Source organism: Oncorhynchus keta, unplaced genomic scaffold (genome assembly GCF_023373465.1).
Source record: "Oncorhynchus keta strain PuntledgeMale-10-30-2019 unplaced genomic scaffold, Oket_V2 Un_contig_16796_pilon_pilon, whole genome shotgun sequence".
NCBI classification, from domain to species: Eukaryota; Metazoa; Chordata; class Actinopteri; order Salmoniformes; family Salmonidae; genus Oncorhynchus; species Oncorhynchus keta.
This window is the reverse complement of record NW_026280121.1, coordinates 48189-119057: the sequence shown is the minus strand read 5'-3', so window position 1 is coordinate 119057 and position 70869 is coordinate 48189. Positions and strand designations below refer to the sequence as shown.

Genomic DNA, 70869 nt, shown 5'->3' with positions numbered 1-70869 from the left:
TTGGTGTACGAGGCAGGGTGGACTGGTGTGTGTGTTGTGTATCTGCTTCTCTTTCCTACTGCTCCTCACTTCCTTCTTCTCTCTTCTCTCCTTGTCTCCTGCTTATCTTTCTATCCAAACTCTCACCTTCTTGTCTTTGCTCAGCCCCCCATTCTCTTTCCTTCTTTACTTCTTTCCTTCCTTCCTTCTTTCTCACTCTCTCTCTCTCTCTCTCTCTCTCTCTCTCTCTCCCTCTCTCTCTCCTCTGCCAGTCTGCCCTCCTGTTGTAGTTCATATCTGTATTCTAGGTCTATGCCACCCAGCCATCTGTGTAGTGAATATGCTGTTCCTCCTGCCCAGTGCTAGGTAGCTCACTGTGTTGGTGGTCCCTGGTGTAAGCTGCATCCTCCTCCTCTCCTGTTCCTTTTTTTTATATAGCAAACACAAAATGGTTCCTAATTCTCTGCTGCTGAAGGGTTGTTATTTGTGGCTTTTGGCTGGGGCAGCAGAGCCAGGCTTTTAATTAGAACAAGCTGCTGGATCTCCAGTTGTCTTTTCTTCCTTCATGGCCTGAAGGACTCTCGCTCCAGATCTGGAATAGTACAGAACAATTCATTAGGTTCTCAGACACTTAGGTGGTTGTGATCCGCCTGGGTGGAACCTGTTGATGTATGAGACCGAGTCCACACTTTATTTGGATCATCCAGATAGTCCCTCTGTCGATGCTCTAGAGGTTGTCTTACTATCAACAAACTGTCCGTTGATAAGCAACTGCTTGCTAAGGTTAGGTTTAGAATACGGGTAAGGGTAAGGGTTAAGTTTAGGGTTAGGATAAGGGTAAGGGTTAGGTTTAGAATAAGGATTAGGGTAAGGGTTAAGTTTAGGGTTAGGATAAGGGTAAGGGTTAGGTTTAGAATAAGGATTAAGGTAAGGGTTAGGTTTAGAATAAGGATTAGGGTAAGGGTTAAGTTTAGGGTTAGGATAAGGGTAAGGGTTAGGTTTAGAATAAGGATTAAGGTAAGGGTTAGGTTTAGAATAAGGGTAAGGGTAAGGGTTAGGTTTAGAATAAGGATTAAGGTAAGGGTTAGGTTTAGAATAAGGGTAAGGGTAAGGGTTAGGTTTAGAATAAGGATTAGGGTAAGGGTTAGGTTTAGAATAAGGATTAGGGTAAGGGTTAGGTTTAGAATAAGGATTAGGGTAAGGGTTAGGTTTAGAATAAGGATTAGGGTAAGGGTTAAGTTTAGGGTTAGGATAAGGGTAAGGGTTAGGTTTAGAATAAGGATTAAGGTAAGGGTTAGGTTTAGAATAAGGGTAAGGGTAAGGGTTAGGTTTAGAATAAGGATTAGGGTAAGGGTTAGGTTTAGAATAAGGATTAGGGTAAGGGTTAGGTTTAGAATAAGGGTAAGGGTAAGGGTTAGGTTTAGAATAAGGATTAGGGTAAGGGTTAGGTTTAGAATAAGGATTAGGGTAAGGGTTAGGTTTAGAATAAGGATTAGGTAAGGGTTAGGTTTAGAATAAGGATTAGGTAAGGGTTAAGTTTAGGTTTAGATAAGGGTAAGGGTTAGGTTAAGAATAAGGATTAGGGTAAGGGTTAAGTTTAGGGTTAGGATAAGGGTAAGGGTTAGGTTTAGAATAAGGATTAGGGTAAGGGTTAGGTTTAGAATAAGGATTAGGGTAAGGGTTAGGTTTAGAATAAGGATTAGGGTAAGGGTTAAGTTTAGGGTTAGGATAAGGGTAAGGGTTAGGTTTAGAATAAGGATTAGGGTAAAGGTTAGGTTTAGAATAAGGATTAGGGTAAGGGTTAAGTTTAGGGTTAGGATAAGGGTAAGGGTTAGGTTTAGAATAAGGATTAAGGTAAGGGTTAGGTTAAGAATAAGGATTAGGGTAAGGGTTAGGTTTAGAATAAGGATTAGGGTAAGGGTTAGGTTTAGAATAAGGATTAGGGTAAGGGTTAAGTTTAGGGTTAGGATAAGGGTAAGGGTTAGGTTTAGAATAAGGATTAGGGTAAGGGTTAGGTTTAGAATAAGGATTAGGGTAAGGGTTAAGTTTAGGGTTAGGATAAGGGTAAGGGTTAGGTTTAGAATAAGGATTAAGGTAAGGGTTAGGTTAAGAATAAGGAATAGGGTAAGGGTTAGGTTTAGAATAAGGATTAGGGTAAGGGTTAAGTTTAGGGTTAGGATAAGTGTTAAGGTTAGAGCTAGGCTTAGGGTTAGTAGATAGATAGTCTACAGACTATCAGTTACATTTCAACTATCCAAATAAAGTGTTACCGAGATTGAAGCAGGCTAGTGGTGGTCTCCTGTGCCTAGGGTTATGGGTTAGAACGAGGGAGGGAAGGAGGGAGAGAGAGAGAGGGGGGAGGATGAAAATCGAAATAAAGAGTTTCTCACAGTATGTTCCGGAGCGTTTGGGGGCTGGATAGACTGCGCTGTGCTGTGTGCCGTCCTACAGCCCATAAATTCATAAATATACCCCTGCCATCCCTACCTCTCTCTTTCTCCTCTCCCTGCTCTGTGTCCAGCTCTGCCTCTAGTGCTCATAAAACCAGGGCTGACAGGTGCTGGAGACCCAAAGCAGGACTGAGAGAGAGAGAGAAGGAAAAGGAGTGCTTTTACAGTGTTTTAATTGTAGACGCTACAGTGGAGGGTGCGTTCAGACAGGGCAACACAGTGCTACAGATCTAGGATCAGCTTCACTCCCCAAGTCCTAACCTGACCTAAGACTAGACTGACCTAAGACTAGCATTTACAGCACAGGGCAACTTAGACCTATTCCTTGAAGCCAACATGCCTCAATACCTGAACCACATTTCCTCAACCCCGAGAGGGGGAGAGGTAGGGCGAGAAAGGGCGAGTCAGCCAGACCAGTGGGGGAGGGAACGACAGTGTCAATGGTAGCTTTGTTATTTTAGAGGAGGACTCGTTACTCCCACCCTCTCCTCCTTCCCCCCTTCCCCAGCCTTGTGGGTCCAGCCAGTTACACAGATGGGAGCGGGGGGATTGCTAGGATGTTTTCCGGGGTCGTATTGACGATCCCACATACCGCACTGCCAGACCACCCTGGTGGAATTATTATTTGGTCTAGTAAACGTGCATGAAGAGATTCTCTCTCTCTCTCTCTCCTTTCCAATGTTCATGTTATATTCATTGATAGTTCGCCTGGTTTCACAGCTGTCACACCACTCATTTAGCTACAGTTGGCCTAGCATCGTTAGCTACAGTGGGCTAGCATCATTAGTGTAGGCCTAGCATCATTAGCTACAGTAGGCCTAGCATCATTAGCTACAGTAGGCCTAGCATCATTAGCTACAGTAGGCCTAGCATCATTAGCGACAGTAGGCCTAGCATCATTAGCTACAGTAGGCCTAGCATCATTAGCTACAGTAGGCCTAGCATCATTAGCTACAGTAGGCCTAGCATCATTAGCTACAGTAGGCCTAGCATCATTAGCTACAGTAGGCCTAATTAGTGGCATCATTTTTGGAATACAGAATGCATTGCTGGTATTTGTATTTGTGTAATGACCGATGCTGGAGATGAGAAGCAGGTACGGGGAGTCAACATTTATTCAGGAACAGACAGGTAACAAACAGGAACAGCGTCAGCACACGGGTAAACAACAACAATTAATGCTGAAGTAGGGAACAGAGCGGGTAACCAGACAGTATTAGGGGAGGTAATGATAGAGGTGATTGAGTCCAGGTGAGTCCAATAATCGCTGATGCGCGTGACGGGGGGAAGGCAGGTGTGGGTGATGATGGTGGCAGGAGTGTGTAATGCTGGGGAGCCTGGCACCTTCGAGCGCCAGGGAGGGAGAGCGGGGGCAGGCGTGACAGTACTCCCCGGGTGAGCCTATTTATTACGGGCGCTGGACTGGGAGCCTGGCGAGCTTCCTGAGGCATAAGAGCCCGAAATCCGGCTAGGGCGTGAAAGACAGTTCCCACTATAGCCCAATTTTAAAAACATTACAATACTGGCAAGCCAACTGGGCGTAAAACCTGATGATCCGGCTGAGGCCCGACGTGGGATGGGCACCTTCTGAGCCAACCCTGGACAAGAACCTAAACCAGCTAGGGTAGCCTGAAGAGCTGTCTTAGGCATCCCCTGTTCCATCGGTCTGGCCCCGACCCGACGTCACCACCAACCGGTTGCCAACACTCCCATGCTTTGTATGATGGCTTCAGCATTCTGTAACTACCAACGCTGGAGATGAGAAGCAGGTACGGGAGTCAACATTTACTCAGGTACAGACAGGTAACAAAACAGGAACAGCTGTCAGCACACGGGTAAACAACGACAAACGACAATTCATGTTGAAGTAGGGAACAGAAACCAGACAGATACAGTATATGGGAGGTAATGACAGAGGTGATTGAGTCCAGGTGAGTCCAATAATCACTGATGCCCGTGATGTGTGGAAGGCAAGTGTGCGTAATGATGGTGACAGGAATGCGTAATGCTGGGGAGCCTGGCACCTTCGAGTGCCAGGGAGGGGGAGCGGGGGCAGGCATAACAATTTGTATTTATTATGGATTACTCTTCCTGGGGTCCAGCAAAATTAAGGCAGTTTATACAATTTTAAAAACATTACAATACATTCACAGATTTCACAACACACTGTGTTCTCTAAGGCCCCTGTTCCACCACTACCACATATCTACAGTACTAAATCCATGTGTATGTGTGTGTATAGTTTGTCTGTTATCATGTGTCTGTGCCTGTGCCTATGTTTCTGTTGCTTCACAGTCCCTTCACAGTGGTAATATAATGGACCTGTATGTACAGCGTGGTAATAAACTGGACCTGTATGTACAGCGTGGTAATACACTGGACCTGTATGTATAGCGTGGTAATATAATGGACCTGTATGTACAGCGTAGTAATATAATGGACCTGTATGTACAGCGTGGTAATATAATGGACCAGTATGTACAGCGTGGTAATACACTGGACCTGTATGTATAGCGTGGTAATACACTGGACCTGTATGTACAGCGTGGTAATAAACTGGACCTGTATGTACAGCGTAGTAATATAATGGACCTGTATGTATAGTGTAGTAATATAATGGACCTGTATGTACAGCGTAGTAATATAATGGACCTGTATGTACAGCGTGGTAATATAATGGACCAGTATGTACAGCGTGGTAATACACTGGACCTGTATGTATAGCGTGGTAATATAATGGACCTGTATGTACAGCGTGGTAATATAATGGACCAGTATGTACAGCGTGGTAATAAACTGGACCTGTATGTACAGCGTAGTAATATAATGGACCTGTATGTATAGTGTAGTAATATAATGGACCTGTATGTACAGCGTAGTAATATAATGGACCTGTATGTACAGCGTGGTAATATAATGGACCAGTATGTACAGCGTGGTAATACACTGGACCTGTATGTATAGTGTAGTAATATAATGGACCTGTATGTACAGCGTAGTAATATAATGGACCTGTATGTACAGCGTAGTAATATAATGGACCTGTATGTACAGCGTAGTAATATAATGGACCTGTATGTATAGCGTGGTAATAAAATGGACCTGTATGTACAGCGTAGTAATATACTGGACCTGTATGTATAGCGTGGTAATATAATGGACCTGTATGTACAGCGTAGTAATATAATGGACCTGTATGTACAGCGTAGTAATATAATGGACCTGTATGTACAGCGTGGTAATATAATGGACCTGTATGTACAGCGTAGTAATATAATTGACCTGTATGTATAGCGTGGTAATATAATGGACCTGTATGTACAGCGTAGTAATATAATGGACCTGTATGTATAGCGTGGTAATATAATGGACCTGTATGTACAGCATAGTAATATAATGGAGCTGTATGTACAGCGTGGTAATATACTGGACCTGTATGTATAGCGTGGTAATAAACTGGACCTGTATGTACAGTGTGGTAATAAACTGGATCTGTATGTATAGCGTGGTAATATACTGGACCGGTATGTACAACGTGGTAATATACTGGACCTGTATGTACAGTGTGGTAATAAACTAGACCTGTATGTACAATGTGGTAATAAACTGGACCTGTATGTACAGCACGGTAATATACTGGACCTGTATGTACAGCGAGGTAATAAACTGGACCTGTGTGTACAGCGTGGTAATAAACTGGATCTGTATGTATAGCGTGGTAAAACTGGGCCTGTATGTACAGCTTGGTAATATACTGGACCTGTATGTACAGCGTGGTAATAAACTGGACCTGTGTGTACAGCGTGGTAATAAACTGGATCTGTATGTATAGCGTGGTAAAACTGGGCCTGTATGTACAGCTTGGTAATATACTGGACCTGTATGTACAGCGTGGTAATATACTGGACCTGTATGTACAGCGTGGTAATATACTGGACCTGGATGTACAGCGTGGTAATATACTGGAACTGTATGTACAGCGTGATAATATAATGGACCTGTATGTACAGTGTAGTAATATACTGGACCTGTATGTACAGTGTGGTAATAAACTGGACCTGTATGTACAGCGTGGTGATATAATGGACCAGTATGTACAGCGTAGTAATATAATGGACCAGCATGTACAGCGTGGTAATATAATGGACCAGTATGTACAGCGTGGTAATATAATGGACCTGTATGTATAGCGTGGAAAAATGGACCTGTATGTACAGCGTGGTAATATAATGGACCTGTATGTACAACATGGTAATATACTGGACCTGTATGTATAGTGTGGTAATAAACTGGACCTGTATGTACAGTGTGGTGATAAACTGGACCTGTATGTACAGCGTAGTAATATAATGGACCTGTATGTATAGCGTGGTAATATAATGGACCTGTATGTACAGCGTGGTAATATAATGGACCAGTATGTACAGCGTGGTAATATACTGGACCTGTATGTACAGCGTGGTAATAAACTGGACCTGTATGTACAATGTAATAATAAATGGACCTGTATGTACAGCATGGTAATAAATGGACCTGTATGTATAGCGTGGTAATAAATGGACCTGTATGTACAGCGTGGTAATATAATGGACCTGTATGTACAACATGGTAATAAACTGGACCTGTATGTACAGTGTGGTAATAAACTGGACCTGTATGTACAGCGTGGTAATAAACTGGACCTGTATGTACAGCGAGGTAATAAACTGGACCTGTGTGTACAGCGAGGTAATAAACTGGACCTGTGTGTACAGCGTGGTAATAAACTGGACCTGTGTGTACAGCGAGGTAATAAACTGGACCTGTATGTACAGCAGGTAATAAACTGGACCTGTATGTACAGCGTGGTAATAAACTGGACCTGTATGTACAGCGAGGTAATAAACTGGAGCTGTATGTACAGCATGGATAAACTGGGCCTGGGTGTACAGCTTGGTAATAAACTGGACCTGTATGTACAGCGTGGTATTAAACTGGACCTGTATGTACAGCGTGGTAATAAACTGGACCTGGATGTACAGCGTGGTAATAAACTGGACCTGTATGTACAGCGTGGTAATATAATGGACCAGTATGTACAGCGTGGTAAATACTGGGCCTGTATGTATAGCGTGGTAATATACTGGACCTGTATGTACAGCGTGGTAATAAACTGGACCTGTATGTATAGCGTGGTGATATAATGGACCTGTATGTATAGCGTAGTAATATAATGGACCAGTATGTACAGCGTGGTAATATAATGGACCAGTATGTACAGCGTGGTAATATACTGGACCTGTATGTACAGCGTGGTAATATAATGGACCTGTATGTATAGCGTGGTAATATACTGGACCTGTATGTACAGCGTGGTAATATACTGGACCTGTATGTACAGCGTGGTAATATACTGGACCTGTATGTAGCGTGGTAATATACTGGACCTGTATGTACAGCGTGGTAATATAATGGACCTGTATGTATAGCGTGGTAATATAATGGACCTGTATGTACAGCGTGGTAATATAATGGACCTGTATGTATAGCGTAGTAATATAATGGACCTGTATGTATAGCGTGGTAATATAATGGACCTGTATGTACAGTGTAGTAATATACTGGACCTGTATGTACAGCGTGGTAATATAATGGACCTGTATGTATATCGTGGTAATATACTGGACCTGTATGTACAGCGTGGTAATATAATGGACCTGTATGTACAGCGTGGTAATATAATGGACCTGTATGTATAACGTGGTAATATACTGGACCTGTATGTACAGCGTGGTAATATACTGGACCTGTATGTACAGCGTGGTAATATAATGGACCTGTATGTATAGCGTGGTAATATACTGGACCTGTATGTACAGCGTAGTAATATACTGGACCTGTATGTACAGCGTGGTAATATAATGGACCTGTATGTATAGCGTGGTAATATACTGGACCTGTATGTACAGCGTGGTAATATACTGGACCTGTATGTACAGCGTGGTAATATACTGGACCTGTATGTACAGCATGTGTGTAACTTCGACCATAAAGCAACTTTGCAGCACATTTCAACAAACACAAAGTTGTCATAAAGGGCAGATATTTAAAACCCGCTATAGAGTTGACAGTTGGGCCTCAGATTATAAGAAAAGTTGCTACATTATAAGAAGTGTTGCTACATTACAAGAAGTGTTGCTACATCATAAAAAGTGTTGCTACATTATAAGAAGAGTTGCTACATTCTAAGAAGAGTTGCTACATTCTAAGAAGAGTTGCTACATTCTAAGTCACGCAGAACTCCCCCGCACCGCCAATCCATCTGTCAATCAAAAGTCATGACTAGGAATCTCACACACACACACACACACACACACACACACACACACACACACACACACACACACACACACACACACACACACACACACACACACACACACACACACACACACACACACACACACACACACACACACACACAACCCTGAAATGAAACCACGTGCACCACATTGTAATTTGACTCATGTGATTATAACCCTGCTACAAGTCTGGTCTCCATATGGTCATTCAATACAGATCCATTCAGGCTCTTATGTCTTTCAACTCGGCTCATGTGTTGTGTTTTGTGAAAGAGTCAGGCTTTTCTCTCTCTCTCTCTGGTTTCCCCCTTTTCTTGTATTTCCTAGTGTGTGAAGTGCATCCCAGCTCTGTCTGGTTGCTGACTGACAGTGGTCTACTTAGCTGAGTGTTTGCTGTGCTTGAGTAAAGCAGGGCAGGACTAAGGCTCAGAGGCCTGTATTGAGCCTGTACAGATCACTCAAGACTCATTTTCAATTGTTTATGAAGTGGGCTGTCATTTATATAATGTATCACAGACTCCATACGTTTTATTTACATCATATTTACATTTACATTTACATCAGCAGATGTCACAAAGTGCTATACAGAAACCCAGCCTAAAACCCCGATCAGCAAGCAATGCAGATGTAGAAGCACGGTGGCTATGAAATAGTCTGAAGTTTTTCCTAGCCACCATTCATCTAACGCTTTCAACTTTGCTTTGTGGAGGTCTGTTCTCTTCCCTGGTTAGTCACTCAAAAAGGGGATGGAAAGGTGTTGTTTTACAGCCCTTTTATACAGCCTGAGCAGAAACAACACCCCATTACGAGGCCAACGTGAATAAAACTAATAGCACCCTATAACCAAGAACGTTACCACATATAACCTTTAATAGTTACAGGTAACACACACCTTCCTGGCTGTGTGTGTGTGTGTGTGTGTGTGTGTGTGTGTGTGTGTGTGTGTGTGTGTGTGTGTGTGTGTGTGTGTGTGTGTGTGTGTGTGTGTGTGTGTGTGTGTGTGTGTGTGTGTGTGTGTGTGAATGTGTACAAGACGTGTGTGTGTGTACGTGTAGAGAGATATGAATAGGGATAGTGTATGGGGTTAGAGGGTAATCCATTATGTTTTATTTTCTCTGCATACCGGTTGAACTAAATCTCATTATGAGTACAAGTTATTTATTGGGTTGTTTCAGCCAACTATGAGAAACATGTGGAATCTAAAAATGTTTTATAAATAAAGTTATTAACCTTTGTCTCAATGCATGCCAGAGCCTTGTATGGGCCGCTGCCCTGCACACACACACACACACACACACACACACACACACACACACACACACACACACACACACACTGACCATTTTGTTTTATAAATTGCACGATAGCCAGGACCACCAAAACAGAGATTGTTTTTATCATTGAAAAGTGCAATTACAATCTAATGCTGTTACAGGCCACTTCTTTTCCCTGTTAGGCTTTATTTGATTAATTTGGCTGCAGCTTTCATCCTGGGTTTATAAGGCTAAGAGCCCTGAACCACCCATGTAGAGCATGTTAAACACAGGGTTCACCCACTGTAAGATACATCAACAGCTAGACAGCAGAATGCAGACACATGGGTATGTGTGGTGACTGGGCAGGACAGAGTGAAAATTGTGGTCATCCTTGATGATTACAGTATCGATAGTCCTGTTCTTCTAAAGTGTATCACGTCTATCCCCATTGTACATACATTCCCCCTCTTCATCACCATCACATCTATCCCCATGGCACATTCCCCCTCTTCATCTCACATCTATCCCCATTGTACATACCCCACTCTTCATCACCATCACATCTATCCCCATTGTACATACATTCCCCCTCTTCATCACCATCACATCTATCCCCATGGTACATACATTCCCCCTCTTCATCACCATCACATCTATCCCCATTGTACATACATTCCCCCTCTTCATCACCATCACATCTATCCCCATGGCACATACTGTACATTCTCCCTCTTCATCACCATCACCTATCCCCATCACATACTATTCCCCCTCTTCATCACCATCACATCTATCCCCATGGTACATACTGTACATTCTCCCTCTTCATCACCATCACGTCTATCCCCATGGTACATACATTCTCCCTCTTCATCACCATCACATCTATCCCAATGGTACATACTGTACATTCTCCTCTTCATCACCATCACGTCTATCCCCATTGTACATACATTCTCCCTCTTCATCACCATCACATCTATCCCCATGGTACATACTGTACATTCTCCCTCTTCATCACCATCACGTCTATCCCCATTGTACATACATTCTCCCTCTTCATCACCATCACATCTATCCCCATGGTACATACTGTACATTCTCCCTCTTCATCACCATCACGTCTATCCCCATGGTACATACTGTACATTCTCCCTCTTCATCACCATCACGTCTTCTCCCTCTTCATCCTATCCCAATGGTACATACTGTACATTCTCCCTCTTCATCACCATCACATCTATCCCCATGGTACATACTGTACATTCTCCCTCTTCATCACCATCACATCTATCCCCATGGTACATACTGTACATTCTCCCTCTTCATCACCATCACATCTATCCCAATGGTACATACTGTACATTCTCCCTCTTCATCACCATCACATCTATCCCCATGGTACATACTGTACATTCTCCCTCTTCATCACCATCACATCTATCCCCATGGTACATACTGTACATTCTCCTCTTCATCACCATCACATCTATCCCCATGGTACATACTGTACATTCTCCCTCTTCATCACCATCACATCTATCCCCATGGTACATACTGTACATTCTCCCTCTTCATCACCATCACGTCTATCCCCATGGTACATACTGTACATTCTCCCTCTTCATCACCATCACATCTATCCCCATCACATTCTCCCTCTTCATCACCATCACATCTATCCCCATGGTACATACTGTACATTCTCCCTCTTCATCACCATCACATCTATCCCCATGGTACATACTGTACATTCTCCCTCTTCATCACCATCACATCTATCCCCATGGTACATACTGTACATTCTCCCTCTTCATCACCATCACATCTATCCCCCATGGTACATACTGTACATTCTCCCTCTTCATCACCATCACATCTATCCCCATGGTACATACTGTACATTCTCCTCTTCATCACCATCACATCTATCCCCATGGTACATACTGTACATTCTCCTCTTCATCACCATCACATCTATCCCCATGGTACATACTGTACATTCTCCCTCTTCATCACCATCACATCTATCCCCATGGTACATACTGTACATTCTCCCTCTTCATCACCATCACATCTATCCCCATGGTACATACTGTACATTCTCCCTCTTCATCACCATCACATCTATCCCCATGGTACATACTGTACATTCTCCCTCTTCATCACCATCACATCTATCCCCATGGTACATACTGTACATTCTCCCTCTTCATCACCATCACATCTATCCCCATGGTACATACTGTACATTCTCCCTCTTCATCACCATCACATCTATCCCCATGGTACATACTGTACATTCTCCCTCTTCATCACCATCACGTCTATCCCCATGGTACATACTGTACATTCTCCCTCTTCATCACCATCACATCTATCCCCATGGTACATACTGTACATTCTCCCTCTTCATCACCATCACATCTATCCCCATGGTACATACTGTACATTCTCCCTTGTCATCACCATCACATCTATCCCCATGGTACATACTGTACATTCTCCTCTTCATCACCATCAGATCTATCCCCATGGTACATACTGTACATTCTCCCTCTTCATCACCATCACATCTATCCCCATGGTACATACTGTACATTCTCCCTCTTCATCACCATCACATCTATCCCCATGGTACATACTGTACATTCTCCTTGTCATCACCATCTCCCTGTTTAGACAGGTGGTCTTCCTTATTCATCACATTCAATTAGATCTATGAACCCTTGGGAGGTGGGTGGAAGAAGGGAAAGAGAGAAAGACTGAACTCCAGTTCTTCAACATCATGGCCAACCCCCCCCTCTCTCATCCTTTTTACTTTTCATTTAATTCCATGGAGTTCACATCTGGATGGCAGATGTCTATCTCAGGCAGAACATATTAGTTCTTTCTCCCTCCTTCTTTCCTCCCTCTGTCTCTCTCTCTCTCTCTCTCTCTCTCTCTCTCTCTCTCTCTCTCTCTCTCTCTCTCTCTCTCTCTCTCTCTCAGTTCATTCTCTTTTTCCTCCCTCCCTCTCTTTTTTTGTGAGTGCAGGCAGGCATGGTGATAATCCTCCTCTCTTCCACCTGGCCTGGACCACCCACTCTCTCACAGCACTATAGACCTAAGCCAGCAGCCCACCAGCAGAGGCAGAGCAGAGGCTGGGGGAATACCAGAACAGCACCACCATGTGGTGAACTTGGAGAACTGCACCGGGAATTACCAGAAGGACTTCAACTGTAGTGGTGCCAGCTTTGTCTGTAGGCTACCACAGGCCTATGTCTCCACCTAGAGGGACGTGTGCAGAGACTGAACACGAGTTGAGTCGTGTAGGTTAGCCATCACATGAGAACAAGTTATTTGGGAAAATAGTGTGAGTGAGTGAAAGTGGAAAAGTGATGTCGCGGTATTTCCTATTTTGCAGAGCTTTCGACCAACATGGCTCACCGCCCGCGGCTTAATTGTCGGTCACGCTGAATGAACCCGGAACGCCGGAACCCATTTAGAGTGGAATTTGGACGGTGCCCGTGCTGTTGATGGGGAATATGAGTGGAGAGAGGAAGAAGATACTGTGTTGTGGTACACAGTGTCATCGTGACCCTGGGGGGATTACACACTCAAACGGATACATACACACACACACACATGTACGCGCACACACACTGACGTGCCGCTCACACACACAGACGTGCTTGCACACACACTAACACACGTGCACGCAGACGGAAAACTTGCTCGCAAGAATACAGACACACACACACACACATTCACACACTGACAAGCACGGACGCATGTATGCACACACACACACACACACACACACACACACACACACACACACACACACACACACACACACACACACACACACACACACACACACACACACACACACACACACACACACACACACAGACCCCACAACACCCACTCAGCCATTGTAGTTTCTCCTTTTGGAAGTATCTGGTGGCTTTGCCAAAAGGGGAAGTGGGATGAGCACGTGATAGAATGAGGATGAGGACTTGCCGGGGGTCAAGGGTCATATAGGGAAGTTGATTGTAGCAGAGACCGTGGCTGTGAGGATAGGTCCCATGTACCACTTACCAATTGGTGGGTTGAAATTGCAGTTAATGCTTTAACTGTGGGGACAGATTTTGCTTTGTGGCTGTGAACTTGAACTTTGTGTTAACCGTGGTATCTGCTGTTAAAGGAAACGATCCTCTTGTGTCATTCCAACAGCCATTCTCCCTCTCTTTCCCAGCGGGTCAAGCCTCTGTCCATAACTGAGTTGCTATAGTACTTCACCCTCTCTAACTCTCCCCCTCCCCCACTGCCCTACCCAGCCAGTCAGAAACATGGGGCTCTCAGTGCAGTGAGATTCCGCTGCATGCGTGGTGTGTGTGAGTGATGGGCGTTGGTGGTCCGCTGCTTTCACACCTGTGGCTGTGGCAGATATATCCTGTTTGGAAAGGACCGAAGGCCTCACCAACGCCCTTACGACCCCCCCCACACACACACACACACACACACACACACACACACACACACACACACACACACACACACACACACACACACACACACACACACACACACACACACACACACACACACACACCATCTCACCTCCTCTGCTGCCAGGAAGTATGCACAGGAAACAGCTGTCCCCTGCGTCCGTTCGACCCCCTTCCGGCCAGGTGCATCCTGGGAAAGAAGTGATGTGTGACTGTCGACTGACGTTCAGCTCTTCTATGGCGTCGTTATAACCCAGCCAAATCACTATTATGACTGAGTGTAGACATAATTGTGTAGATTGATATATTTCCCTGTACTGCAATTCTATTGATAATGCTACCCAACATTTAGTAAGTGCAATGTTCTTTTAGATTCTCCCTGACGATTACAGAGACCTGATAGAAATACAATGATAAATACTACAGTCTACCTGTATGAGTAATTGTTCTGGGCTCCATCTCCTATGAACGTCCTATCTAATCAAAATCATAGCATTTGGCACATTCACACAGCTCTCAGATTGCCTTATTCTTTCTATATATTGACCTATATTCCAGTGCTAAATGGACGCTCACCTAATGGGAGTTCACCCCGTCACAACTAATGCATTTTGTTCTGTTTGAAGAAGAAAAGACTCCAAGACAACCAGGAAAAATAACACCCAAATACATCTGTGGTTATGAGCTTAGACGTGTCTGGAGTCTGTCCCACTCGCCGTCACACACACACACACACACACACACACACACACACACACACACACACACACACACACACACACACACACACACACACACACACACACACACACACACACAATATAATAATAATAATAATAATATATAACACACACACACACACACACACACACACACACACACACACACACACACACACACACACACACACACACACACACACACACACACACACACACACACACACACACACACACACACACACACACACACACACACACACACACACACACACACACACACACACACACACACACACACACACTGTACTGTATTGTTTGTCACTTTCTCCATCTATAGCACTGTGAGTATTGCCTCAAACAATTAGGCCGTACTGATTCCTATCACCAGACACACAATAGTGTTTACATGAGGCTGAGGAAACGTGGCCATGGAGCCCATCTGTGTGTGCGCTTGACCGCTTATGTATGTGTCTTGGTGTGCGTGATTGCGTGAATGTATGTGTGTGTGCTCATGTACGTGATTAAGTGAATGTGTGTGTTTGCGTGTGTGTGTGTGTATGTTATGAAGCATGTAGTCATTTGTTAGTTTGTTAAATGATGTGGACTTAATGGAGTTAAGATGTACAGACATAGATGAATATTTGTATATCATGAGTACTCACATTGGTATATGGTGGTCCTGTACAGTGATTATGTGGTCCTGTACAGTGATGACTTTGCCTGTGTGATTACTTTGGTGGTCCTGTACAGTGATTACTGTGATCCTGTACAGTGATGTGGTCCTGTACAGTGATTACTTTGGTGGTCCTGTACAGTGATTACTTTGGTGGTCCTGTACAGTGATTATGTGTCCTGTACAGTGATTACTTTGGTGAACCTGTACAGTGATTACTTTGGTGGTCCTGTACAGTGATTACTTATCCTGTACAGTGATTACATTGGTGAACCTGTGTGATTACTTTGTGGTCCTGTACAGTGATTACTTTGTTAGTGATTACTTTGGTGGTCCTGTACAGTGATTACCGTGGTGAACCTGTACAGTGATTACTTTGGTGGTCCTGTACAGTGATTACATTGTGATCCTGTACAGTGATTACCATGGTGAGTGATCCTGTACAGTGATTACTTTGGTGATCCTGTACAGTGATTACTTTGTATCCTCAGTGATTACTCACATGGTCCTGTACAGTGATGACTTTGGTGGTCCTGTACAGTGATGACTTTGGTGATCCTGTACAGTGATTACTTTGGTGGTCCTGGTCCTGTACAGTGATTACAGTGATTACTTTGGTGGTCCTGTGGATGACCGTGATCCTGTACAGTGATTACTTTGGTGGTCCTGTACAGTGATTACTTTGGTGGTCCTGTACAGTGATTACCGTGGTGAGTGATCCTGTACAGTGATTACTTTGGTGGTCCTGTACAGTGATTGGTGGTCCTGTACAGTGATTACTTTGGTGATCCTGTACAGTGATGACCCTGTACAGTGATGACTTTGGTGGTCCTGTATGATTACATTGGTGGTCCTGTACAGTGATTACTTTGGTGACAGTGATGACCCTGTACAGTGATTACTTTGGTGGTCCTGTACAGTGATCCTGTACAGTGATTACTTTGGTGGTCCTGTACAGTGATGTGGTCCTGTACAGTGATTACCATGGTCCTGTACAGTGATCCCTGTACAGTGATTACCTGTTGATTACTTTGTGATCCTGTGCAGTGATTACTTTGGTGGTCCTGTAGTGATTACTTTGGTGATCCTGTACAGTGATGATTGATCATGTACAGTGATTACTTTGGTGATCCTGTACAGTGATGACTTTGGTGGTCCTGTACAGTGATTACTTTGGTGGTCCTATACAGTGATGACCTGTACAGTGATGACTTTGGTGGTCCTATACAGTGATTACTTTGGTGGTCCTGTACAGTGATTACCGTGGTGAGTGATCCTGTACAGTGATTACTTTGGTGGTCCTGTACAGTGATTACTTTGGTGGTCCTGTGATCCTGTACAGTGATTACTTTGGTGGTCCTGTACAGTGATTGGTGGTCCTGTACAGTGATCCTGTACAGTGATGACTTTGGTGGTCCTGTACAGTGATTACTTTGGTGGTCCTGTACAGTGATTACTTTGGTGGTCCTGTACAGTGATGACTTTGATCCTGTACAGTGATTGACTTTGGTGGTCCTGTACAGTGATGACTTTGGTGATCCTGTACAGTGATGACTTTGGTGGTCCTGTACAGTGATTACTTTGGTGGTCCTGTACTTTACTTTGGTGGTCCTGTACAGTGATGACTTTGGTGAGCCTGTACAGTGATTACAGTGATGACTTTGGTGGTCCTGTACAGTGATTACTTTGGTGGTCCTGTACAGTGATTACTTTGGTGATCCTGTACAGTGATGACTTTGGTGATCCTGTACAGTGATTACTTTGGTGGTCCTGTACAGTGATTACTTTGGTGATCCTGTACAGTGATGACTACTTTGGTGGTCCTGTACAGTGATTACTTTGGTGATCCTGTACAGTGATGACTTTGGTGGATGACTTTGGTGGTCTGTACAGTGATGACTTTGGTGGTCCTGTACAGTGATGACTTTGGTGGTCCTGTACAGTGATTACTTTGACTTTGGTGGTCCTGTACAGTGATTACTTTGGTGATCCTGTACAGTGATGACTTTGGTGGTCTGTACAGTGATTTGGTGGTCCTGTACAGTGATTACTTTGGTGGTCCTGTATAGTGATGACTTTGGTGGTCCTGATTACAGTGATTACTTTGGTGATCCTGTACAGTGATGACTTTGGTGGTCCTGTACAGTGATTACTTTGGTGGTCCTGTACAGTTTACTTTGGTGGTCCTGTACAGTGATTACTTTGGTGATCCTGTACAGTGACGACCTTGGTGGTCCTGTACAGTGATGACTTTGGTGGTCCTGTACAGTGATGACTTTGGTGGTCTGTACAGTGATTACTTTGGTGGTCCTGTACAGTGATTACTTTGGTGGTCCTGTACAGTGATTACTTTGGTGGTCCTTTGGTGAGCCTGTACAGTGATTACTTTGGTGATCCTGTACAGTGATTACTTTGGTGGTCCAGTACAGTGAACCTGTACAGTGATTACTTTGGTGATCCTGTACAGTGATTACTTTGGTGAACCCTGTACAGTGATTACTTTGGTGGTCCTGTACAGTGATTACTTTGGTGAACCTGTACAGTGATTACTTTGGTGGTCCTGTACAGTGATTACTTTGGTGATCCTGTACAGTGATTACATTGGTGGTCCTGTACAGTGATTACATTGTGATCCTGTATGATTACTTTGATCCTGTGGATTACTTTGGTCCTGTACAGTGATTACTTTGGTGATCCTGTACTGATTACTTTGGTGGTCTGTACAGTGATGACTTTGGTGGTCCTATACAGTGACCTGTACAGTGATTACTTTGGTGATCCTGTATGATTACTTTGTGATTACCGTGGTGAGTGATCCTGTACAGTGATGACTTTGGTGGTCCTGTGATTACTTTGGTGGTCCTGTAGTGATTACTGGTGGTGATCCTGTACAGTGATTGCTTTGGTGGTCCTGTACAGTGATTACTTTGGTGGTCCTGTACAGTGATTACTTTGGTGAGTGATCCTGTACAGTGATTACTTTGGTGGTCCTGTACAGTGATTACTTGGTGGTCCTGTACAGTGATTACTTTGGTGGTCCTGTACAGTGATGACTTTGGTGGTCCTGTACAGTGATTACTTTGGTGGTCCTGTACAGTGATTACTGATTACTTTGGTGGTCCTGTACAGTGATGACTTTGGTGGTCCTGTACAGTGATTACTTTGGTGGTCCTGTACAGTGATTACCCTGTACAGTGATTACAGTGATTACTTTGATTACTTTGTGATCCTGTACAGTGATTACTTTGGTGGTCCTGTACAGTGATTACTTTGGTGATCCTGTACAGTGATGACTGTGGTCAGTGTGATTACTTTGGTGATCCTGTACAGTGATTACCTGTGGTGATCCTGTACAGTGATGACTTTGGTGACCTGTACAGTGATTACTTTGGTGATCCTGTACAGTGATTACTGGTGATCCTGTACAGTGATTACTTTGGTGATCCTGTACAGTGATGACTTTGGTGATCCTGTACAGTGATGACTGATCCTGTACTGATGACTTTGGTGGTCCTGTACAGTGATGATTTGGTGACTGTTGGATTACTTTGGTGTCCTGTACAGTGTACAGTGATGACTTTGGTGGTCCTGTACAGTGATTACTTTGGTGATCCTGTACAGTGATTACTGGTACAGTGATTACTTTTGATGACTTTGGTGGTCCTGTTGATTACTTTGGTGATCCTGTACAGTGATTACTTTGGTGGTCCTGTACAGTGATTACAGTACAGTGATGACTTTGGTGGTCTGTACAGTGATGACTTTGGTGGTCCTGTACAGTGATTACTTTGGTGATCCTGTACAGTGATGACTTTGGTGGTCTGTACAGTGATTACTTTGGTGAACCTGTACAGTGATTACTTTGGTGGTCCTGTACAGTGATTACTTTGGTGGTCCTGTACAGTGATGACTTTGGTGGTCCTGTACAGTGATTACTTTGGTGAACCTGTACAGTGATTACTTTGGTGGTCCTGTACAGTGATTACTTTGGTGGTCCTGTACAGTGATTACTTTGGTGGTCCTGTACAGTGATTACTTTGGTGAACCTGTACAGTGATTACTTTGGTGAACCTGTACTTTTTGTGGTCCTGTACAGTGATTACTTTGGTAGCCCTGTACAGTGATTACTTTGGTGATCCTGTACAGTGATTACTTTGGTGATCCTGTACAGTGATTACTTTGGTGATCCTGTACAGTGATTACTTTGGTGGTCCTGTACAGTGATTACTTTGGTAGTCCTGTACAGTGATGACCTTGGTGGTCCTGTACAGTGATTACTTTGGTGGTCCTGTACAGTGATTACTTTGGTGAGTGATCCTGTACAGTGATTACTTTGGTGATCATGTGCAGTGATTACTTTGGTGATCCTGTGCAGTGATTACTTTGGTGGTCCTGTACAGTGATTACTTTGGTGGTCCTGTACAGTGATTACTTTGGTGAGCCTGTACAGTGATTACTTTGTGATTACTTTGGTGGTCCTGTACTGATTACTTTGGTGGTCCTGTACAGTGATTACTTTGGTGATCCTGTGCAGTGATTACTTTGGTGAGCCTGTACAGTGATTACTTTGCTGTACAGTGATTACTTTGGTGATCCTGTGCAGTGATTACTTTGGTGGTCCTGTACAGTGACTTTGGTGGTCTGTACAGTGATTACTTTGGTGGTCCTGTACAGTGATTACTTTGGTGGTCCTGCACAGTGATGACTTTTTCCATTTCACCTTGCTCTTCACTCATCGTTAGGACATGTTGTACAAACCAGCTGTGATCAATATTGTTACAGTGACACACACACACACACACACACACACACACACACACACACACACACACACACACACACACACACACACACACACACACACACACACACACAGTGGTAGAAAAGTATCAAATTGTCATACTTTAGTAAAAGTAAAGACACCTTAATAGAAAATGAAACTTACCCAGTAAAATGCTATTTGTATTAAAAGTAAATGGAATTGCTCAAATATACTTACATATCAAAAGTAAAAGTACAAATCATTTTTAAATCCTTAAATTAAGAAAACCAGATGGCACAATGTTCTTGTTTGTTTAATTTCTGCATAGCCAGGAAGACAGGCCAACACTCAGATATTATTTTCAAACTAAACATTTGTGTTTAGTGAGTCTGCCAGATCAGAAGCAGTAGGAATGATCAGACTTTTTTAAACTCAAGTACTTTACACCACTGCACACGCACAAACAAACACACGCATCCACACACTGATGCACACACACACACACACACCAATTACCTGCACACCCTCCCTATTGACCGAAGCTGTAATTACACTATACAGGCTCCTGACAATGTCTCAGGACATTTTTATTAAGAAGAACGCTGAGAGAACGTGAGAGAACGTTGTCGCTCTGACATGAAAACATTAAAACCGAGCCGAAACAACTCTGATTTCTTCCTCGGGACATTTATATTGAGCTGATTGTTTAGTGTTTTGCATGAGAAAACGTTGTCGGCCTGACATTAAAACAAATCCTCACTGCTTTCTACTTCGGTCAGGGGTGAAGCGGAAGTAGTCTGTTAGGGTTTTGTTGCTATTATTATTCCTGATCTACAGTTTGGGTTTCACACAGTACCGCAGGAGCCCAAATGAAAATGTCAACAATTTGTCTCGTTTCTTCTCTCATTTTGTCACGGGTGAGAGAGCATAAAAGAGTTGATTGTCTGTAAACTCTGAGGTCAGTTAGGCATGCAGTCTTTGAAGGCCCAATCTGCCTGGGGATGTTTTGTGTTCAACTGGACTGGGCTGCCGTGTAATCGTTTGATGTCAGCTTTTAGAACGGATGAAGGCTTTGCAGACAGAGCAATATAAAGATCATATGTACATGTATTTGTGATGAAGTTTGTTAAACACCTGCCTCTGCTCTGAAGGGTCTACCTTCAGCTCACGCTCTCTTACATGTATATTGCACTGTAAGTGTAATGTACATTTTGTTTAATACTTTTTTCGAAGTATATTACTACCAATTTAATGCAGAAGCACAAGGTTAAGTTATTGCCTGTGGACTCACGGGTCATGGAACAGAATATATATCTGGTAGCAGGCAAAAAGCCTGACTCAGGGGAATTGTCTTCAGACCGCATGTTGCTTTTTATACGTTACACGCAAATCCACCCAGATAGATACAGCCTTGCTACAATATTAGATGTAGTTATATTTATTTGAGTGCTTTCAACTGAAACTGCAGGTGCTTAACTCATAGTAGCTATACCCATAGTAGCGAAACTCATAGTAGCTATACCCATAGTAGCTAAACTCATAGTAGCTATACCCATAGTAGCTAAACTCATAGGAGCTATACCCATAGTAGCTATACCCATAGTAGCTAAACTCATAGTAGTAGCTATACCCATAGTAGCTAAACTCATAGTAGCTATACCCATAGTAGCTAAACTCATAGGAGCTATACCCATAGTAGCTATACTCATAGGAGCTATACCCATAGTAGCTATACCCATAGTAGCTAAACTCATAGGAGCTATACTCATAGTAGCTATACCCATAGTTGCGAAACTCATAGTAGCTATACCCATAGTAGCTAAACTCATAGTAGCTATACCCATAGTAGCTAAACTCATAGGAGCTATACCCATAGTAGCTATACCCATAGTAGCTAAACTCATAGGAGCTATACTCATAGTAGCTATACCCATAGTAGCTAAACTCATAGTAGCTATACTCATAGTAGCTATACCCATAGTAGCAATACCCATAGTAGCTAAACTCATAGTAGCTAAACTCATAGGAGCTAAACTCATAGTAGCTAAACTCATAGTAGCTAAACTCATAGGAGCTAAACTCATAGTAGCTATACTCATAGTAGCTATACCCATAGTAGCAATACCCATAGTAGCTAAACTCATAGTAGCTAAACTCATAGGAGCTAACTCATAGTAGCTAAACTCATAGGAGCTAACTGATAGTAGCTAAACTCATAGGAGCTAAACTCATAGTAGCTAAACTCATAGGAGCTAAACTCATAGTAGCTAAACTCATAGGAGCTAAACTCATAGTAGCTAAACTCATAGGAGCTAAACTCATAGGAGCTAAACTCATAGGAGCTAACTGATAGTAACTAAACTCATAGGAGCTAAACTCATAGGAGCTAAACTCATAGTAGCTAAACTCATAGGAGCTAAATCATAGTAGCTAAACTCATAGGAGCTAAACTCATAGGAGCTAAAATCATAGTAGCTAAACTCATAGGAGCTAAACTCATAGTAGCTAAACTCATAGTAGCTATTCTCATAGGAGCTAAACTCATAGTAGCTAAACTCATAGGAGCTAAACTCATAGGAGCTAAACTCATAGTAGCTATTCTCAAGGAGCTAAACTCATAGGAGCTAAACTCATAGTAGCTATTCTCATAGGAGCTAAACTCATAGGAGCTAAACTCATAGTAGCTATTCTCAAGGAGCTAAACTCATAGGAGCTAAACTCATAGTAGCTAAACTCATAGTAGCTAAACTCATAGTAGCTAAACTCATAGTAGCTAAACTCATAGGAGCTAAACTCATAGTAGCTAAACTCATAGTAGCTAAACTCATAGTAGCTATTCTCATAGTAGCTATTCTCATAGGAGCTAAACTCATAGGAGCTAAACTCATGATGATTGGTTTAATATGTAAACGAACATGCCATCACAGGTCCCGAATGGTCATCATTCTCTGGGGCCTTTGCAATGTTTGTCTTTCAGACTGTCTGGGTAGGAAATGACGGAGACAATAAAAAGAGGAATTGACCTTGAGAGAGAGAAAGAGAGAGAGAGGAAGCAGAGTCTTGAGGAAAGTTACTGAGATGACAGTATTGGCCACCATGCAGTGCAGTGCCACAGGTGTGATGATGTAATCACAGAAACAACCAGGACTGTCTCCATTTCTATCTTTTTCGCTCTATCCTTTTCTTTCTCTCTATCTGTCTACCTTTTCCCACCTCTGTTGATCTTATGGTAAACACTTGTCAGAGCCATGGTGCTGCAAGTGCTGCAGACAGGGAAGTAGTTGAAATAGGACATGGATATATTAGGTTTTCCCCAATAAGATATATTATCTGTAGGTGTCTGCATGGCTTCCTTTGTGGTGTTATTCTATTGTGATGCAAACACATTCCCTCCATTATGGTTACTGTCCAAGTCCCTTCATATTGGCTGGATAGGATTGGCTGCCCTGGTGGAATGATGCGTGCCTGTGTGTGTGTGTGAACCCATGAGTGTATGTCTATACAGAGTGAGATTGTATGCGCATGCGTACGTGTGCATGCGCATGTATGCGCGAGCGTGTGTTGGTATTGGGGTTGGGGTGAGGGGGAGAGGAGAGGAGGGGGGTACATTTCCTTATCTGCGGGCCACAGGCGGCTTTGAGAGCGTTATCAGTAGCCACCACATTGTACTAGCACATCCTCTTGACCAGTGGGGAGCGGAAAAACTCTCCCTGCAACGAAGTTCTCTCTCTCTCTCTCTCTCTCTTTTTTCTCTCTTCTGTGTCTCTGTCTATCCCTTCGCTCTCGCTCCCTCTCTCTCTCGCTCCCTCTCGCTCCCTCTCTCTCTTGCTCCCTCTCTCTCTGCCCCCTCTCTCTCTTGCTCCCTCTCTCTCTTGCCCCCTCTCTCTCTCTCTCTTGCTCCCTCTCTCTCTTGCCCCCTCTCTCTCTCTCTCTCTCTCTCTCTCTCTCTCTCTCTCTCTCTCTCTCTCTCTCTCTCTTTTTTCTCTCTCACCTCTCTCTCTCTCGCCATCCAACTAGAGCTCTGTCTCTTCCTGGCATGGAGGGAGAGAAGGGAAGAAAGTAAAGAAAGAGAGATTGGGAACTAGAGAATGACATAAGAACACGAGTACGACATGGTCAGCATCACCTTGTCAGCTTGTGCTCCTTCGTTCAACAGAATCACCACAAAGGATTCAAAAGGGCATTTTGTTTATTTTGTTATTCCTTGACCAATTTTTGACTTAATCTCTTGGTCTTTTGGATTTTTGATATTACATCTTTTTTTAAACATTACTGGAGTTCCCAATTTATTTAAGGAGGACGGAAAGTAGATGTGCCATGTGCTACCTTACCTATGGTACTGTAGGGTCCTGTGGGTAAACAACTGTACTGACAGAGCACGCTGGTTTTCATCCTGCGTAGGTGAGTAGGTCTGCACTGGTCAATTTAAATATTACTGTATAGGGTAAATGCTATTGAGTTCAAAGCCATTTCTCAATTTATCGTAAGTTATTGTTGTTAATTTATTGCATGAAGTTATAGTTCATTTTTCTTTGTGCAAAATATTTTTATGGAGGAAAACCTGTTATGTGTTTTTGCCTGTACTTTGATCAAATAAATAACATAGAAAACATTACAATAAAATACATGTTTGTGTATTTACCACAGCTATAATAAACATAACACCATATACATAAAAATATATATATCTTTGCAGCCATACAGATATAAGACCACCAAATTATATTCATAATTTATGACTTGAAATTAACAACAAATGAGTGCATTGAGTTTACACAGAAATACAATTTGATTTTTGTCTCATGTCAAAGGAAACAAGGAATAACAAAAAACAATTCTGAATCATTACGAACATGAATTAAACATTATCATTTGATTGCAAATAATAAAATATATTTAAAAAAAAAACATGTAACAAAAAGAAAGACTCCAACACATCTTTGGGAGAATTTGTTCCATTGTTGTTTTTTTTATTAAACTTTTCTATTAATCAAATGTTTATATTGAAAAGCTCACCTTGCCTGTTCTCTCTCTCTCTCAAAAATGTGTAGATTCATATGTCATTTCTTACCAATGATCTACACAAAATACTCTGGAATGTCAGTGGAAGAAAAATTCAAACATTTTTTGTTCGATGAATGAAAAAGTAAACAGTAATATTTCTTGATTAGATAAGTATTCACCTCCCTGAGTCACTGCATGCTAGTAACACCTTTAGCAGCGATTACAGCTGTGAGGCTTCTTGGTACGTTTCTAAGAGCTTTACACACCTGTATTGTGTAATATTCGCCCATTATCATTTTTTAAATTCTTCAATCTCTGTCGAGGTGTTGGGGATTAAGGCTAGACAGCCATTTTCATGCAGATAAAAGTCTAAACTGTAGTTTCACATGAGCTGTCCTCGCTTCACCACTCAGGGACATTCACCGTCTTCCTGGTAATCAACTCCCGTGTAGATTTGGCCTTGTGTTTTAGGTTACTGTCCTGCAGAAAGGTGAATTTGTCTCCTAGTGTCTGTTGGAAAGCAGACTGAACCAGGTTTTCCTCTAGGATTCTGCCTGTGCTTAGCTCTATTTCGTTTCTTTTTATCCTAAAAAACTCCCCCAGCCTTTGCTGATGTCGAGCGTACCGTTGCCATGATGCAGCCACCACCTTGCTTGGTAATACAGAGGCAGGTACTCAGTGATGTGTTGGATTGGCCCCGAACATAAGGCTTTGTATAAGGAGAAGAGACCGTTGAAGTCCAGCCATGATTAATGAATCATCCAAGTCTTGCAGAAGCAGAACCTATAAGAAAACTGTGAACTTCCTTGAAATGAGGAAAACACACACGCAGTATGATACCAAACAATGGACACCCATGACAACCATGTTGAGCCTGTCATCAGCTCGTGAGAGGGCCAGGGATACTGGATTTAGCTTTGATGTAGATTTATATATGGAAAAATGTATCATTTTAATTTCCTAATTAATTCAAAATTCTTAATCTAGATTTATTTTATATTCACCACTTCCAGAAGAATAATCACTGAATTACCAAAGTGAATTATTGTAATGTTTGTTTATGTGCCAATGAATCCATTAAGGGATGGCTTGCCAACTTCATTCCAGTATTTGACCCACTAAATCATGAAAAGCAAATATGTCTTATCTCTTTTGTTCTACAGGTTTGAAAACCGTCCAACCTTTATGCACCTGGGACAATGTGGATTGTATGGACAGTTTGATTCATATCCGAAAAGACAGACAGACAGACTGGGGGACTAATCAACAGTGTCGGCCGATGGTGACTCATTCAAAGACAACGTACTTGGCTATTCTTCAGGATGTACTATGGGAAAAAGACGTCTAGACTACTAAACTTAAAACCAGACCAACCAGTCTGCTGTGGAGCTCCAAGAAGATCCAGAGACGCCTCGGTCACACCACTAGTAAACACTGGCACATGATTATTGATGTGAGCATCGTCTGCCCAGCCACTGTAGATTGGACACAGCCTCTTGAGTGGGGCCATGAATGCAAGATCACACTCACACGCTCTCTCCTTTTTCCTTCTCTCTCTCACACACACACACAAACTCACACACACACACACTCGCTCTCACACACGCACTCGCTCTCACACACGCAACAGGCCTCAGAATGAGAGGTGACAATAAGACTGGACTGAGCCAAACCCGAGGGCATCAGCCTTAGCTTCAACACAACCCACAGACTCCTGACCCCTGAAAACCCAGGACCCACACAGCCCATCACAGACATCTCTGGACTGATTAATAACAGCAGTAGACAACCCGTTGTTCAGGAGGACCAGGGGACTAACAGCATAATAAGGGGATATTATCTGGAGTAGGTTGAGGGGCTGGAGAGGCTCGGGGCTGAGAGAGGTCTGTGGAGGTCTATAGGTGTCTAGCAGCAGCAGCTAGTGGCCGAGACACTATGCTGGGTGAGAGAGACAGAACAGCGGAAGGGGTGAGGGGTGCAGTGGTGGGGTGCCTTCCCACAGGTACCATGATGGAGAAACTGAACCCCCTCTGCCTCCCCCACCTCTGACCCCTATCGGAGTCTGAACGACTGAGCCCTCAGCAGGCCCCCTCACCGGCTTCACTTGACACTAGTAGCCCACCGCCGGTTAATGAATCAGGGAGTCCGGGAGACAGGTTTGTCCCACCTAGCCCCCCTGCCTCCCCTCCTCCACCTCCAGAGTCCCCTACCAAGTTGCTTGACCACCCTGCCGCCACCAACATCGCACCTGAACCACCGGTCTCCATGGAAACAAACAACACCAAGGGAGGAGGTTTAATTTGCTCCTCTCCGAAAGCCCCCTCCTCCTCTCCGCCTCCCCTTCTCCCAGCCCCAGTGTCTACATCCACTACCCCTGCCATCCTCCCCCCATCCTCCTCCTCTTCTTCCTCCTTTTCCTCTATTGCCCCCCTCCCTCCCCACATCCCTGTTATTAGTCTGGGACACAGTAAACCCCCCCACCCTCTCTCCCTCCCCAGTAACACCCCTCTAACCACCCTGCACCCCATCCCCAACCACCCCCATCACCATGACCCTTACCATCACACCCACCACCACGGGGGCATCCGCCTCACCCAGCTCACCTCCCTGTCAGGGATCAGACCAGGGGCCCCACCGATCCCCTCCCAGGGCCCCCTGCTGACCCACCAGTACCTGCCACCACACCACTTCTTCAGCAGGTGATAGGGAAATGTTTCATATTCACATTATATTCCATTATCCAGTGGAGGCTGCTGAGGGGAGGACAGCTCATAATAATGGCTGGAATGGAGTCAATGGAATGACATCAAACACGTGGTTTCCATGTGGTTGATGTCATTCCAATGACTCAATTCCAGCCATTTTTATGAGCTGTCCTCCCCTCAGCAGCCTCCACTTGCATTATCATATTTCATGTTATGACTGGCTTTCTGATACTGTATGGCAAACTGTTTCACTATAACTGACAGTTTCACTACAACAACTGACTGTTTATAACGTAGATTTCTCTTTCTGCTTTTCCTAACCCTTAATCCTAACCAATTATTCAACTAGAACGACTACTTCCCCATGTCCTAGAATCACTATGATGAAATGTCCTTCTTCCTCTTCATTTTCAGCAGGAACGTTGTTCTATTTTAGCAGCATGTCTCTGCCGGTGTCAGCCCTAACGAGAGAGAGCCTGCTGACAGCATGCACACTCCATCAACATCCCAAACATAATCACCATACAGATCGCTTTGCTCGCTTTCTCTCCCTCAGTCAATCTGAAATGGGTTTTTTTCCATTTCAAATCCATTTAACAATTTGAAAACCATTTAAAATATGATTTACTCCCCTGAATAGCATCGTTTGTACTTCTACAGTTTATATTATTTTATTGCTTGGATACTTTTGTTTGTTATCTTTCATTTCCAATGAAAACTCTCTCACGTTCCTCCCTCTTTGGACGCCACTATAATAATGTTTCATAATGTTTACATACCGTTTTACCCACTTTCATATGGTTATACTGAAGTCTAGTCAAGGCCATTATATTTAACTATTGCTATACATATTTTTTATTTAATTTATTTATTTATTTTACCTTTATTTAACCAGGCAAGTCAGTTCAGAACAAATTGTTATTTTCAATGACGGCCTATGAACAGTGGGTTAACAGTGGGTTAACAGTGGGTTAACAGTCTATCCTACGTATTCTTCAGATATACTACATGTTCTATCCACATACTGTCCACAATGTCTACACGTCCCACCACAAATAAACACAGTTGAAGTCGGAAGTTTACATACACCTTAGCCAAATACATTTAAACTCAGTTTTTCACAATTCCTGACATTTAATCCTAGTGCCTTAGGTCAGTTAGGATCACCACTTTATTTTAAGAATGTGAAATGTCACAAGAGAGAATGATTTATTTCAGCTTTTATTTCTTTCATCACATTCCCAGTGGGTCAGAAGTTTACATACATTCAATTAGTATTTGGGAGCATTGCCTTTAAATTGTTTAACTTGGGTCAAACATTTCGGGTAGCCTTCCACAAGCTTCCCACAATAAGTTGGGTGAATTTTGGCCCATTCCTCCTGACAGAGCTGGTGTAACTGAGTCAGGTTTGTAGGCCTCCTTCTGCACACAAATTTTCTGTGGAATTGAGGTCAGGGCTTTGTGATGGCCACTCCAATACCTTGACTTTGTTGTCCTTAAGCCATTTTGCCACAACTTTGGAAGTATGCTTGGAGTCATTGTCCATTTGGAAGACCCATTTGCGACCAAGCTTTAACTTCCTGACTGATGTCTTGAGATGTTGCTTCAATATCTCCACATAATTTCCCTGCTTCATGATGACATCTATTTTGTGAAGTGCACCAGTCCCTCCTGCAGCAAAGCACCCCAACAACATGATGCTGCCACCCCCGTGCTTCACGGTTGGGATGGTGTTCTTCGTCTTGCAAGCATCCCCCTTTTTCCTCCAAACATAATGATGGTCATTATGGCCAAACAGTTCCATTTGTGTTCATCAGACCAGAGGACATTTCTCCAAAAAGTACGATCTTTGTCCCCATGTGCTGTTGCAAACCGTAGTCAGTTTTTTATAGCGGTTTTGGAGTAGTGGCTTCTTCCTTGCTGAGCGGCCTTTCAGGTTATGTCGATATAGAACTCGTTTTACTGTGGATATAGATACTTTTGTACCTTTTTCCTCCAGCATCTTCACAAGGTTCTTTGCTGTTTGCTGTTCAGGGATTGATTTGCAGTTTTCGCACCAAATTACGTTCATCTCTAGGAGACAGAACGCATCTCCTTCCTGAGCGGTATAACGGCTGTGTGTTTCCATGGTGTTTATACTTGCGTACTATTGTTTGTACAGAACGTGGTACCTTCAGGTGTTTGGAAATTGCTCCCAAGGGTGATCCAGACTTGTGGAGGTCTACCATTTTTTTCTGAGGTCTTGGCTGATTTCTTTTGATTTTCCCATGATGTCAAGCAAAGAGGCACTGAGTTTGAAGGTAGGCCTTTGAAATACATCCACAGGTACACCTCCAATTGACTCAGATGATGTCAATGAGCCTATCAGAAGCTTCTAAAGCCATGACCCACTGGAATTGTGTCATGCACAAAGTAGATGTCCTAATCGACTTGCCAAACTATAGTTTGTTAACAAGACATTTGTGGAGTGATTGAAAAACTAGTTTTAATAACTCCAACCTAAGTGTATGTAAACTTCTGACTTCAACTGTATATATACGTTTGTACTCCGGACTCCAACATTGCTTGTCTTAATGTTTCTATATTTCTTAATTCCAAGATTCATGTGTATTGTTGTGTATGTTAGATATTACTGCACTGTTGGAGCTAGGAACACAAGCATTTAACTACACCTGGAATAACATCTATTAAATATTTGTAAGCGACCGTTAAAATGAGATTTGATTTGATTTGATTCTCTCCTTCTCTCTCTCTCAGTTCTCATCTTGGTCCCTCTGGTAACTATGGAATCTTTTCCAGTAGAAGCATCAAGAGACGGTCCTCCTCACACTATGAGTTGGATCTCAGTGATGGTAAATAGAAGATAAACTGGTGTGACTGTCCATGGACTACTGACCAATACCAGCATATGATAAATGAATGAGAAACAGTTTATGTAGTGTATGTATATACTCATACACCACAGGAGGCTGCTGAGGGGAGGACAGCTCATGATAATGGTCGGAACGGAGTAAATGGAATGGCGTCCTGGAAACTATGTATGTGATGGATTTGATACCAGTCCTCTGATTCCGCTCCAGTCATTACCACAAGCCGTCCTCCCCAATTAAGCTGCCACCAACCTCCTGTGATATACACTGAGTATACCAAATATTAGGAACACCTTCCTTATATTCAGTTGCGTGTATGTAAATGTGCATACTAGTACGTATGTGTATTTAATGCACTGTGCCTGTGTATCCTCATCCAGCGGGCCCTCCTCAGAAGCTGGCGAGGCGTGTGTTCACCAACAGCCGGGAGCGGTGGCGCCAGCAGAACGTCAACGGGGCCTTCTCAGACCTCCGTAGGCTCATCCCCACCCACCCTCCGGACAAGAAGCTCTCCAAGAATGAGATCCTCCGACTGGCCATGAAGTACATCGACTTCCTTGTCACCCTGCTCAACGACCAGTCCCAAGACAAAGCCAGGGGCTCGCCTGAGGAGGAGACCCAGGATGAGAGGGCCCAAGTGGGGCTGAACAACAAGGATATGCACCCACTTTTCCAGGGTGACACTCCCTCATCAACTATGGTCTACCACGACAGAGGAGACTCCACAGACTCATCGATCATCGCCATGGCAACCTCCCCGACCTCCAGTTGCTATAGCAACACAGACAGTGAGGAGAACCTGGGGGGCGGGGCTAAGAGCTCAATGGTGGTGCCGCGGGGCATTCCGGGAAAGGTCAAAGGACAGATTCGGACTGCGGTGACACTTGCCAACGACCAGCGGTGACATGACATGTGACGTCACAAAGAGGACAAAATTGAATACCTGGTGGCAAGTAATATCCGACAAACTGACAGAAAAGACAAAAATGTACAGTATACTTACTACTCTACCAGCAATCTATGAGACTTTTGGAATCAATGTAGTTCTTTCAATAACATGGTATATCTGCAAGGTCAGTTCTGAGTTCTTGTAGCAGTTTGTGGTAGTGTTTGACTGCCCCTCTGTCTGGATTTTGTGTCCTGCAGTGTGGGACTGAGGCTTTCTGGGTAACGTAAGCTGTTTCATCAGAACTGAGGCTTCTATAGGGCTACCTGGGAAATGTAGGATTGACTGTTTGTACATCCAGTCAGCACAGTGTCAGTTGCCCTAAAACCTCTGAAGGAGCCATGTTGACCTCATGGCTTTTTGCTTCCTGAAGTTTGAGACATCAAAAAACATCAATGACGGTAACCTTCAGCCAGTAGTTTATGTGGCAATTTTTGAAGTTTCCTATTTTCTTTCTTTAGTCAGATGAAGAAGATGGTCCCACCCTCCCTCCCTTAGAGGACAACATTGTGACACAGTTGTCCCAAATGGCACCCTATTTCCTGTTTAGTGCACTACTGGTCAAAAGTAGTGCACTATGTAGGGAATAGGGTGCCATACGGGACATTGACCGTGCTAGCTGACCGAAATAAAGAGTGTTTTAGTTCTCTCTTCCTTATTCAACATCCTCTTATTGCACTCCAGAATACATGCAGCCCTGTTATCAGCACAATTTCTCAACCCATACAATTGTTTCGCTGCTGTGTCCAGTTTGAGAAACAGACAGTCTAGTCGCTGGCAAAGTTGTTGTGTGAAGGGGTGAAGATGTGTTTTTGTGTTCAGAAAATCAACCGTGCTTATTTTATGGCTGTAAGTTGGTTTGTGATCCTATAAAAAGTGTGTTGTGAGAAAGTGCACATAAGAACATTTTGTATTTTTATTTATCTAATATGAATGAATTAATATGAACCCTAACTTCCTGTCCACACCCCAGTTCAACCATAACCCTAACTTCCTGTCCACATCCCAGTTCAACCCTAACCCTAACTTCCTGTCCACACCCCAGTTCAACCCTAACCCTAACTTCCTGTCCACATCCCAGTTCAACCCTAACCCTAACTTCCTGTCCACATCCCAGTTCAACCCTAACCCTAACTTCCTGTCCACATCCCAGTTCAACCCTAACCCTAACTTCCTGTCCACATCACAGTTCAACCCTAACCCTAACTTCCTGTCCACATCCCAGCTCAACCCTAACACCAACTTCCTGTCCACATCCCAGCTCAACCCTAACACCAACTTCCTGTCCACATCCCAGCTCAACCCTAACACCAACTTCATGTCCACATCCCAGCTCAACCCTAACACCAACTTCCTGTCCACATCCCAGCTCAACCATAACCCAAGCTATAGCCCCTAACCCTACCCACTGTGCACAGATTCAAAGTCTATTCCAAGTTGGTTCAACATTTCATTTTAATGACGTGGAACCAACGCTGATTCAACCAGTGTGTGCCCAGCTCAACTCTAACACTACCCCTATAATACCACTCTGAGAGAATGCCTTGTCTGCACTCAATCAGTCCTCCATTACATTTAGGAAATGAGCTTCATTCAATACATGGTTTCAATCCTTCTGTTTATGGTTGTTTGTTTGTGTTGGTTAGTTACACGGCAGATTTATAACCATGAGAGAGAGAGAGAGAGAGAGAGCGGGAGAGACAGAGACAGAGACAGAGACAGAGACAGAGACAGACAGACAGACAGACAGACAGACAGACAGACAGACAGACAGACAGACAGACAGACAGACAGACAGACAGACAGACAGAGAGACAGAGAGAGAGACAGAGAGAGAGAGAGAGAGAGAGCGGGAGAGAGAGACAGAGAGAGAGCGGGAGAGAGAGCGGGAGAGAGAGACAGAGAGAAAAGACAGAGACAGAGAGAGAGAGGAGAGAGAGACAGAGAGAGAGAGAGAGAGAGAGTACCAGTTCGGAATAAGAAAGGTGGAAAAATGCTCCCTGCTGATGTCCCCAAGCCGGACATAGCTGAGTGATGACAGTACAGTACCGTGAGAATCCCGGACGTGGAAAAACAGTTAAAGCGACCGGGTGGCGGTCACTTTAACCTCCAGTCCACGATGGACAACGTGTCCATTCTGTGCCTTCAGTGCAGCTGCAAACGGGTGTGGAAATGGAGGCGTGGGTGGAGGGTAAGGGGAGGTGGTGGTGGTGGGGAGACAGGGGTGTTGGTGAGGGGGTGGAGGGTAAGGGTGGTGGTGGTGGTGAGGTGGGGGAGTTGAGGAGGGGGAGGAGGGAAGGGGTGGTGGTGGGGAGGTGGTGGTGGTGGGGGGTGGAGGGTAAGGGAGGTGGTGGTGGTGGTGGTGGGGGGAAGGGGTGGTGGTGGTGGGGAGGTGGGGGTGTTGGTGAGGGGGGTGGAGGGTAAGGGGTGGTGGTGGTGTTGGTGGGGGGTGGAGGGTAAGGGTAAGGGGTGGTGGTGGTGGGGAGGTGGGGGTGTTGGTGAGGGGGTGGAGGGTAAGGGGTGGTGGTGGTGGGGGTGTTGGTGGTGGTGGTGGTGGTGGGGAGGTGGGGGTGTTGGTGAGGGGGACAGAGGGTAAGGGGTGGTGGTGGGGAGGAGGTGGTGGTGGAAGGTAAGGTGTGGTGGTGGTGGGGAGGTGGTGGTGGAAGGTAAGGGGTGGTGGTGGTGGTGGGGAGGTGGGGGTGTTGGTGAGGGGGGTGGAGGGTAAGGGGTGGTGGTGGTGGTGGGGAGAGGGGGGGTGTTGGTGAGGGGGGTGGAGGGTAAGGGGTGGTGGTGGTGGTGGGGAGGAGGGGGTGTTGGTGAGGGGGTGGAGGGTAAGGGGTGGTGGTGGTGGTGGGGAGGTGGGGGTGTTGGTGAGGGGGGTGGAGGGTAAGGGGTGGTGGTGGGGAGGTGGTGGTGGAGGGTAAGGGGTGGTGGTGAGGGGGGAAGGGGTGGTAATATCATGACAGCTATGAAACAGTACGTTTAGGTACAATTTTGTAAATGCTGACAGATCATTTGTTAGTTTGAAATGGTGGCATCTATTTGTGTCAGTAAAATGTATTATGCGTGAAATGGCGGTGGAAATCCCTTTATGCGCAAATAATAACCATCATATCGACATAAACTTGGAGTCACACGATGATATGATGTGTGGTCCTCTTGATACACCTTTCCAAAAATGTCTTATTCTGGTGACATGATGATTGATGCTTGACTGCTGTTGGACAAAATATTCTCACCATGTAGACGAGCCTACCTGCACAGCCTGCACTGTATAGCTGTTGTTGGCTGGCGCGCACGACCAGAGTCGGCACATATGCTATTTAATGCAACAGGTTTTGTGTCACAACTATCGGTAAAAAAGTGATGGAAACACGTTGAACTTTCCATTTTTATTCAGTAAATGAAACCTTCACCGAAAAAGACATGTTTTTGTGCACTACGTCATCAAGAACTGATTTTATCATCAACCAGTCAGTTTGGTGGAAACACACCACTGGTGGGAAAATGTGCATATTGGATGGAAACCTAGTTATAGAACCCTAGTTATGGAACCTAGTTATGGAAACCTAGTTATGGAAACCTAGTTATGGAAACCTAGTTATGGAAACCTAGTTATGGAAACCTAATTATGGAAACCTAGTTATAGAACCCTAGTTATGGAAACCTAGTTATGGAAACCTAGTTATAGAAACCTAGTTATAGAACCCTAGTTATGGAAACCTAGTTATGGAACCCTAGTTATGGAAACCTAGTTATGGAAACCTAGTTATAGAAACCTAATTATGGAAACCTAGTTATAGGTTAAAACCTAGTTATGGAAACCTAGTTATAGAAACCTAGTTATAGAACCCTAGTTATGGAAACCTAGTTATAGAACCCTAGTTATGGAAACCTAGTTATGGAAACCTAGTTATGGAAACCTAGTTATGGAAACCTAGTTATGGAAACCTAGTTATAGAAACCTAGTTATAGAAACCTAGTTATAGAAACCTAGTTATGGAAACCTAGTTATAGAAACCTAGTTATAGAAACCTAGTTATGGAAACCTAGTTATGGAAACCTAGTTATGGAAACCTAGTTATAGAAACCTAGTTATAGAAACCTAGTTATGGAAACCTAGTTATGGAAACCTAGTTATGGAAACCTAGTTATGGAAACCTAGTTATGGAAACCTAGTTATGGAAACCTAGTTATGAAACCTGGTTATAGAAACCTAGTTATGGAAACCTAGTTATAGAAACCTAGTTATGGAAACCTAGTTATGGAAACCTAGTTATGGAAACCTAGTTATGGAAACCTAGTTATGGAAACCTAGTTATGGAAACCTAGTTATGGAAACCTAGTTATGGAAACCTAGTTATGGAAACCTAGTTATAGAAACCTAGTTATAGAAACCTAGTTATGGAAACCTAGTTATGGAAACCTAGTTATGGAAACCTAGTTATGGAAACCTAGTTATGGAAACCTAGTTATAGAAACCTAGTTATAGAAACCTAGTTATGGAAACCTAGTTATGGAAACCTAGTTATGGAAACCTAGTTATGGAAACCTAGTTATGGAAACCTAGTTATAGAAACCTGGTTATAGAAACCCTAGTTATGGAAACCTAGTTATGGAAACCTAGTTATGGAAACCTAATTATGGAAACCTAGTTATGGAAACCTAGTTATAGAAACCTGGTTATAGAAACCTAGTTATGGAAACCTAGTTATGGAAACCTAGTTATGGAAACCTAGTTATGGAAACCTAGTTATGGAAACCTAGTTATGGAAACCTAGTTATGGAAACCTAGTTATGGAAACCTAGTTATGGAAACCTAGTTATGGAAACCTAATTATGGAAACCTAGTTATGGAAACCTAGTTATGGAAACCTAGTTATGGAAACCTAGTTATGGAAACCTAGTTATGGAAACCTAGTTATGGAAACCTAGTTATGGAAACCTAGTTATGGAACCCTAGTTATGGAACCCTAGTTATGGAACCTAGTTATAGAAACCTAGTTATGGAAACCTAGTTATGGAAACCTAGTTATGGAAACCTAGTTATGGAAACCTAGTTATGGAAACCTAGTTATGGAAACCTAGTTATGGAAACCTAGTTATGGAACCCTAGTTATGGAAACCTAGTTATAGAAACCTAGTTATGGAAACCTAGTTATAGAAACCTAGTTATGGAAACCTAGTTATGGAAACCTAGTTATGGAAACCTAGTTATGGAAACCTAGTTATGGAAACCTAGTTATGGAAACCTAGTTATGGAAACCTAGTTATGGAAACCTAGTTATGGAAACCTAGTTATGGAAACCTAGTTATGGAAACCTAGTTATGGAAACCTAGTTATGGAAACCTAGTTATGGAAACCTAGTTATGGAAACCTAGTTATGGAACCCTAGTTATGGAAACCTAGTTATGGAAACCTAGTTATAGAAACCTAGTTATGGAAACCTAGTTATGGAAACCTAGTTATGGAAACCTAGTTATGGAAACCTAGTTATGGAAACCTAGTTATAGAAACCTAGTTATGGAAACCTAGTTATGGAAACCTAGTTATGGAAACCTAGTTATGGAAACCTAGTTATGGAAACCTAGTTATGGAACCCTAGTTATGGAACCCTAGTTATGGAAACCTAGTTATGGAAACCTAGTTATAGAAACCTAGTTATAGAAACCTAGTTATGGAACTCTAGTTATGGAAACCTAGTTATAGAAACCTAGTTATGGAAACCTAGTTATGGAAACCTAGTTATGGAAACCTAGTTATGGAAACCTAGTTATGGAAACCTAGTTATGGAAACCTAGTTATGGAAACCTAGTTATGGAAACCTAGTTATAGAAACCTAGTTATGGAAACCTAGTTATGGAAACCTAGTTATGGAAACCTAGTTATGGAAACCTAGTAGAATTCTGATAAAGAAAAAGTAACTTTTTCACAACATAGAGGCATACAAAGACAAAACACAGGTGGTACAGCGAGGAGAGATGATAAAGTGGTACAGCGAGGAGAGATGATAAAGTGGTACAGCGAGGAGAGATGATAAAGTGGTACAGCGAGGAGAGATGATAAAGTGGTACAGCGAGGAGAGATGATAAAGTGGTACAGCGAGGAGAGATGATAAAGTGGTACAGCGAGGAGAGATGATAAAGTGGTACAGCGAGGAGAGATGATAAAGTGGTACAGCGAGGAGAGATGATAAAGTGGTACAGCGACGAGAGATGATAAAGTGGTACAGCGAGGAGAGATGATAAAGTGGTACAGCGAGGAGAGATGATAAAGTGGTACAGCGAGGAGATGATAAAGTGGTACAGCGAGGAGAGATGATAAAGTGGTACAGCGAGGAGATGATAAAGTGGTACAGCGAGGAGAGATGATAAAGTGGTACAGCGAGGAGAGATGATAAAGTGGTACAGCGAGGAGATGATAAAGTGGTACAGCGAGGAGAGATGATAAAGTGGTACAGCGAGGAGAGATGATACAGTGGTACAGCGAGGAGAGATGATACAGTGGTACAGCGAGGAGAGATGATACAGTGGTACAGCGAGGAGAGATGATAAAGTGGTACAGCGAGGAGAGATGATAAAGTGGTACAGCGAGGAGATGATAAAGTGGTACAGCGAGGAGATGATAAAGTGGTACAGCGAGGAGAGATGATAAAGTGGTACAGCGAGGAGAGATGATAAAGTGGTACAGCGAGGAGAGATGATAAAGTGGTACAGCGAGGAGATGATAAAGTGGTACAGCGAGGAGAGATGATAAAGTGGTACAGCGAGGAGAGATGATACAGTGGTACAGCGAGGAGAGATGATACAGTGGTACAGCGAGGAGAGATGATACAGTGGTACAGCGAGGAGAGATGATAAAGTGGTACAGCGAGGAGAGATGATAAAGTGGTACAGCGAGGAGATGATAAAGTGGTACAGCGAGGAGAGATGATAAAGTGGTACAGCGAGGAGAGATGATAAAGTGGTACAGCGAGGAGAGATGATAAAGTGGTACAGCGAGGAGATGATAAAGTGGTACAGCGAGGAGAGATGATAAAGTGGTACAGCGAGGAGAGATGATAAAGTGGTACAGCGAGGAGAGATGATACAGTGGTACAGCGAGGAGAGATGATAAAGTGGTACAGCGAGGAGAGATGATAAAGTGGTACAGCGAGGAGAGATGATAAAGTGGTACAGCGAGGAGAGATGATAAAGTGGTACAGCGAGGAGAGATGATAAAGTGGTACAGCGAGGAGAGATGATACAGTGGTACAGCGAGGAGAGATGATAAAGTGGTACAGCGAGGAGAGATGATAAAGTGGTACAGCGAGGAGAGATGATACAGTGGGACAGCGAGGAGAGATGATAAGTGGTACAGCGAGGAGAGATGATACAGTGGTACAGCGAGGAGAGATGATAAAGTGGTACAGCGAGGAGAGATGATAAAGTGGTACAGCGAGGAGATGATAAAGTGGTACAGCGAGGAGAGATGATACAGTGGGACAGCGAGGAGAGATGATACAGTGGTACAGCGAGGAGAGATGATACAGTGGTACAGCGAGGAGAGATGATAAAGTGGTACAGCGAGGAGATGATGATAAAGTGGTACAGCGAGGAGATGATAAAGTGGTACAGCGAGGAGAGATGATAAAGTGGTACAGCGAGGAGAGATGATAAAGTGGTACAGCGAGGAGAGATGATAAAGTGGTACAGCGAGGAGATGATAAAGTGGTACAGCGAGGAGAGATGATAAAGTGGTACAGCGAGGAGAGATGATAAAGTGGTACAGCGAGGAGAGATGATACAGTGGTACAGCGAGGAGAGATGATAAAGTGGTACAGCGAGGAGAGATGATAAAGTGGTACAGCGAGGAGAGATGATAAAGTGGTACAGCGAGGAGAGATGATAAAGTGGTACAGCGAGGAGAGATGATAAAGTGGTACAGCGAGGAGAGATGATACAGTGGTACAGCGAGGAGAGATGATAAAGTGGTACAGCGGGGAGAGATGATAAAGTGGTACAGCGAGGAGAGATGATAAAGTGGTACAGCGAGGAGAGATGATAAAGTGGTACAGCGAGGAGAGATGATAAAGTGGTACAGCGAGGAGAGATGATACAGTGGTACAGCGAGGAGAGATGATACAGTGGTACGGCGAGGAGAGATGATAAAGTGGTACGGCGAGGAGAGATGATAAAGTGGTACGGCGAGGAGAGATGATAAAGTGGTACAGCGAGGAGAGATGATAAAGTGGTACAGCGAGGAGAGATGATAAAGTGGTACAGCGAGGAGAGATGATAAAGTGGTACAGCGAGGAGAGATGATAAAGTGGTACAGCGAGGAGAGATGATAAAGTGGTACAGCGAGGAGAGATGATAAAGTGGTACAGCGAGGAGAGATGATACAGTGGTACAGCGAGGAGAGATGATAAAGTGGTACAGCGAGGAGAGATGATAAAGTGGTACAGCGAGGAGAGATGATACAGTGGGACAGCGAGGAGAGATGATACAGTGGTACAGCGAGGAGAGATGATACAGTGGTACAGCGAGGAGAGATGATAAAGTGGTACAGCGAGGAGAGATGATAAAGTGGTACAGCGAGGAGATGATAAAGTGGTACAGCGAGGAGAGATGATACAGTGGGACAGCGAGGAGAGATGATACAGTGGTACAGCGAGGAGAGATGATACAGTGGTACAGCGAGGAGAGATGATAAAGTGGTACAGCGAGGAGAGATGATAAAGTGGTACAGCGAGGAGATGATAAAGTGGTACAGCGAGGAGAGATGATAAAGTGGTACAGCGAGGAGAGATGATAAAGTGGTACAGCGAGGAGAGATGATAAAGTGGTACAGCGAGGAGAGATGATGGTACAGCGAGGAGAGATGATAAAGTGGTACAGCGAGGAGAGATGATAAAGTGGTACAGCGAGGAGAGATGATACAGTGGTACAGCGAGGAGAGATGATAAAGTGGTACAGCGAGGAGAGATGATAAAGTGGTACAGCGAGGAGAGATGATAAAGTGGTACAGCGAGGAGAGATGATAAAGTGGTACAGCGAGGAGAGATGATAAAGTGGTACAGCGAGGAGAGATGATACAGTGGTACAGCGAGGAGAGATGATAAAGTGGTACAGCGAGGAGAGATGATAAAGTGGTACAGCGAGGAGAGATGATAAAGTGGTACAGCGAGGAGAGATGATAAAGTGGTACAGCGAGGAGAGATGATAAAGTGGTACAGCGAGGAGAGATGATACAGTGGTACAGCGAGGAGAGATGATAAAGTGGTACAGCGAGGAGAGATGATAAAGTGGTACAGCGAGGAGAGATGATAAAGTGGTACAGCGAGGAGAGATGATAAAGTGGTACAGCGAGGAGAGATGATAAAGTGGTACGGCGAGGAGAGATGATAAAGTGGTACGGCGAGGAGAGATGATAAAGTGGTACAGCGAGGAGAGATGATAAAGTGGTACGGCGAGGAGAGATGATAAAGTGGTACGGCGAGGAGAGATGATAAAGTGGTACAGCGAGGAGATGATAAAGTGGTACAGCGAGGAGAGATGATAAAGTGGTACAGCGAGGAGATGATAAAGTGGTAAGCGAGGAGAGATGATAAAGTGGTACAGCGAGGAGAGATGATAAAGTGGTACAGCGAGGAGAGATGATAAAGTGGTACAGCGAGGAGAGATGATAAAGTGGTACAGCGAGGAGAGATGATAAAGTGGTACAGCGAGGAGAGATGATAAAGTGGTACAGCGAGGAGAGATGATAAAGTGGTGGTACAGCGAGGAGAGATGATAAAGTGGTACAGCGAGGAGAGATGATAAAGTGGTACAGCGAGGAGAGATGATAAAGTGGTACGGCGAGGAGAGATGATAAAGTGGTACGGCGAGGAGAGATGATAAAGTGGTACAGCGAGGAGAGATGATAAAGTGGTACGGCGAGGAGAGATGATAAAGTGGTACAGCGAGGAGATAATAAAGTGGTACAGCGAGGAGAGATGATAAAGTGGTACAGCGAGGAGAGATGATAAAGTGGTACAGCGAGGAGATGATAAAGTGGTAAGGCGAGGAGAGATGATAAAGTGGTACAGCGAGGAGATGATAAAGTGGTAAGGCGAGGAGAGATGATAAAGTGGTACAGCGAGGAGAGATGATAAAGTGGTACAGCGAGGAGATGATAAAGTGGTACAGCGAGGAGAGATGATAAAGTGGTACAGCGAGGAGAGATGATAAAGTGGTACAGCGAGGAGAGATGATAAAGTGGTACAGCGAGGAGAGATGATAAAGTGGTACAGCGAGGAGAGATGATAAAGTGGTACAGCGAGGAGAGATGATAAAGTGGTACAGCGAGGAGAGATGATAAAGTGGTACAGCGAGGAGAGATGATAAAGTGGTACAGCGAGGAGATGATAAAGTGGTACAGCGAGGAGAGATGATAAAGTGGTACAGCGAGGAGAGATGATAAAGTGGTACAGCGAGGAGAGATGATAAAGTGGTACAGCGAGGAGAGATGATAAAGTGGTACAGCGAGGAGAGATGATAAAGTGGTACAGCGAGGAGAGATGATAAAGTGGTACAGCGAGGAGAGATGATAAAGTGGTACAGCGAGGAGAGATGATAAAGTGGTACAGCGAGGAGAGATGATAAAGTGGTACAGCGAGGAGAGATGATAAAGTGGTACAGCGAGGAGAGATGATAAAGTGGTACGGCGAGGAGAGATGATAAAGTGGTACAGCGAGGAGAGATGATAAAGTGGTACAGCGAGGAGAGATGATAAAGTGGTACAGCGAGGAGAGATGATAAAGTGGTACAGCGAGGAGAGATGATAAAGTGGTACAGCGAGGAGAGATGATAAAGTGGTACAGCGAGGAGAGATGATAAAGTGGTACAGCGAGGAGAGATGATAAAGTGGTACAGCGAGGAGAGATGATAAAGTGGTACACGAGTGAAGAAAACGCAGAAATGGATGAAAATGCTGAAAATAATGTTAGGATGAAGTTTGATTGAACAGTATAAAGCAATCAGAAGAGAAAGCCCCGTTGAAACCACCTAGAATGTATTTGTTGCCACCCTCCCTACGGTCCTGCACTACTCATGAAGTATATTTAGAACTTTTATTATATTTTTTTTTTAAATACTGTCAAATACCATCGTACCGTCAAAAATGTCCCTAGTTGGTGTCCCCTTCAACCCTTTCCCCCAGGTTGGCTGCGTGTCTCCAGCTATCAGGTGGCCAGGAAATGGCTCTACAGTTAGTGCTGTCTCATCTACAGCCATTAAGTTGCCTGATGGGGATACTGTGGTGCAATCAACCGCTACATGCATGGAAGAGGGGAGAGAGGGAAGGGCAAAAAAAAGAGGCGGAAATAAGAGAAAATCAGCCACAAAGGCCCTCGTTCCCTCTCCCTTTCTCTCTCTCAGACCCCCCACCACACCCGGTCGTTCTGACACAACAGGAAGGACTGGTTACATAACCTTATTGCCTCTGCCTCTAGCCTCCATCTCTGACTGCCAACCTGGCCCTGGCTTCCTCCGTGCAGGCCAACAGTGGTGCGCACCACGGCCGGCTCCCTCCGTGCAGGCCAACTGCATGCCAACAGTGGTGCGCACCACGGCCGGCACCCTCCGTGCAGGCCAACAGTGGTGCGCACCACGGCCGGCACCCTCCGTGCAGGCCAACAGTGGTGCGCACCACTGCCGGCTCCACCATGGCCGGCTCCCTCGGTGCAGGCCAACAGTGGTGCGCTCCATGGCTGGCTCCACCACGGCCGGCTCCCTCCGTGCAGGCCAACAGTGGTGCGCTCCATGGCCGGCCAAGGTTTTGGGCTTTTCTAGGGCATTGTAGATGAGCATAAGCATCTGTCTGTGGTTCCAAAGGGTCAAAGGTTGCATGTTCGAATCCAGTGATATAAAGTTGTTTTGTTTTAAGCCTATGCCAAACCTTAATCGTTACATGAACCATTCATGTTAACGCCTAAACTCAACCTCAAACACATTGAAATTTGACGTTTGAGAAACATGGATGAACGTCTAATTCTGACGTGAGACTGTGAGAGCTTGTAGGGTGAACTACGGAGGCCCCTGAGGATCAGATCACACAGGGGAGAGGTGGTTGGTGTGGTAGGGGGTGGTGTCCTAGACCTGCTCTAACCAGACCAACTGATACAAGAGGCCTGGAGGGTGAGGCAAAGCAGTCTGGGACATGGAGATAATACCCCCTTGCCTCTGCCTCCCCTCTGGGTTTTATTACATATTGTAGGCCTTCAAACCCAACTGAATGATATTATCATGCAATGTGTTTTATTAGCATTAATAAACCCATTAACTATATGCACAATAGTAGTTTAACATTTATAGAAACCATGTTGAATGTAATTTGAATAATAATGACGTAGCACATGTGAGTTATTTAACAAGTCATAATTGTAATAGCTGGAAAAGAAATACAACAAAACATTGAAATAGTCAATGAGAACCGGTATTTGCTGCAAAACAACTTAAACATCAGTATATGTTGTACAATGTTACCAACATTATATTCACAGATATACAATATTACCAACATTATGTTTAAGCAATAAGGCCCGAGGGGGTGTGGTATATGGAAAATATACCACGGCTAAGGGCTGTTCTTAGGCACGACGCAACGTGGTATATAGCCATGGTATATTGGCCATATATCACAAACCCCCGAGGTGCCTTATTGCTATTATCAACTGGTTACCAATGTAATTAGAGCAGTAAAAATAAATGTTTGTCATACCCGTGGTATACTGTCTGATATACCATGGCTGTCAGCCAATCATCATTCAGGGCTCGACCAACCCAGTTTATAATCACAGATATATACAACGTCTGCACGGTCACAGGTGGATATATATCATAGGTAGAAACCTATCAAATAATCTCTCATAACATGCTGTACTGTACATCCATATCAACGTGTGCGGATCTGACTCTCTCACTCTGTTTTCAACACCTTGTCCAAGATTTCTCCTTCTATTCTCCCTGTGGCATCTGTCTCTTCTGCTGAGTTCTTTGTCTGGCTAAACCTCCTTCTCCCCACCTCAGTGACCACAGATCCAGCAGTGGCCCCTATAGCTCCCCCTATGGGCCCTCCAAAGAACACGCCCACCACCCCACCCAGCAGCGCACCTCCAGCCGTCAGCTTGGGGACCTTACTCGCTCCCGCCCCCACCTTCTCCCACACCGAGCGAAGGAGCGACGAATACCATGCAGGAGAGGACGAGAGCGAGGGAAGATTTTCCAATTCCAGGGCGCTCACACTCTTCTCCGCCTCCTCTCTCGTTCTCTCATTCTCCTCCTCATCTTCCTCTGTCTCTCTCAAGGGCTGCATGGAGTAGGAATGAAGCGCTTGTCTCTTCACCTCCTCTCCTCTTCCCCTCACTATCTCCTCCTGTCTCTGTCTCACCCTATCCTCCGCCTCCTGGAAGAGCGGACAGGAGAAACACTCTCCTCCTCCCTCTCTCACCGTCTGCTCCACCTTATCCAATAACTCCCCCACACTCCTCCTCTTCCTCTCCTCCTCGCCTTCTCCTCCGCTCCCTCTCTCCATCACATGATACCGATCCCCACATCGTTTAACCAACTCTAACAAATCTCTCCTCTGGCTGGAGATATACTTCTCCACTCCTTCCACTCCCACTTTCCCGCTCTCCTTCAACCGATCGGAGTGAGTGAAGAGGACCAGGGTGTGGGTCCGGACCGCCCCGGGACCAAAGACTTTCTCTAGGGCCCCTAGAGCCTGCAGCTCTGCCTGGGCTGGTTGGTCTACGGGGACACAGAGGATGAAGGCGTGGGGGCCAGGGGCCGAGAGGGCCACACAGGACGACAGCTGGGAGCGGACCACATCGGGAGGGTGCTCGGAGCGGAACCAGTCTGGAGTGTCCACCACTGCCACCTGGAGGTTAGAGGGAGGATAAAGAGGAGGAGAAGAGGATTTGTTGAGGTCTGAAATTACTGACATGTAGCTAGTCATTAGAAGGTCACTACTATATTGATTTTACTGACGCAAAAGTTCAACTTGACCCCCATTTACTGTGAAAGTGTTTACAGTCATTAACACTATAACATTCTTAGACATAATACTTGATGGGTTTCAGTTTGAAACAAGTCAAACTGCAGACCTCAATAGAAGTCAATAGACCTCAATAGAAGTCAATAGACCTCAATAGACCTCAATAGACCTCAATAGACCTCAATAGACCTCATATTATTCAATGATTAAGAAAATAGAAACCCAATAAAGCTGTAATAACGATTAAACAATCACTAACCCGTCTCCCGGCAACGAGGGCCCTGCTCTTCTGACAGTCCTGAGTGACGGCTGTGGTAATGTCTGGTCGAGACACAAACTCCTCCCGCCCCAGTATGATATTACCTGCTGCACTCTTCCCTGACCCTGACCTACCCAGCAGAACCACACGCAACTCTGACTGGGAGGAGGAGGAGGTGGTTGTCTTCTCTCCAATGCTGTTGATTCTGTGGCAGACTGACAAGGACAGACAGTATGTTTAGATCACTCCAAATCTGTTGATTCGGTGGCAGACTGACAAGGACAGGCAGTATGTTTAGATCACTCCAATGCTGTTGATTCTGTGGCAGACTGACAAGGACAGACAGTATGTTTAGATCACTCCAAAGCTGTTGATTCTGTGGCAGACTGACAAGGACAGACAGTATGTTTAGATCACTCCAATGCTGTTGATTCTGTGGCAGACTGACAAGGACAGACAGTATGTTTAGATCACTCCAAAGCTGTTGTTTCTGTGGCAGACTGACAAGGACAGACAGTATGTTTAGATCACTTCAATGCTGTTGATTCTGTGGCAGACTGACAAGGACAGACAGTATGTTTAGATCACTCCAAAGCTGTTGATTCTGTAGCAGACTGACAAGGACAGACAGTATGTTTAGATCACTCCAAAGCTGTTGATTCTGTGGCAGACTGACAATGACAGACAGTATGTTTAGATCACTCCAAAGCTGTTGATTCTGTGGCAGACTGACAAGGACAGACAGTATTTTTAGATCTTTCTCACATTCAGATGAAATGGGGGAAAAGTTAAAGAACACCATAATTGACATTGTTGTGTTACACTGAGAAGTATGTGACTTACAGGTATTAACAACTTTCTGGGCTGGTTTTGCTTCGATTTCGGACAGCTGTGAGAGTATATCGCCCTCTAGAGACAAAAAGATTACAACAGAGTTACAACAGAGGAACACAGTCTAGTGAACAACCCTTCATTGCCACACATTACTTTCAGTGTCAAAGTAGTTTGTTTGAGCTTGGTTTGAGTAATGGACATATATATCCATACCGAAGTGTGACTAGTGGACAGTTTCCATACAAAATGGGTCTTTACCTTCAGTCAGATGGAAACTAGGGATCCTTGTGAACAGTGCTGGACCACCATTCTGGGTTTTTTTTGACTGCTGCTGTTGTGCTGGTGTTGATTGAAGACAGTTAACCAAGGGTTTCACAGTCACTTTCTCTTCCATATCTTCCCCCTCTTCCCTTCTCCTCTCAATCTCTTCTTCTCTTTTCCTCTCCATCTCTTCCCTTCTCCTCTTGATCACTTCCCTCTCTTCCTCTCTTCTCCTCTCTATAACAGAGTTAGGTGTAACCTCTCTTTTCCTGTTTCCCCAATATCTGCGTGTCTCTGTGTTGGTGACGCGTCTAGATTCCAGTTCCCTCTCTCTCCCCCTCGCTTGTTCTTCCACCTTCTCCTTCAGTTCCCTCTCTCTCCCCCTCGCTTGTTCTTCCACCTTCTCCTTCAGTTCTCTCTCTCTCCCCCCTCGCTTGTTCTTCCACCTTCTCCTTCAGTTCCCTCTCTCTCCCCCACCTCTCCTTCAGCTTGTTCTTCCACCTTCTCCTTCAGTTCTTCCACCTCTCTTCCCCTCTCTCTCCCCTCGCTTGTTCTTCCACCTTCTCCTTCAGTTCTCTCTCTCTCCCCCTCGCTTGTTCTTCCACCTTCTCCTTCAGTTCCCTCTCTCTCCCCCTCGCTTGTTCTTCCACCTTCTCCTTCAGTTCTCTCTCTCTCCCCCTCGCTTGTTCTTCCACCTTCTCCTTCAGTTCTCTCTCTCTCCCCCTCGCTTGTTCTTCCACCTTCTCCTTCAGTTCTCTCTCTCTCCCCTCGCTTGTTCTTCCACCTTCTCCTTCAGTTCCCTCTCTCTCTTCCTTCTCTTCTCCATCTCATCTTTTCTTCTCTTCTCCCACTCTTCCTCTATTTTTCTCTCCATCTCTTCCTTCTCTTTCCTGCTCTTCCTTCTCTCATCCCTCTTTATCTTCTCCATCTCTTCCTTCCAGTTTTCCATCTCCTCACTCTCTTCCCCTCTCTTGATCTCTTCCCTCTCTTCCTCTCTTCTCCTCTCTATAGCAGAGTTAGGTGTAACCTCTCTTCTCTGGCTTCCACAATATCTGCGTGTCTCTGTGTTTGTGACGTGTCTAGATTCCAGCACAGTCTCTTTCTCCTCCACTTTGTACCTCTTCAGTTCCCTCTCTTTCTCCCTCCCTTGTTCTTCCACCTTCTCCTTCAGTTCCCTCTCTCTCCCCCTCCCTTGTTCTTCCACCTTCTCCTTCAGTTCCCTCTCTCTCCCCCTCCCTTGTTCTTCCACCTTCTCCTTCAGTTCCCTCTCTCTCCCCCTCCCTTGTTCTTCCACCTTCTCCTTCAGTTCCCTCTCTCTCTCCCTCCCTTGTTCTTCCACCTTCTCCTTCAGTTCCCTCTCTCTCTCCCTCCCTTGTTCTTCCATCTCTCTCTGCAGGGTGTTTTGTCGTATGTAGCATCCTCTGTTCTTTTGTACCATGTCCTCCACCTGAAATAAAGCACAGTGCCTCAAATATACAATACCAACAGGGTGGTTATACGTATTTGCAACATTCCGTGGACATAGTAATAAAGTATTTGAAAGTGATGTGTCAATAAAGTGATTTGTCAATAAAGTGATGTGTCAATAAAGTGATGTGTCAATAAAGTGGGTGGGTCCTACAAGTTGACAGAAGAAGCACATACAGGCACTACATCAATTGGATCCACTGTCATCACTATCATTATAAGATGGAAGGGTTGTCATGGTTACCTTCTCCAGCAGCTCCCTGACCTGCTCCCTGTCCTGCGGTCGGCGGTTGTTGAGGACGTGGTATTGGCCCCCACACCTGTCAATCACCTCCCTGAGCCCAGGGTCCTCTCCCTCCAGGTACTGCCCCGCCCCCTGGCCCATCAGGTAGTCTCCACAGGTGAACAGCACCAGGGTGTGTTTCAACACCCCCTCCCCAAACACCTCTTCCAGCTCAGCGGGCACTCTGTGCTCCACCTGGATCAATTAAAACGATGCAAATACATGGTATTCATAAGCACAATGTGCATCATTAAGTCAAACAAAAGGAAATAACACAGAGACTGTTCAGGACTCACAACACCGTAGTAAAACTACATGACAAAACACCAGAGACGCAATAACAAAGAAACATAGAACTTCTCTGAACGATTAGAGAATTATTAGACCCACCTCTGTGAACTGGCCGACAGGAACCAGCAGCAGGAAGGCGTGTGGCCCCGGGGCAGCCAGCTCAAGTACCCTCTCTGTCTCCTTCCTCACCCCAGCCTCCATGTGGCCCCCGCTCCAGTACCAGCGAGGGGCCTCCACCACGGTCAACCTCCGGCCCTCGGAGGCCCCAGGCCTCAGCTGGCAAAGCCTGGGGGAAGAACCAGAGGAGGAAGGAGAGCCGGAGGAGGACTGGCCCAGGAGGGTGTCTCCTGACAGGGTCTTGCCACAGCCGATGGTCCCGAGGAGGACCAGGCGGAGCTCTGGCTCTGGAGTTCTGGCATGGCTGCCGGGGAGGACGTCAGTCATAGCTGAAAGAGAGAGAGATTAGTTACAGATACTGAAGAGGTATTACTTACAGTACTTACAGCTCAATGGTCAAGATGATGTTCATTCGTGTGAATAAATGACTTTGTTCTCCATACCACTAGTTATCAGCGTGGGAATAACAAGGGCGTGTGTCTTTGTGTGTAGCCGCAGGCTTCTCTCTCACACCCAGTCTGTCTAACTGCCATGATTAACACACCTGAAAGTTCAACTGGAAATGTGGGCTGGGTTGCCTCTTGTCTTATCATCTAACCTGGGTCAGTCATCCTGTGGCAATTATCATTCAAAAGATAACCCAGAAGAGGTGTTACAAATAAATGCTTACTGTCAGTGAACACCTTTGAAGCAGTGTGTCTGGTGTGTGTGTATCTATCTTTCAATTGGAATGTGTGTATCAGAGATGCAAAGATTCAAGTTACAGGTGAGGTATTGTCTGTGTTCACTGATCTGCCTGTGTAGTGTCAAACCAAATGTTCTCCCCCATCTCTCTTTCATTGTGTGTGCATGCATCATGTGCACAGGTGACCAATTTCCAGCCACACCCCCACACGCCTGCCAGGCCTGTCCAACGACATACCCCTGCCAGGCCTGTCCAACTACATTCTGTTCAGAACAACGTGCGGAGTAATACTCAAACACACAATGTACACTGCAAGCTCACAGCACCAGAACATAAAAACCGCACAAACAGTACGACATATACAGCATATGTAGATCTACTTCAGTTAGACACGCCCTGACAACCTGTTGTTTATGTCCCGTGTTTCTAACCACAGACGACCATGTCCTGTGAACTCTTAACACTCCTGTTCTCCTATAGCAGGGAAACTGGACCAGACCTGATGCTGTGCATTATGATCAGTTTAAACAACCATATCGTTTACTGCCTACACATGGCAGGGTGGCATTGCATCAGGGGTTGAGGTCAAATGAAGACCTCCGCGAGGTGTAGGAGAAACAGTACTGTAGCAACAGCTTCACTTTCACAGGCGTCTTCGATTTAGATTAGATCATGTGAAATATGAAGAAATTCAAGGCTTTTAAATACCTTACAGTCTATGATATGTTCCGTTTTAAGAACCCTCCTGGCTGACATACACGGTACACACATCAACCACCTAAATCTACTGAGGTATCCCCCTTACCCAGGTAGGAGTTTGTTGGAACGGGTTGCTGGGTTTTCTGTCTGTATCCCTGTGTCTTCTCCTTCCTTCTCTCAGATGAACCCAGTCGCTCTGAACCGGCTTGTCTCTCCTGTGTAACCCTCCTCACCTCTATCAGTCTGTTATGGCAACACCTATCCTTCCTCATCAACCTCTAAATACAGCCAAACTACATGGATTAAGGAGTGTCGGTATTAGGGAGTCACCGGTCTACCTAGTACACCCTCCCTTTCTCGCGCACGCTGAAACACACCAACATTCTCTGGCTCTATTGTTCAGAGGCCACCAGGTATTCCGTGGAGAGGCTGAGTGGTAAACAGTGACACTCACGCCAAACGTTCACCACAGCCAATGAGGGGTACATGGGTGGCGATGGCCTACGCTGAAGAGAGTGGGTACCAATCTAGAGTACCAGTCAAAAGTTTGGACACCTTCTCATTTAAGAGTTTTTCTTTATTTTTACTATTTTCTACAATGTAGAATAATAGTGGACATCAAAACCACCAAATAACACATACAGAATCATGTAGTAACCAAAAAAAATTTTAACAGATCAAAACATATAGCCACCCTTTGCCTTGATGACAGCTTTGCACTCTTGGCATTCTCTCAACCGGCTTCATGAGGAATTCCAACAGTCTTGAAGGAGTTCCCACATATGCTGAGCATTTGTTGTCTGCTTTTTCTTCACTCTGCATTCCAAACCATCTCAGTTGGTTTGAGGTTGGGTGTTTGTGGAGGTCAGGTCATCTGATGCAGCACTCCATCACTCACCTTCTAGGTCAAATAGCCCTTAAACAGCCTGGAGATGTGTTCACGGTCATTGTCCTGTTGCTTCACGGTGGGAACCACACATGCAGAGATCATCCGTTCACTAACTCTGCGTCTCACAAAGACATGGAGGTTGGAACCAAAAATCTCAAAGTTGGACTCATCAGACCAAAGGAAACATTTCCACCGGTCTAATGTCCATTGGTCGTGTTTCTTGGTCCAAGCAAGTCTCCTCTTCTTATTGGTGTCCTTTAGTAGTGGTTTCTTTGCAGCAATTCAACCATGAAGGCCTGATTAACAGTCTACTCTAAACAGTTGATGTTATGCTGTGTCTGTTACTTGAACTCTGAAACATTTATTTGCACTGCAGTTTCTGAGGCTGGTAACTCTAATGAACTTATCCTCTGCAGCAGAGGTAACTCTGGGTCTTCCTTTCCTGTGGCGGTCCTCATGAGAGCCAGTTTCATCACAGCACTTGGTTTTTGCAACTACACTTGAAGAAACTTTCAAAGTTGTTGAAATGTTCCAGATTGACTGACCTTGTCTTAAAGTAGTGGCGGACTGTCGTTTCTCTATGCTTATATAGGGCTGTTCTTGCCATAATATGGACTTGGTCTGTCTTCTGTATACCATCCCTAACTTGTCACAACACAACGGATTGCCTCAAAGGCATTAAGTAAAGAACTTCCAGAAATGACTTTTTAACAGGGCAGGTAAGGGTGCGGCTGGAGGTTCTTTACAAGTCCACCATCAGATTTGTCACCAATGCTCCTTATAGGACACATCACTGCACTCTATACTCCTCTGTAAACTGGTCATCTCTGTATACCCGTCGCAAGACCCACTGGTTGATGCTTATTTATAAAACCCTCTTAGGCCTCACTCCCCCCCATCTGAGATATCTACTGCAGCCCTCATCCTCCACATACAACATCCGTTCTGCCAGTCACATTCTGTTAATCAAGGCAAAGGGTGGATACCTTGAAGAATCTCAAATATAAAATATATTTTGACTTAAACTTTTTTTTAGTTACGACATGTTTCCATGTGTTATTTCAGTTTAGTATTCACTATTATTCCAGTGTAGAAAATAGTAAAAGTAAAGAAAAGGCCAGGAATGAGTCCAAACGTTTGACTGGTACTGTATATGTGATGGGACATTACGAGCTAGATTAGTTCTACGGGTGTGGTTGAATATCTGTACAGCAGGACGCACCGTTTTGGAATGTTAACAGAAATAGGCTACGTAGAACAAACATGCCTCTTTGACATGTAGAACCAGGAATCACATTGGCTCTATTCATGGCACTTCTAGTCGATCTGCAACGTTCAACAACTTCTGGCAAATGAACGTGGCCCTGGAAAATTATACCCAAGTAGCAAGATACCCACTGCAGTGTTTTACAGTTCTAGAACCAAACCCACTGCAGTGTTTTACAGTTCTAGAACCAAACCCACTGCAGTGTTTTACAGTTCTAGAACCAAACCCACTGCAGTGTTTTACAGTTCTAGAACCAAACCCACTGCAGTGTTTTACAGTTCTAGAACCAAACCCCTGCAGTGTTTTACAGTTGTAGAACCAAACCCACTGCAGTGTTTTACAGTTGTAGAACCAAACCCACTGCAGTGTTTTACAGTTGTAGAACCAAACCCACTGCAGTGTTTTACAGTTGTAGAACCAAACCCACTGCAGTGTTTTACAGTTCTAGAACCAAAACCACTGCAGTGTTTTTCAGTTGTAGAACCAAAACCACTGCAGTGTTTTTCAGTTGTAGAACCAAACCCACTGCAGTGTTTTTCAGTTCTAGAACCAAAACCACTGCAGTGTTTTTCAGTTGTAGAACCAAACCACTGCAGTGTTTTTCAGTTGTAGAACCAAACCCCTGCAGTGTTTTACAGTTCTAGAACCAAAACCACTGCAGTGTTTTTCAGTTCTAGAACCAAACCCCTGCAGTGTTTTACAGTTCTAGAACCAAACCCACTGCAGTGTTTTACAGTTCTAGAACCAAACCCACTGCAGTGTTTTACAGTTCTAGAACCAAACCCACTGCAGTGTTTTTCAGTTCTAGAACCAAACCCACTGCAGTGTTTTACAGTTCTAGAACCAAACCCACTGCAGTGTTTTACAGTTCTAGAACCAAACCCACTGCAGTGTTTTACAGTTCTAGAACCAAACCCACTGCAGTGTTTTACAGTTCTAGAACCAAACCCACTGCAGTGTTTTACAGTTCTAGAACCAAACCCACTGCAGTGTTTTACAGTTCTAGAACCAAACCCACTGCAGTGTTTTACAGTTCTAGAACCAAACCCACTGCAGTGTTTTACAGTTCTAGAACCAAACCCACTGCAGTGTTTTACAGTTCTAGAACCAAACCCACTGCAGTGTTTTACAGTTCTAGAACCAAACCCACTGCAGTGTTTTACAGTTCTAGAACCAAACCCACTGCAGTGTTTTTCAGTTCTAGAACCAAACCCACTGCAGTGTTTTACAGTTCTAGAACCAAACCCACTGCAGTGTTTTACAGTTCTAGAACCAAACCCACTGCAGTGTTTTACAGTTCTAGAACCAAACCCACTGCAGTGTTTTTCAGTTCTAGAACCAAACCCACTGCAGTGTTTTTCAGTTCTAGAACCAAACCCACTGCAGTGTTTTTCAGTTCTAGAACCAAACCCACTGCAGTGTTTTACAGTTCTAGAACCAAACCCACTGCAGTGTTTTACAGTTCTAGAACCAAACCCACTGCAGTGTTTTACAGTTCTAGAACCAAACCCACTGCAGTGTTTTACAGTTCTAGAACCAAACCCACTGCAGTGTTTTACAGTTCTAGAACCAAACCCACTGCAGTGTTTTACAGTTCTAGAACCAGAAGAAGCACTCTGGCGCCTCCGGTATTGTCTGACATCCTGTCAGTCTAAAAACATGTGGCTGTTGTGAGAACAGACACTGACAGTCTAAAAACATGTGGCTGTTGTGAGAACAGACACTGACAGTCTAAAAACATGTGGCTGTTGTGAGAACAGACACTGACAGTCTAAAAACATGTGGCTGTTGTGAGAACAGACACTGACAGTCTAAAAACATGTGGCTGTTGTGAGAACAGACACTGACAGTCTAAAAACATGTGGCTGTTGTGAGAACAGACACTGACAGTCTAAAAACATGTGGCTGTTGTGAGAACAGACACTGAGTCAGATGAGTCAGAGCTCAAAAGTGGAAATGATTATCTTAAATAGTCAAAGTATTTCATCTGGAACAATAATCCATGAACCATTGATTAGAAGCTCTTGCCAAGTTGGATAAATATCAAAACGAGTGCATGAACAAAACACGTTTTAATTGAACAAATGAAACTAAACAAATGGTTTATCTTTCAAATTCAATATGAACCCAGATAACTTTGGAGGTAAAGTAGAGCGGGACGTGCAGATTGGGACGTTCGCTTAAAAGCCCCTCTTAAAACAAACGGCTTACTTATCCCCCATCCCTTCAAAAGGCCCCAAACAGACAGGAAGGAACATCTTCAAAGTATGACAACGTCCTGTTTGCCCTGGTTAAGGCTCTTCTCCTCATCAGACAGACTTCACAAACCAGGCATCACATAGGCAATGTTGTCCAGAGTCTCTGCCTAGAAGAAAGATGGGGATAATAGAAGTTGGTGGTGAGGGTCCTAATCATTTGACAGCTACTGAATGTGTGTATGTGTGTGTGTGTGTGTGTGTGTGTGTGTGTGTGTGTGTGTGTGTAAGTGTAAGCCTCACCAGTGTGTGTGAGTGTGAGTGTGAGTGTGTGTGTGTGTGTGTGTGTAAGCCTCACCAGTGTGTGTGTGTGTGTGTGTGTGTGTCACCAGTGTGTGTGTGTGTGTGTGTGTGTAGCCTCACCAGTGTGTGTGTGTGTGTGTGCCTGTGTGTGTGTGTGTGTGTGTGTGTGTGTGTGTGTGTAAGCCTCACCAGTGTGTGTGAGTGTGAAGGGCAGCTGCGTAGCTCGGGGACCAGAGAGGTGAGACAGGCCAGGGGAACCAGGGCACACAGTAGAGAGTCCAGTAACACAGACAGACTACCTGACACTGCCATCATCTCCTAGAGAGATACAGAAAGAGACACCGACAGGGAAAGAGACAGAAATAAAGGGAGGGTCAGGGCCAAAGAGAGCGAGATTCATCAAACTATCAGCAACTTCAATCAAACAATGTTATCATGACATGTCTGTATTCAGTAGCCTTTCAGTGTTATGACAATCAAACAATGTTATCATGACATGTCCGTATTCAGTAGCCTTTCAGTGTTATGACAATCAAACAATGTTGTCATGACATGTCCGTATTCAGTAGCCTTTCAGTGTGAGGACAATGAAACAATGTTATCATGACATGTCCGTATTCAGTAGCCTTTCAGTGTGAGGACAATGAAACAATGTTATCATGACATGTCCGTATTCAGTAGCCTTTCAGTGTGAGGACAATGAAACAATGTTATCATGACATGTCCGTATTCAGTAGCCTTTCAGTGTGAGGACAATGAAACCAACAGTGTTCAACCAGCCCACCTTAGTTCCCTGAAGCCGGTGGCCAATGTGAGACAGCGATTCCCCCAGCAGCTGTAGGTGGGCCGCTGCGTTCACTGGGTCTACCTCAGGCCCTGTCAACATGGGTGAGTCTGTGGTATCAGGGGTCATGAGACTGCAACTAGCTGTAGAGGCCTCCGCTCTTATCTCGTTCTGCTGGTCGTCCATGTACATCCAGAACGAAGGCATGGTAGACTCCTCCCTACTCTGGGAGAGGGGGGGGGGGATGAGTAAGAAGCAGAAAAGAAGATCAGTGGAAGGAAACTTACCAAGCACTGCCCTCTGCTGTCCATTTTACACAATAACACCTAGAAGCTGCTCTTTTAGACACAGATCTAGGATCAGTACACCCTCCCTATATCCTTAACATTAATCACTAGTGGGGAAATGCTAGACATAATTTAGATCAGTGTCTAGAGGGCAACTTGGTCTTCCTCTTACTAACCATCTCCAGAAAGAGGCCTTAGTCCCCAGGTGAATCTCAATTCCTCTCTCCTTGACTCCTTCTTAAACCTCATTAGAGGAGAATGTCTGAGGCTGCAAGGAATCAAGGACATAAAATGGAGACTCACCCCACCTATTCACTCACTTCCTCAAATCTCTCCCCTTCTGTCAACCATTCGTCTGGTGATTCACAGGTCTGGTGGTCGTACTGGTGATGGGAGAGAACATACAACTCCGGTCCTGCACTGCCATTGGTCCAACTGTGGGGGTGGGTGTGGTCACCTGTAAAGAGTACAGAACAGATGCAGCACCTATGAGATTGAGACAAAATTACAGGGAGATGTGCGTCCCAATGGTACCCTATTCCTTACATAGTGCACTAGTTCTGACCATGGTCAAAAGTAGTGCACTATGTAGGGAACAGGGTGCCATTGCTCCAAATTTCATAGTCACGCTCACGATGTATTCGCGTTCCAAACCTGAATGTCTCCTCTTCTTCTTGTATGACTTCTTGCATTTGCGTTCTTTGACAACAAGTTGTTCCTCATCCGCCACTAGGTCATCATCCTCATCCTCATCTCTCAGGAAATCTTTGTAGGATCTTTTCTTCTCTCTCTGACTGCGACTGGTCACAAGGCCCACCTCTCCCTCCATTTTCTACACCTGGGAAAGAGAGGCAGTAATATAGACATTAAAATCGATGCACATAACATGATACAATGTATAGGTTCAAATATACTGAATAGGCTAAAGAAGCTGCTTGGGCACACTGGCAAGAATATGCATTTGAACCTGCTAACAGGTGCATTCTACCACCTCTAAACAAACACTCTGCCTACCTGCTCCGCACAAATGTAAACGCAGTACGGAGGTGGCTCTGTTGCTCAACCACTCGCGGTAATTTCGATTATGAAATAGCTATGTGTTTTTCAACAACGAATTGGTAGCTGAACAGGAGAGCTCCGTTTTGGCTTTCCGATGTGTCGACAAAGAACTGACGGACCATCTCCAAACTTCACCCACCGCTTGTCGCCATCTTTGAAGAGTTCAAAGTTTGCTGCGCTCACAAGCGCAGGATAACGCACCCCGTGGGTGAAGGCGCATGGTTTACGTAACATGAGACATTGGCCTACACTTTTCAAAGAGTAACAAAATCAGTATTATTTGTGAAAGTATTATTTTCAAAACATTGCAATGTATGTTACAATTTTGCCGTGTGATTAAATGCATATGTTTTTACTCACAGACTGTCAGGCTAGCTTATTCTACTCAATTTATCGTTAAATCGTTGCTCCATAATTTCCTGAATTTGAAGTCTCCTTCGCTGGTGGGATGATTTCAACACCATTGGAATGCGAGTCCCTGCTGATACAAATTCCGCGGACTCATGTTTAGGAAATGGTCGAATCGTTCTCACACCATTTGCTCCCCTTCCCTCACGTCCACATAGTCGCTGAATCACGGTAAGCGTTCAAAGCAATATTCTTATCGCTGACTGCTTCCGCATAAAATCACGTCCTAAACCTTTATGACTAATTATTTTATTGCTACAATTTAGCACACCAGTTAAACGCAATCTATATATTTGGCTGCATTGTTGCAGACTTGCAGGTTGCAACAAAGTTACAGTTATGGATTATTCTCCATTAAATAAATTAACCTTTAAATCAAATATTATAGCATCAAAATCGAATAATTATACCCTTATTAACAATATCATATATGAATCATCAACTGATATTAGACCCAAGAGGGAATTAAATAGTAATAGTTGTTTACTTCTCAGTGTGATACATCATTGCCAAATTGCCACTGCCATTTCCAGGCATGATTGAGAGCTTTGTTGTGACAGAGAGAGGGAGGTTGACTTGGCAGTCAGAGATTAAGTCAAACAGCATTGCAGCACACTGTGTGTACAGAATTTAGTTACACTGTTAACAATTAAACCAACAGGTGTCTTTTTTATTTATTTATTTGACCTTTATTTAACCAGGCAAGTCAGTTAAGAACTCCTTATTTTCAATGACGGCCTAGGAACAGTGAGTTAACTGCCTGTTCAGGGGCAGAACGACAGATTTGTACTTTGGCAGCTCGGGGGGTTTGAACTCGCAACCTTCCGGTTACTAGTCCAACGCTCTAACCACTAGGCTACCCTGCCGTCTATTCATCTTTCTTTACCCATGCTAATTGAATGTACTGTACAGTACATCCACAGAGACTAACATTAGTCTAGTGGACGGAGGGTGAGGAGTTCAACAAAATAATACTCAACTATAAAGTACAGTACATCCACAGAGACTAAAGTTAGTCTAATGGAAGGAGGGTGAGGAGTTCAACAAAATAATACTTAACTATAAAGTACAGTACATCCACAGAGACTAAAGTTAGTCTAATGGAAGGAGGGTGAGGAGTTCAACAAAATAATACTCAACTATAAAGTACAGTACATCCACAGAGACTAAAGTTAGTCTAATGGAAGGAGGGTGAGGAGTTCAACAAAATAATACTCAACTATAAAGTACAGTACATCCACAGAGACTAACGTTAGTCTAATGGAAGGAGGGTGAGGAGTTCAACAAAATAATACTCAACTATAAAGTACAGTACATCCACAGAGACTAAAGTTAGTCTAATGGAAGGAGGGTGAGGAGTTCAACAAAATAATACTTAACTATAAAGTACAGTACATCCACAGAGACTAAAGTTAGTCTAATGGAAGGAGGGTGAGGAGTTCAACAAAATAATACTCAACTATAAAGTACAGTACATCCACAGAGACTAACGTTAGTCTAATGGAAGGAGGGTGAGGAGTTCAACAAAATAATACTCAACTATAAAATACAATGTACATCCACAGAGACAGTAAAGTTAACGTTAGTCTAATGGAAGGAGGGTGAGGAGTTCAACAAAATAATACTCAACTATAAAGTACAGCACAAGGTGCTATAACCTTAAAGGGTTCTTCAGCTGTCCCCATAGGAGAACACTTTGATTAACCTTTTTGGTTGCAGGTAGATTCTTTTTGGTTCCAAGTAGGCTAGAACCCTTTTGGGTTCCATGTAGATCCCTTTCCATAGAGGGTTCTACATGGAACCCGAAAGTGTTCTACCTGGAACCAAAACGGGTTCTACCTGCAACCAAAAAAAAGGTCAATGGGGACAGCTGAAGAACCCTTTTGGAACCCTTTGTTCTAAGTGTGTATTTGAACAGTGGACTTCGAGTTCACTGTGTCTGTGACTCTGTCTTATTTGAGCTAGACATTACACTTGAACATCAGGAGAGTGCAATGTCAGCGAGTCCATTATGAAATGTTGCTATGTATCAGAAAAATAATGACACATAAACCACAATGTGACTTGTACATTGGGTAATTGTTCTTACCTCTTCTGCATTTAGTGTTAGGGAATTTACAGTATTTCACGAGTTTATGGAAAATGTATTCAATCACATGTATTTCATTACCTTTTTTAATATGTATGTATATATATTTTTTATTTTTTTACCTTTATTTAACTAGGCAAGTCAGTTAAGAACAAATTCTTATTTTCAATGACGGCCTAGGAACAGTGGGTTAACTGCCTGTTCAGGGGCAGAACGACAGATTTGTAACTTATTAGCTCGGGATATGAACCTTTCGGTTACTAGTCTAACCACTAGGCTACCCTGCCACCCCATATATATATATATATAATGGACAGTAAACCTAACACAAAGAGCCAACTAGCGAACTTCAAGTAGCAAACTTGAATCATCAAACATGAGATTACTACCACTTCTTGACAAAACACACCATAGTCATGTGATTGTGCAGTGTTGTTTACACAGAGTCTGGATTTCAACACTCCTCCCTCTGCTCCCCAGAGTGCTGAAGTTACACTGTCATGTTTAGTTAGTGCTGACTTCTGATCCCTCCTCCTAGCCTACATTCCTGTCACCATTCCATGTTGTTCCTAAAGTTGCTCTGTCATGATTAGTCCTAGTCCCTCCATACTCCCCAGTTGTCCATTGCTATTCCCTCACTCCTCCCTCTTGTTTCCAGGGTGGTAAAAAGTGAGTCATGTTTACTCTTGGTCCCCCTCCCTCCAGTTTTCCATTTATATTCTTAAAGTTGCCCTGTCATGTTAAGCGCTGGTCCCTCCCTCCAGTTTTCGATTTATGTTCCTAAAGTTGCCCTGTCATGTTAAGCATTGGGCCCTCCTCCCTCCAGTTTTCCATTTCTATTCCTAAAGTTGCCTTGTCATGTTAAGCGCTTGTCCCTCCTCCCCCAGTTTTCCATTACTAGTATTCCTAAAGTTGCCCTGTCATGTTTAGTCCTTGTCCCTCCCTCCACAATGTTCCCATAGCTGTTCCTAGCAGAGCTGTTGTTGAGTCAGGTTTACTGCTTCCTGTTTCTCTCAGCTCAGCTAACCCGTGAAAGAGAAGAAGGGAGGGAGGAGGGGAGGACAGTATAAAGAGAGGTAGACCGGAGAGGAGGCACACAAAGTAAGGATTGTACACTTAGGAAAAGAGAGAGAAAGAGAAGGAGAAGACAGTCTCTCATTGTGGGAATATAACAACAAAGAAAGGACCAACTATTGAATAACTTGTGAACTGGTGAGTGAAAAAACTGATTTACAATTTGACTTTTGTGCCATTTCTGGGTCATAGCTTTCAGTCATAACTTTCTATAGCAACTGACATTGCAATTCCTGTTTGAGTCATATAGCAACATGCAAGTATCTGATGTGTGATCATTTTAAAGGCTTATTGTCAACATGTCATGTTTATACGGTTTATACTGTGTTATAGCTCAGACAGTATGGCAGCGTATTATCTCAGTCATATTGATGCTTTTCTCTGTTGTGTACACAGATATGGAGACAGACAAGAAGATGCAGACACAAGTGGAGCTCACAGACAGGTAAGGCTGCAGTATACATACTACTGATTTCTGTGTTTTGATTGAACTTAGCAGACAGTTAACATACGCTGTCTCTGTGCTGGTCTCTACCAAGCATATGAAGATCTCAGACAAACTAAACTGTTTCTTGTGTTATTAAGTGGCTTAGAAACATGCTGCTTTTGCAAGAGGCAGCGTTTCAAGGGGTGTTCTTCTGAGTAGGTGTCTATTGCTCTGATCTACTTGCCGTCACCTGCAGTATCTTATCCCCATTAGCAGTTAGCCTCCATTGATAGACCCGTGTTGGTTTTCCACCTCTAAGTGATATGTCACCCAGCTGTCCTATATGTCAGTGGGCATTCCCCCTCTCATCCTTCTGTCAATCATCACTCAGTGTGTAAGACAGTCTTTATCACAGATTGAAAACAGAAGTTAACATGACCCCCCCCATCTCTCTCTCTCTGTGTGAACAGAATGCTGTAACTTTACAGGTTGAATACAGGGGTTAATGTGTTTTCCTCTCTCTCCCACAGTGATCTGTCTGAGCAGATTAAGGCTGTGACCAAGGACAGCCATGTCAGAGCAGAGAACACTGAGCTGATGCTGGCCTACCAGAGAGGAAACGTCAGTCTGACACAGTACAAGGTAATCAATCATTAACATATCATTAACAGAGGCAAAGATTCATCTCTGTTTTAAACCTCTTCTGCATGTTAGTAAATGGAGATACTAGCAAGTACAACGCAATTAGTCTTATGATTCCTTATCTACACTGTAATTCCCATCAGTTGATCCGAATGTTCCATGTGGACATGCAACATTTTTCGAGCTGGAGCGCCATGCATCATCATGCTCCATCATTCTATCATGTGCTGCTATCAACTGTTGTGGGTCAAGGTACTGTGTTTTGTGTATAATGGAAGTATTGAGACTAACCCTAGTTTATATCCTTTCCTTGTCTCCTTTCCTCAGCTTCTCCTGTGCTCCCTCTATGAGATCTATCAAGCACTAGAGGAAGCTCTGGACAACAACTCCAACCACCCGAGTGTCGCGCCTATATACTTCCCCCTGGAACTGGCACGGCTGGAGTCAGTGGAGAGGGACCTGGAGCATTTCTATGGGCAGGACTGGAGAGAGAAGATTGTTGTACCGGCTGCCACTAAAATATATGCCCATAGACTCAGACAGGTGTGTATTAAACTGGACTGGTCTGTGGAAGTTGAATCGTACCATAATGCTTTATAACAGGGTTTCCCCAACTCGGTCCAGGGGCCTCCCCTGGGTGCACATTTTAGTTTTTTCCCCAGCACCACACAGCTGATTCAAATAATTACCTCATCATCAACCTTTGATTATTTGAATCATCTGTTTAGTGCTAGGGGGAAACTAAACGTGCACCCAGAGGAGGCCCCTGGACCGAGTTTAGGAAACCCTGCCTTATGTAACCATGAAGGGGGCAAATGAGGGTTTCAAAAATCCAATGTAAATTCAGCCAAATGTTAGTTGAGATAATAAAAATTGTAAAAAATTGGTTACTTGGAATGGGTTTATAGTGCATTCACACCAGTGACTGTACTGACTCTCTCTCTCCTTCTCTCCTTCCCTCCACAGATCGGCGAAGACAACCCTGAGTATCTAGTGGCCCACGCGTACACCCGCTACCTCGGCGACCTATCTGGCGGACAAGTCCTTGGCCGTATTACTCAGAAGTCTCTGGGGCTGAAGGGTGGCGAGGGTCTGTCGTTCTTTTCCTTCCCGGGCGTAAGCAGCCCCAACCTGTTCAAACAGCTGTACAGGAGTAGAATGAACAGCATAGAGCTGGAGGAGGAGGAGAGGAAAGGAATGCTGGAGGAGGCTGTCAGAGCCTTCGAGTTGAACATCCAGGTGAGGAGGAGGAGGAGAGGAGAGGAGTGGAGGAGGAGAGGATGGAGGAGAGGAGTGGAGGATGAGGGGGGGGGTGACGAGGAATAGGGAAACAGGACAGTCATGGTTTAGGGGGGATATAAGGTTAGATATTAGGGTTGGTGTTCAACTATAAGCTAAGTGAGTGCCATTTTTCGTTTTTTTTTTTTTTTTTTTTTATGACCTTCTTGGCTCTTCGTACATATGATGACTGACTTTTGACTGATGTCTTGCCTCTGTCTGTGATGCAGGTCTTTGACGATCTTCAGAAGATGGTGTCTGTGACAGAGAGGGAAAGTGAGGTCATGCATACGACAACCAGAAATAGATGCACAAGACACACGTCGACACATTCCAAACTGGCTGATGGTAAGTTACGCACACACAGAGATACACACACACAGGCATAGACACACACACACGCATAGGCACATGCATGTGCGAACGCATGCACGCACACAGACACCACACGCACGGACACACACACACGACTTAATATGATGACAGTGATATTTAGTACTTCTGCAGTTAGTGTGTTAGATAATACTAATAATTCCTCCTTTTCTCAGGAGAGAAACTGACTGCTAGATCCCTTCAGATCCAGACCAGTCTGGTCAACGCATCACCCCTCTTCAGAATGGTGCTGGGGATCTGTGTCGCCCTGGCAACGGTTGGCATGGGAATGTATGCTTTTAAAGTTGTAAAGAAGTGTTTTCAGCAAAGTTGAATCCGTCCATAACAGAAGATTACCCTAGACCTAGATGATGTTGGGAGTATTTTTGTACTTTAAAGACTTTAAAGAGAATGAAGGACCCCATATTGTATAATGTTGTTAATCCTAAATAGTTTTAAAAGTTGTTAAAAAAGGAAATACTGTACAGAAGTAAGTAATAACTTAGTAATATAAATTCTTATAGTTCCTGTGTTGTATGTAGCCACATTAAACTATGAGTTAGGATGTGTATGGTATTGATACATGTCCGTGTGTCTGACTGGCAGTACTGACTCAATGTCCACCAGTATAAAATCACTAGTACACTAGAAATAGACTAGTACTCCTGAACATTTAGTGACATTTCTGAATCATTTATCAATGTCACTGTGAAAATGAGAGCAAAATGAAATCTATCCTTTTTCATTTACAATCTCAAGATGTAGCCATTACTACTGTAATATTTCTACCTGTCAAATCCATTTTTGTAAAGTCAGTTATACTGTTTGTGAAATTTGTTCAACAAAAATATTTGTATATATTGTATATATTTGTACATTTTTTAATAAAAAGAGTATACCATGTGGGGTATAAAATGCACAGATCATTTCTTCATCGTCTACATGATTTCAAATCCTTTCCTCTATCAACATCCAACCACAGAGTAACAATATAGATTGAACATGTAATTTTATCTCAATCAGTGTGCATAAAAAGTTAAATTAATATACTTCAAAATGAAGAAAACAAGAATAAAATAGGAACAAAAAATATCAGGCTGTTCCAGTTCTGTGGAACAGAGTCTTGTCTTGTGGGGTTTCTAATCAGAAATGCTAAGGCGCAAATCCCATCCTTCTATTTCCCAAATAATAACAGACAAATTAGATAACAATGTCAGGCTGTTAGAATTCTCTTCTAGTATACGAGTATTGTGGTGATAATAGGCTTTAGAAGCCCCTTCATTACATTTCCTTCTGAAGATGTTGCGAATCCTCCTCATCAGCTTTGGTTTGTCATGCTCCACTTCCTGTCCAGCAGCAGTCCTCGAAGACAGAAGGCTGGTCATCTTATTTGAAATGTGGTGCTGGTGGCTCAGAACGAGGTCCTCATTCTGCTGTGATTTCTGCTCTAATGCCTCCTGGCAGGTGCCAGAAGAGGTCAGTGGCTCAGTCTGACACAGCAGCGTGGGCTTTTTCCTTGCTTCTTCAGCCAGTCTTCTTGAACAAGAACTTGGAGTATGGTTCTCCATCATACTCTGGGAAAGTCAATAAGTCCTCATTCTGCTGTGTTTCTGCAGCAAATGTCTCCGGTCAGGTGCCGAGCTAGAGGTCAGTGGCTCAAGTCAAACACAGCAGCGTTGCTTTTACCTTGCTTCCAGCCTGTCTTCTTTGAACAAGAACTTAGAACATAATAATAATATAATAATATATGCCATTTTCCTGGCGCTGTTATCAATTTCTTCACAAATGATCAGGTCTATAATTATCAAACATGGGTGGTCCCGGAATCGAAACACAGACTGGCGTTTAAGCATTAAAACCAACTAGCCACAGAATAACATTTCTAGGCAACATGGTTCTCCATCATATAACAGTAATAAGTCCTCCTCCTTGTTCTGCAAAATGTCAAGACATCCTGTAACTCATAGAGCCTCTCCCAGTCCTCCTTGCGTGAGTTTCCTGGCAAGAACATTTTAATAAATCTAACCTCCCCTGACAGAGCCATTCAGTAACCATCTTATCAGCAGGTTCGCTCATGATGTTCCTGGCCACTGTTGGTCAATTTCTTCAACAAATGATCAGGTCTATAATTATCAAACATACATTAGTAATGACAAGGAAACACAGACTCGTTGTTTAAGCATCTAAAAAGGTGGCTGGTTTCAGTAATAACATTTGGCAGCCTTTGTTGTCGGACAACAATATAACAGTATATGATAGTTTCTCCCCAGGAGTTCTGCAAAATGTCTAAGACATCCTGAACTCATGAGCTGGTTCATCCCAGTCCTCTGTGACAGTGAGTTTCCCTGGCAACAACATTTAAAAACTAACCCCCTGACAGGAGTAACCATCTTATCAGCAATTAAAAGCTCTGAAGGTGGGTTGGACCAAAACTTGACCTTTCATCACAACCAGATAACAGGGTCAGACAAGGTGAACTGAGTGTAAGCATCTTCTGACAGGTGACTGGTTTCATCAGGTCTGTGGCAGCCTTGTGTTGTCGGACAACCAGATAACCACGGTGGGATCCAGACAGGAGGAGTCTGAACGTAAACACCTTCTGATAGTGTCTGAAGGTCACAACCCTCAAAACAGGTTAACACACACACAGAGAGGTCCTGAAGAGGAGACCTTACAGTTTATCATAACATAATGTATTAACCCGTTAAAGGGTATTAGGCCTTGGTTTAACCCTCTTCACCACCTCTAAGTGATCTGTGGACTGCTGAAGAGTGTTGACCAGCTGCCCCCCCGTGGCCTGGCCCATAACAAGGATCATAGGAGAGCTTCTGCATCCTTCAAAAGAGGGGTGACCTTCAGAGAAAGTCAGTTCCGAAAGAGTTTGTAAGTCACTTGAAGAATTACCTGGGAGATAATGTCCTGATGGTTTAACTGAGCACCACGACCTGCTTCGAGAAGGTCTTGGAGGCAGTTCGTCACCTTGGTCCCGATTTCAGTGAGGGCTCTTTGGACGATGTCCCTTGTGCTGTCTCTTCCTGCTGCCATGTCCACCAGGCTCTCCACGACCTCCCTGACTTCCTGTGGAATGTATTTCTCTCTTTCCATGTGATCTCTAAATGCTCCTCTTATGACTATTGATAGAGGTTAAAACAGCAGTCTATAATAAGATATTTAAATATTCAATTTTCAATAAATTTGCAAAAATGTCTACAATCCTGTTTTGACTTCATCATTATGGAGTATTGTGTGTAGATGGGTGAAAAAAACAAATATTTAATCAATTTAGAATTTCGGGCTTTAACACAACAAAATGTGGAATAAGTCAAGGGTATGAATACTTTCTGAATGCACTGCATGTATTTCTTATGAAACACACAGCATGCCGACAGTATTACACTGAACATGGGGCGGCAGGGTAGCCTAGTGGTTAGAGCGTTGGACTAGTAACCGGAAGGTTGCAAGTTAAAATCCCCAAGCTGACAAGGTACAAATCTGTCATTCTGCCCCTGAACAGGCAGTTAACCCACTGTTCCTAGGCCGTCATTGAAAATAAGAATTTGTTCTTAACTGACTTGCACCAGTTAAATAAAGGTAAAATTTAAATAATAATTAAATAGTCACACACAGGGATAAGAGAAGCTGGTCATTCCTTTCCAGTAGACCGGAAAGATGGGCATCGTTCCACATTGAGCTCTTTCCAAACATCCTGCTTGATGTTAACGAGCCTGTGCCGACTCCTCACCTTCAATGCCTGCCTGTGAGTTTGAATTTAGTGGAATATTGAGTTGCATATTAGCAGTGGCAAATGTTTATACGAATGAAAGCAAAAGCATTTACAACTCATTTTGAACACCTGACACACCTGACAATGTCATTTTGATCAGGCTATTATGAATCTTTCACATCTCGCTGGTTATAAAGTGAAGTATATTTCTTACCAGCTCAACGAGGCAGGGTTTTCTCCCCTCTCTCTTCCTGAAATCTACAAATGAAACACAGAACATATATTCAGCAAAGAGACTTATCGTATTTTGGCCATGTATTTAGCTTCATTATTAGCTAAACCGGAAAGTGTTGGACAGGTTGACTTCCTGTGGACCTTGAGGTCGCTCTCACTTTTTCAGGAAGGCTTTCTGAACATTGAAGATGATCCATCCTCTCATGTGATTGACATGGATGTCGGTTGACAGTGTTGCCTGCCCCTGAAGGGTCAAGAACTCTCTGATGAGCTTCTCTGTAAGACAGGCCATCATTCGCTCCGGAACCAGTGAGCAGAGCGCTAACTGGCCATTCATTTGAACTCATACAAACTTATAAGGGATATGACGGGCTGCGTTTGACCTGTTATTTATCACTTCCTATGTAGTCAAACAAACAAAATGGAGAGAGATGTGTATGCCACAACGCCAGGTATAGGTTATGAAGTGATTTGTCTTCATAAACTAATATTGAGGTGTTTTACACAGTGACGTCACTTGATGGCGCTCAATATCAAGCAACGTTTTTGTCATCATACAATTGAATTTGCCATGTGTCCTGCGGGCCGGTGTAAACCCATAGAGAGCCTATTGAATTACTAGAGGGGCATTGTCAAATGTTAAGCGGAGCAGCACAGGAGAACCCAAGAGCAGACTCAGACCAGGAAACAGGGATGAATGAACCAAGATATTTATTGCAACAAAGGGAGAGATGAAGTGCAGATCCAGGGAAGCTTGGATGAGTTGTAGGAAACCCGATGTGGAGGCTGAGGTTGGAGTGAGCTGGGTTGGGACAGGGTAAACAGGTCTGGAGGGGAATCCAAGGGAGTGATGATGAGTTGAATTCAGAACAGGGTAGCGAAATGTGGAACAGGAGACAGGAACCAGTCAGAGCGGCAAAATGAGATTACGATCTGGCAGAGTGGAAGTGGCAGGATTGAGTATTTGTAGAGATCTTGATTATGGAACGGGTTGCAGCTGGTGGGGAACTGTTCTGACTCCAGCACACCTGTCTCCAACCACACAATCACACAGAGAGAGAGACAAGAAGAGCGAGAGGGAGAGAACTGGGGAAATGGCTGCAGGTCAAGGAGACACCGAATGTCCACTAGGGGGTGTAGCAGGAGAAGATGTGACAATAAACCCTCACATTTCCATAATTGGGCAAACATGGCAGCCATCTTGGTCAGGGATGAATCCCATACCAGTATAATTACAATGAATGGCAGGATAGGCAGAGGTAATATACAGCTCCGGAAAATATTAAGAAACCACTGCAAATGATCAGTTTCTCTGGTTTTACTATTTATAGGTATGTGTTTGGGTAAAATTTACATTTTTGTTTAATTATATAAACTACTGACAACAGTTCTCCCAAATTCCAAATAAAATGTAATTTAGAGCATTTATTTGCAGAAAATGACAATTGGTCAAAATAGCAAAAAATATGCAGTGTTGTCAGACCTCGAAAAATGCTAAGAAAATCAGTTCATATTCATTTTTAAACAACACAATACTAACTCTGAGGATTTTTTTCCAGCAGGACAATGTTCCCCAACTCTGAGGATTGGTTTTTCCAGAGGAAATGTTCAACTCTTTGGTTTCTCCAGAACAACCCTGATCTTTTTCAATCACAGCTTGGTTTCTTGGCAGGACAATGTTCCCCAACTCTGAGGATTGGTTTTTCAACTCTGAGGATTGGTTTTCTCCAGCAGGACAATGTTCCCCATTTTTTCTCCAGCAGGACAATGTTCCCCAACTCTGGGATTGGAGGACAATGTTCCCCAACTCTGAGGATTGTTTTCTCCAGCAGGACAATGTTCCCCAACTCTGAGGATTGGTTTCTCCAGCAGGACAATGTTCCCCAACTCTGAGGATTGGTTTCTCCAGCAGGACAATGTTCCCCAACTCTGAGGATTGGTTTTTCCAGCAGACAATGTTCCCCAACTCTGAGGATTGGTTTTTCCAGCAGGACAATGTTCCCCAACTCTGAGGATTGGTTTCTCCAGCAGGACAATGTTCCCAACTCTGAGGATTGGTTTCTCCAGCAGGACAATGTTCCAACTCTGAGTTGGTTTTTCCAGCATTGATCTGGGGGACTTTTTTCCATGCCACTCCTGGTTTTTCCAGCAGAAATGTCCTCCACCAAATGTCAACAGTGGGTTTCTCCAGCAGGAGACCTGAGAGGACCTAGGACAAGCCAACAGGATGTTTCCAGCACCCAACTGTGAGGATTGGTTTCTCCAGCAGGACAGTGATGAACTCTGAGGATGTTTCCAGCAGGACAATGTTCCCCAACTCTGAGGATTGGTTTTTCCAGCAGGACAATGTTCCCCAACTCTGAGGATTGGTTTTTCCAGCAGGACAATGTTCCCCATGAGGATTGGTTTCAAGCAGGACAATGTTCAACTCTGAGTTGTCCTGGAAGAAAACTCCAGTGTTCCTTCTGCGCTGAGGACAATGTTCCCCAACTCTGAGGATTGGTTTTTCCAGCAGGACAATGTTCCCCAGAGGATTGGTTTTTCCAGCAGGACAATGTTCCCCAACTCTGAGGATTGGTTTCTCCAGCAGGACAATGTTCCCCAACTCTGAGGATTGGTTTCTCCAGCAGGACAATGTTCCCAACTCTGAGGATTGGTTTTCCAGCAGGACAATGTTCCCCAACTCTGAGGATTGGTTTTTCCAGCAGGACAATGTTCCC

The 70869-nt window shown here is 44.0% G+C and overlaps 4 protein-coding genes and 1 long non-coding RNA gene across 65 annotated transcripts; 2 read left to right on the top strand and 3 right to left on the bottom strand.

Annotated features, from left to right (window-relative positions):
- Window positions 1-27738: 27738 nt before the first annotated feature.
- LOC118375210 (protein lyl-1) lies at window positions 27739-33110 on the top strand. Its single transcript, XM_052503142.1, has 3 exons — window positions 27739-28382; window positions 31146-31240; window positions 31639-33110. Exons 1-3 carry the CDS (start codon window positions 27949-27951, stop codon window positions 32160-32162), a joined length of 1053 nt encoding a protein of 350 aa, XP_052359102.1. The 5' UTR covers window positions 27739-27948; the 3' UTR covers window positions 32163-33110.
- Window positions 33111-35164: 2054 nt separating this feature from the next.
- Window positions 35165-38512, bottom strand: LOC127919492 (uncharacterized). 11 transcript variants are annotated; one of them, XR_008103153.1, is made up of 7 exons: window positions 38003-38512; window positions 37499-37862; window positions 37303-37330; window positions 36575-36756; window positions 36072-36351; window positions 35913-35955; window positions 35165-35759 (listed from the first exon to the last, which is right to left on the bottom strand). It is a non-coding gene; the product is annotated as an uncharacterized LOC127919492 (long non-coding RNA). The 11 variants fall into 11 exon arrangements; XR_008103159.1 differs by lacking the exon at window positions 35165-35759 and adding an exon at window positions 37905-37946 and having other exon boundaries at window positions 35783-35955; window positions 37499-37778; window positions 38031-38512; XR_008103154.1 differs by lacking the exon at window positions 35165-35759 and having other exon boundaries at window positions 35783-35955; window positions 37499-37806; window positions 37975-38512.
- A 6076-nt stretch (window positions 38513-44588) lies between these two features.
- Window positions 44589-51471, bottom strand: LOC118375206 (GTPase IMAP family member 8-like). 50 transcript variants are annotated; one of them, XM_052503094.1, is made up of 11 exons: window positions 51224-51455; window positions 49716-50062; window positions 49287-49520; window positions 48915-49022; window positions 48360-48779; window positions 48226-48315; window positions 48136-48180; window positions 47573-47975; window positions 47324-47389; window positions 46481-46695; window positions 44589-46104 (listed from the first exon to the last, which is right to left on the bottom strand). In XM_052503094.1, the coding sequence occupies exons 1-11, from the start codon at window positions 51387-51389 to the stop codon at window positions 45145-45147; spliced, it is 3054 nt and encodes a 1017-aa protein (XP_052359054.1). In that variant the 5' UTR covers window positions 51390-51455; the 3' UTR covers window positions 44589-45144. The 50 variants fall into 50 exon arrangements, with proteins under 50 accessions (XP_052359054.1, XP_052359057.1, XP_052359067.1 ...); XM_052503097.1 differs by having other exon boundaries at window positions 47573-47930; XM_052503107.1 differs by lacking the exon at window positions 48226-48315 and having other exon boundaries at window positions 48136-48225; window positions 48735-48869; window positions 51224-51471.
- A 3855-nt stretch (window positions 51472-55326) lies between these two features.
- Window positions 55327-58442, bottom strand: LOC127919491 (HMG domain-containing protein 4-like). 2 transcript variants are annotated; one of them, XM_052503089.1, is made up of 6 exons: window positions 58262-58442; window positions 57497-57680; window positions 57163-57299; window positions 56556-56780; window positions 55961-56089; window positions 55327-55638 (listed from the first exon to the last, which is right to left on the bottom strand). In XM_052503089.1, exons 2-6 carry the CDS (start codon window positions 57669-57671, stop codon window positions 55594-55596), a joined length of 711 nt encoding a protein of 236 aa, XP_052359049.1. In that variant the 5' UTR covers window positions 57672-57680; window positions 58262-58442; the 3' UTR covers window positions 55327-55593. The 2 variants fall into 2 exon arrangements, with proteins under 2 accessions (XP_052359049.1, XP_052359048.1); XM_052503088.1 differs by lacking the exon at window positions 58262-58442 and adding an exon at window positions 57857-58092.
- A 3052-nt stretch (window positions 58443-61494) lies between these two features.
- On the top strand, window positions 61495-65114 carry LOC127919490 (heme oxygenase-like). Its single transcript, XM_052503087.1, has 7 exons — window positions 61495-61610; window positions 61869-61917; window positions 62430-62541; window positions 62869-63084; window positions 63508-63780; window positions 64050-64167; window positions 64368-65114. The coding sequence occupies exons 2-7, from the start codon at window positions 61871-61873 to the stop codon at window positions 64523-64525; spliced, it is 924 nt and encodes a 307-aa protein (XP_052359047.1). The 5' UTR covers window positions 61495-61610; window positions 61869-61870; the 3' UTR covers window positions 64526-65114.
- Window positions 65115-70869: the final 5755 nt, after the last annotated feature.

Excerpts from the sequence above, each read along its gene's own strand:
- LOC118375210 (XM_052503142.1), top strand. The coding sequence starts at position 27,949 with ATGGAAACAAACAACACCAAGGGAGGAGGTTTAATTTGCTCCTCTCCG. Across the intron at positions 28,383-31,145 it reads CCACACCACTTCTTCAGCAG|TTCTCATCTTGGTCCCTCTG; the intron begins GTGATAGGGAAA and ends TCTCTCTCTCAG. Across the intron at positions 31,241-31,638 it reads TGAGTTGGATCTCAGTGATG|CGGGCCCTCCTCAGAAGCTG; the intron begins GTAAATAGAAGA and ends ATCCTCATCCAG.
- LOC118375206 (XM_052503090.1), bottom strand. The coding sequence starts at position 51,389 with ATGAGGAAGGATAGGTGTTGCCATAACAGACTGATAGAGGTGAGGAGG. Across the intron at positions 49,521-49,715 it reads CTGTCGGCCAGTTCACAGAG|GTGGAGCACAGAGTGCCCGC; the intron begins GTGGGTCTAATA and ends TAATTGATCCAG. Across the intron at positions 46,105-46,480 it reads CCCTCGTTGCCGGGAGACGG|GTGGCAGTGGTGGACACTCC; the intron begins GTTAGTGATTGT and ends TCTAACCTCCAG.
- LOC127919491 (XM_052503089.1), bottom strand. The coding sequence starts at position 57,671 with ATGGAGGGAGAGGTGGGCCTTGTGACCAGTCGCAGTCAGAGAGAGAAG. Across the intron at positions 56,090-56,555 it reads ACCGGCTTCAGGGAACTAAG|GAGATGATGGCAGTGTCAGG; the intron begins GTGGGCTGGTTG and ends GTATCTCTCTAG. Across the intron at positions 55,639-55,960 it reads CTTCACACTCACACACACTG|GCAGAGACTCTGGACAACAT; the intron begins GTGAGGCTTACA and ends TCTTTCTTCTAG.
- LOC127919490 (XM_052503087.1), top strand. The coding sequence starts at position 61,871 with ATGGAGACAGACAAGAAGATGCAGACACAAGTGGAGCTCACAGACAG. Across the intron at positions 61,918-62,429 it reads CAAGTGGAGCTCACAGACAG|TGATCTGTCTGAGCAGATTA; the intron begins GTAAGGCTGCAG and ends TCTCTCCCACAG. Across the intron at positions 63,781-64,049 it reads CCTTCGAGTTGAACATCCAG|GTCTTTGACGATCTTCAGAA; the intron begins GTGAGGAGGAGG and ends TCTGTGATGCAG.